Source organism: Melanaphis sacchari, unplaced genomic scaffold (genome assembly GCF_002803265.2).
Source record: "Melanaphis sacchari strain LSU unplaced genomic scaffold, SCAv2.0 Contig20_pilon_pilon, whole genome shotgun sequence".
Classification (NCBI taxonomy): domain Eukaryota; kingdom Metazoa; phylum Arthropoda; class Insecta; order Hemiptera; family Aphididae; genus Melanaphis; species Melanaphis sacchari.
The window spans coordinates 3,159,109-3,218,372 of NW_020271042.1; the positions used below are offsets into that span (position 1 = coordinate 3,159,109).

The following is a 59,264-nucleotide window of genomic DNA, read 5'->3' on the forward strand; positions in this document are numbered from 1 at the left end:
AGTAGTCCTAAAAGGCAGTATTAAATTAAATATATGTATATTATATATGCTGCACTTGACAGATACAATGGACTTCAATCGGCACAAAATTATATAGTTTACTACAAGCGCGAACTATATATGTATATACAACGGCCATCAAATGGAATGTGGACCACAAATGCCATGATACATTTAATTATTTGTTTTTTTGTCACCGATTATAATTTTAATAATAATAATTTATATAAATTCGAGCACAGCACATGATGGCAACTCATACACGATATACATATTGCAACTAGTAAATTCAAAGTATTCAATTATAATATGTACAATTAAAATAATAAATAAACGTTGACGCAATGCCAGAATTACTGCAATTTTGAAATCCCGGTGTAATAAACAATTTTTTCCTGCTTGGATATTCTTATCGGGATTTTCTTAGGTATATTTTACCCCTTATACAATATTCTTAGGTTATCTTTACACTCGGCAAAAGTAACCCAGGATGATGAAACCCTTCTTACGGCAAAATATTCTTGGGAAATTTTTACCAGGAAGTAAGATTTAACTACGATACCGGTGCAAAGATCTGTGGCTTTAGAATAAACTATGTATCAAAGCTGACTTTTGGATAAATTAACATAACTGTAAGAGTAAGTTATTGTTGAGCGCCATTTTGAATTATAATTTAGTATAATCATACGTTTTGATCATAAAATGATTATTTTGATTAATTTAATAAGACTAAACAATGTTAAAAATATATGAGGTTGTTTAATTTAATATTTTTTTTATAGTAAATTAATATATGTTATTTCGATCATTATGATTATTTCAGTAAATTCACTTTAAAGCCACAGAAATATTTTACAAGCAATTGATTGTAATTTTTTTAATACTCAGTTTTTTTTTAGAAAACGTTACCATCAAAATGTATTCTCGTGATGAATATACTATACATAGAAAATGTCACTGCACAAAAATTTTATCCAACGACCAACGTCTATAGAATAACGTTGAGTCAATATATTGTATACACTATACAGTAACAACTGACAAAAAAATATAATAATATAAAGTGGTCGAAAAAAGTAAGGGTACTGTTGATCTATTATTTATAAAATAATATAATATTGAATACTCGACGACATACAGTTCACAGTCGTCGTAGTGAAACATCGAATTTCAACGTTTACTCGATTTATTTACACACGTGTCTCCTCTTCACGTGTTTAATTAAGTTTATAAACGTGTACAAACTCGATGACAAGATAATATTCAAACAATATTGCAATAATAATAATAATAATATGGGGATTTAAGTTTGACCAACAACTTTAAATAAAAGTGGTGCACTAATCTAATGCTTACATAGATAATGGGATATGTGGAACTAATCGAAGTTAAAATCGAATTTATACTTGGTTCGTCATCAATCAGTGAAGTCTACATGTGAAATTTGTATAACGAAAATGGTTCAAATATCGTACACGAAAACTACCCTCCAAATTCCCCACACACGAAAATAAAAAAAAATGACGTATAATCTGCCACCGGAAGACCATGTGACTAACGTTAGATAATACATATATATATATAAGCATGTGCCTGCATAGTATACTCGAGGGGTGGGTCCTGTGTGTCAACAAACCGATTACTGTCACATCAGTCACTGCCTTTACAATAATAATAATAAGAAGAATAATCCTCACAAAAACACGTCTCCGTTGATTTCGGAAAAGACCGACGCCGGATCCAGGAAGACTATCTCCGTGTATATATGGATCCCAAGAGACGTAGTTCGTAAATGTATAAAAACGCCGTTTTTCCAAATCCTATTCGAAAACGCGCATAACGTACCAGCTGTAGCAAGAGCGGTTCGATCTATTATAGTCAACGACAACGAGAGAGAAACAATCTATAATTATTTTACGTGAACAAAAGAAAATATGGAGACAGGAAATATATATATATATTATATTTTAAGACTTTTTTGCAGGTACATATATATATGAAACATTTGGCTCGTTTATTAAACTCCATTTGGTGATTCTGTTAATTAATAAATCCCTTAAATCAAACTCACTAATTTAAAATCGATCCATTTTCATTTGCCTTCTCTTGTATATGTTTATTTTTTTTATTATTTACCTATCGGATGTGGCCTTTTATAGTAATAGCCACTGAACAATCAACAGTAGCACATAATGATTAGCAGTGTGTAAGGCTCGAAAGTTGATGTAATTTTGCAATTTTTTTTTTTAACTTATTAAACGATGCTCTCCTGGCCACAAGTGCGTTTCGTAAACATGTGAATCTAAATAACTAATTTTCATTTTGCATTTTACGGCCTTTTTTACTTTTTAAGTAATTTTTTTGTCATTTTTAGGTCCTATTTTCCTTTCTAGTTGAATTTTTTGTAATTATAATTAGATTTTGTCAATTAACATCTTTACACGCATAGTTTTTGTTTTACACACTGTATAAAATTATCTACATCAAATTTATATTTTACACAAGTTGTATACGGATTAGGTGAAAATAAAGATTGGATAGAATAAGGCAACTATTGCTAGCAGTCATTTTTACTTGACAATATAAAATATGCTTTAATAGTACAATTTAATAACTATGAGTAATTTTTATTATTATTATTACTATATTTAAAAAAAAATAAATAATGTATTTTTACTAATTTTAAACAAATATTTTTCATTTTTTTGGGTCATTTTCTAATGTTTTTAAGATTATTAACTTTCGAGCCCTAGTGATATGTATAGGCAGTCGTCTGTTTTAACCATTATGAATATTAAACTATTATTTCACGCTTGCCTAAATAGTTTAATAGTACCAATACAATCGAACTAAAAACAGTCCTTATTATATAACAACTAATAAAGTATTTTAAACAAAATAATGACTCATTGTTGGGGGTAAGTAATTATATGTAGTTTATATTATATAAATACAAAAAAGTATCATTCCGACAACTAACACAGTAGTAAAGAACTAACGAAAATCTCATGAGAAATGCGAAGAGCTCTAATATTATGGTCTGCTTTTAATACATTTATGTTGTACCAATTCCGAGTAAAAATTGAAATGGCACCGCTGCGTTTTACTGTCACTTCTATAACTGAGTAGTGAAAAAGTTTGGACAAAATAAAAATCTGGCAGCCCTATTTTAAAACTAAAATGGCGCTCCTGAACGCAATACCATACAAAGGGTCGTCGTACCACGTATGTATATTGTAAGTAAATGTTATCAGTGGCGTTATTTGTGGAATGCAATAAGCATTTTGTACATTTTTTTTTTTTTTAACACCCGGCATATTATAGAACTTCAAATGTCAAGCCACATGTATTGTCATCTAAGGAGCAAATCGATAGGTTTTGAAACCTATATAATGCTGATTATAGGTTAATTGTTAATCCATCGAACAATGTGAAATATCACTTCACCCTGAATGTTATATTATGCGCTATTTTTATATGTGTATGCATTTTATGTGCATATTGTATACGATATAGTATTATATAATTTTCATTATCCACTAAGATCTAGATGAGTAATATGTCCAAACTTGTACAATATACATGTACAATAACTCAATTATTTTCTTGAATGATGTGCAGTATAACATCATATTATAAGTCGTTTAAAAATGTGATAACCAAATACCTTATTAAACGTGACCTGACTGATGGCGTTTTAATCACGTTATAAATTTAAATGTACAGAAACTTTTTTTTCTTAACATTATAATTATATAACTGCATCGTAAAAACGAAATGGTTATAATATTACAAAGTCATCGCGTGTATTTCCTATTATATTTTATTTATTTTTTCACGTGGACGTTTGAAAAGTTTTTAAGTTAGCGCATTATTTATACGGAGAAATTAAAATGCCATATTATTATAATCATAATACGAACAGAGATATATTATGTTCGAATGAAAAGTTTTTCTTTAGCTTTCTGCGAATAATGATGACCGTTTTGGAGCGACTTAAAAAATTGTCATTGTTCGAAAAAAGTTTCCAACGTGAAAATAGGCCAGCAGGCAATATACAGTTGGAATAAATATTTGTTTTTTCCGTTTTAAAAACTTACCCAATACGTTACGAAAACAAAAACCTCTAAACTGACCTATTTCCTTTCTTGTTTTTCAGCGTTTGTATAGAAGCCAATAAATATTATAATACAATATTTATGTACTGCACGCAATAATTTTCTACTCCATTGTGTATTGGTGCGTTGTGCATAATATTGCATAATATAATTAAGTATAATATAGGCAGGTAAACTATGATTAAATAATAAATATACAATACAGTTTATGCCTACGCATGCGCATCGTGACAATACGTATTATACATAGTAGGTACGTACCTACACATATTTATTTTTAGGAAAAGAATTAAAGTATGTTATTGTATGATAAATGTTTTAAAAATGCATTCATTGCATAGACAAACAAATACAATTAGAATTACTCTGACAAAATGTTAATTTAGTAAAACCAACTCTCACCCTTTCTGACCATCAAAATGCTATAAGGTATAATGATACGTATAGGCATAGAGTACAACAAAATAGCACATAGTGTTTGGTGAAATATATATATATAATATATACACAAACACGTGTTTGTTCAAGGCTTTTATTTGGAAAAAAAAAATGTTGTTATATGTTATTTACAATTAAAACGTTAAATAAATGTTGAGTTTATCGTTGTTCAGAATTTAAACGTTATTCAACTTTTGCGTTTATCGTTATTCAGGATTAACATTTTTAATACATTTTATAAACTGTAATTATTAAATAATTGCAAGTTAATATCGTTTCGTTTGATGATATACTATGTATAACGTTTTGCATTATGTTTTGTTTGATGATATATCATATATTTTTTTAATCGTTATATATTTTGTTTTTTGTCATTTGATCGTTTATATTTATCGTTTTCTGTTATGATTACGTTTACGAATTTCAATGGTTTTTTTTTTTTTTTATTATTTGTCAAATACAACGTTATAATCATAACGTTATTTCAACGTTTGCAAGCCCTAGTTTTGTTTTATTAAATTTCCGATAAATTAAGTTAGTTCGACGACAAATATATTTATTACGTGTATAATATAATAAACTTAATATAAAAGCAACCAATATAATATCCATTTTGATGACTGTCGTATTACTTTGTTTATACATGCAGTACAAGGTTGTTCAATTTAAAAATGTTCGGTGTAAAAAAAAAAAAATACTACAAAGAGACAACATTATCTGACTATGATATATTATGTTCACATTAATCGGCGCAAGTATGATAGTATATCGATGTAATTTTTGTATATGAAAACTCATCGCGTGTAATTGTTTCGAATTCGTATTTTTTATTTAAATACGATCTTAAAGTGAATTCAATCGCATTCCGGAGACGTAAAAGACGCAAATATGAGTAATACATAAATATAGTAAACACATATACCATATACTTACCTACACACAACCCCTATAAAAAGTTTTAAAACGTCAAAGTTAGTTTAAAAAAAAAAACTTGCGCCAAACTTCCTGTCTGGTATAAAATATATAAATTATAATCTATTTCGATAGTCGAACGACATAAACTTTTCATAGGAGCTTAGTCGTATGTTCGAAAACTGTAAATTATTTTATAATATAGTACACGACATTAATTTGTATTATATTATATTGTATAATATTTTTAATAGTATTTATTTCCCGTTTTTCCGATAAGACTGATATTATATAATATTATATACTACAGCGTGTAGAAAATTTCAACACAAGATTACGCTGAACTATAATATTAAAGGTACGTAAGTAGTTTTTTTTTTTTTTTTTTGCTGTACATCCGGATACATTATATCCAATTATATAATACTTGTGTATAATATTTAATATGATAAAATACTATTGATCACTACCAATCCTGCTTATAAATATGTTTCTGGTATTTTTATAGTTATATACACTAAGACTACCTAATGTCTACATTACATAGGTAGTGTTATACAACGATTACGCTATATAAAATTATAAAGTAAGGTATTCATTATCGTTAAAATCATCGAACGATGTTTTTTGAATAACTCAACATATTACGTCCGCAAAAGCTATATAAACTATACTATATGTATATAAATACCGAGAACGTACAACTCTACTCGTCGACCTGTCCACTTCAAAATTGTAATTTTTTCTCTCTTGTGTCACTTTGTTCAACGATACTTCCATTTCAAACAATCTTGACCTCGCCGAGTAGTCGAGTCCTTCTACTCACGTCACGCGGTGAAGCCCATAAAAGTTACCAAGTACCGCAACTGCCTGTGCTCTAGAAGGGGATGGTTGTAAATAATTATTGACTGGTATCACATGGAAGCGAATATAAACTACAATAATTAATGTCTATTCATTATTTTAAATATTTTATCATAAAAACACTTGGCCATTATGAAATATTTAATTTAAAATATTTTAAATAAATAAATCCTCTGTGCGCGACTTATGTCATATATATCTTGCCTTTCTCGTTTGCGTATACGATGAATATTTCTAAGTCACGTAGTTATAATACACCGTCTGTTTGCTGTTCGTCTTTTTAAAATACTATATTTGCTAAACCTATAAGTATGTATATGAGCGTTATGCTCCGTAGATTTTCATAAAAAAAATAACAAGAAAACTAATGGCAATTCACGCGTTCACATATTTAAATTTCATATTTATTTATATTCAGATGAGAAAAAATGAAAACATTCGATTTACTTAAGATTGCTTAAGCAACGTGGAAAAAAAGAGGAGTTCGCAGAAACTAATAACGGAAAATGCACGATACGCAATGGCGTAAATAAAGATCAAACATAGGTTGTAAATGAAATTAAAAAAATGAACTATTGTAAAAATATCCTAATAACAAACGTATGTAGTGGTACATTTTGTAGCATAAAACTATTATATTTTAAACGCCCTAATCAGGATTTATTTGATTAACATAGTATGTCAAATATTAAGATATTTTAGTTGAAAGTATATTTTTAATGGAACGATTTCGTTTAATACCATCGAACCTAGAAACAACACAATTGTTACTAAGAGTAATGTAATAAGTTAATAGTTAGATGTTTATAGAGTATATATATATATATAGAAAAAATAAATACTTACAGTAACCTAAATTAGGTCTTTGATTAGATATATATAATAATGGTAAATTACCGTGAAATAATGTGATATTTAGGTACATATTAACTGTATAAATATTAGCAAATTTAGAATGGCATTAACTTTTATTTACTCATGCGATTGTTACATGAAAAAAATTTTATAAATGTTTTATAATAATTCCAACAAACAAGAGACTTAACTAATTTAAATAATATGTTTATATTGTCAACTAAGTACTGTTATACTAAACAAATAGAACTATTTATATATCATTATTTCGTAAGCAAAATAAATATGATAGGGGAAAGGTTTTATCAACGTTCAAAAAGAATGTTATATTTGACATACCGATTTTATGCACCTAAACTGTTAACTCGTGGATCCTTACACGAACCAACTTGTTCTGTAAGGTCCATTTTATTTTTAATGATCAAATAAATATAAAAATTATAAAAAAAAAAGTATCACCAAGTTGAATACTTTGAAATATGAATAATAATTTTAAGCTATATAAAATAGTTGAACATGAGCGCTATCACATTGATTTAAAATGTTATTTCCATTAATCCTTTAAAACCAATATTATATAGGCACTAGGTAAAATTATACAAGTGTTTTAAAGCAAATATAAGTTATCAAAAAAATACTTAAGATGATTCCACTCATTTCTGTTTTCGATTTTTTTTTTTTTTATCCCAAATAAAAAATCACAAATATTGTATTAGAAAAAAAAATTCTATTTATAGATTTGTAATTTATGACAGAAATAATGTAAATTGGTCTTAATGGTCTTACTGTGCACTTTTATAATGTACAGTACCTATACATTAAATATGAATCTTGATGACTATGAAAGTTCTACTATAATTCAATAGGTACAACATTTATCTTTGTTTACTTAAAATAAAGTATACCTACGTATACATCTTGAACAATAAAATATAAAATAATCAGTTAAAGCCAATAACTGAAGGCACGTTACATAAATAAATTATATATATATATATAAATATATATTATAAAAATATTTTACTATGCAACAAATTATCAATGATCTATGGATTTTTGTATACAATCTTAACAACTTGACTGTTATGATTATTTTAAGTACTTACCACTACTGCCTTGAGAGTTATTAGGATATCTCATTGAATTTTAATTAACTGCCATAAGATTTTATTTATTTAAGACCAATTTTATTCTATAAGATTTCAAATAATAAGATCTTTAAATATGTAACACCTTGATACTAGAATTTCAATTGCAAAATTTGAATTCTTCTTACTACATTCACATTAAGAAAATAAGATATTTTAAAATAATACTTTATAATAATTTTGCGTGTAATAGATAAATAAGTTTTTTTCAAATATTATGTGAATATGTGACACTGTGGTAAAATATACTAAAATTCCAAATTGAAAATTAACCAAGTTTCCAATAGTCTTAAAATTATACTATTTACAATGCATAGGTACCACTGAAATGAGTTGAAATATAAATTTAGTTAGTAGGTACATTTATACTACTTAAAATTAGATGCCTACAAATTACTGATGAATAATTAAATAACCAGAAAATGGTTTATATTTTAAAAGTATCTTTACTTAATTCATTATTATACATACACTTGCAACATGTAGAAATTATTTTAGTAATACTTATGTACCTAGGTACAATGTCCGCGATCATAATTAGTTATTTTTTCAAGCATTTAAAATTGTAAGCTCTTGTCATTGAAGCTGAGACAGGCATAAACACAATTTAGAAATTAGATGTTGTCACATAATATTATACAGCATATAGATGACATCAATAATATTAGGTATCTTCTAGTATAGAATAATAAATATAACAGTATTATTAATATAGTATAATAATTGTGACCTATTAGTAGAGGTAGGTATAATGTAGGTACTGTATAATTTATGATATACTTTTTGTATAGGTATTGTATAATTTGCTTATGTTATAATATGGCTTATCTCGTTGAAAAGCTGACGAGTATATATGTTATACAAGGGTTATAAACGCAAGATTGGTATATTATAAGTTATATATATATAAACTCATGTGTGATGTATATCAATGTGTATTATTTTATTTTTCCATATATTATGTACATACTCAGACGAATTTTTATCTCGTTTCAAGGTCTGAGACGGCTGTCGCGCTGTCGGGCAACCATGAGCGATTACAACAATATTATATTAGTCGGGCAAAAAAATAAAATTATAATAAATGCAAACCGTATCTACACTTACTTAACAGGTGTGCCTATACATAAAATTAATGACGTTTATTAGCCGGATCTGTGTCAGTGCTAATTTTATATTTATCTATATAATATGTATGTATGTCTGTATGTGTATTATATTTGATAATATCTTCTAAGGTCTAAAGTCGATTTGAATAAGAAAAAAAATAATTTTAACACATTTTGAGTAAACGTGCGTAATTACATAATAGTATGATGCACTCAAGATCATTTCATAAAAATAATTAGTTTAGTTACAAAATCATATATTTTTTTTTAATCGATCTTAAGGTTCAGCGACAAGGGTCATTTAGTTTTATACACATTTAAAATGTTAATAACAATTCAATTACAGTTTTAACATGAATTATTTAAATATAAATCATATTTATATGCAAGCGAAAAGTTTAAATTTTCCTTAATGTCTACGGTCTACGTTGATCGAAACAGTTTAATCATATCAGCGTCGTAAGAACACTATCTTTATATATGCTTATACCATATAATACACACAGATTATACGGCTTGGAGATTTTTGTTTATCGTACAATAGGCAATAAATTACTTAATTCAAACATTGTACAGTTTTACCTTAGGGGTAACCATATTTAAATATTACGGAAATGTAGATGATTTAAAAAAAATTAATATTAGTTTTGTCATATTATGTTATAAAAACCTCGGGTTTGAACATTGATATATATATCAATGTTAAAAAATGTTAAAAAATTTATCACAATTTTTTATAAGTAATGAATATTATAAGTAATTATTTTCGTTATAAAAAAATAATATTCTTATGCGTCGATAATGCATTTTTAATATAATAATATATATCTAGTTTTAAATAAAATTATACAGAATATTATAGATGACGATTGTATGACGGTGATTGTTAACTTCCAATTAAGTGATTATGAAATCAATTAAAAGAATAATTAACACTACTTGAAACATTATTGATAGTCATAATAGTTTATTATATTATAATATTATATCAAGTAGCTAGATACAACTAAGCACCGTCCTTCGAAAAATATGTTACCAAAGGTACCTATTACTAAACGTTTTCTTTAGTTAAATTTATATATGTACATAAAAAACACATATTATATATATTATGTATAAGTTACCTATTCATAAATTAATCATGAAATGTATTATGTTTGAACAATGTGGCATCACTCGGAAATTCTTATAAATAAATACAAACACATACACATGCGCATATATTAAAATAATTACTATATAAATAGATATCTATATATAATATATTAAATAGGTAATTATAATATTTTAAGTAAGCAGTTTATCTTTTGTTCGGCTTTAATTTCATTATTAAATCGCATTGATTGAATGTTGAACATAGGTATAGTCCGTAAGTATAGGTATACGCAGGTAATATTTTTAATTTAACAACCCGTCTAATCAGTAATTAGCTAGTCGTTTATGTTTAACATAAATAAATGAGGCGGGTATAATTTTTAAATAGTTACACAATTTAATGATTTTATATAACATAGTACCTAACAAAATTAAATCGACCTTACAATTGTATAGGTACTACTACACGCGTTCATCACGTTAGCGCGTGAAAAAGTGAGGAGCATTACAATCGGCTAAGTTTTGAACTGAATAATCCAATTAAAACTCGACGATATACTTGTATTCGAATAGCATATTTAAATATTATTAATAAAATAGCGTAACAATATGATAATAACGCAATTTCCTCCCACCCTCCGCCAACGCCGAGCAATTCCACTGTTTACACGTTTTTTTTATATTTTCGTGCGCGCGTCATAAAAGTATTATGAAACAATAAATATATAATGATATAATATTACGACATTAAAAGTGGCAGCGCTCGGACCTTTCGTCATCTACCGAACACCGGAACACACTCGTGGTCGGAATCGTCGGACTTGACCGCGTGGCCCAGACATGTCATCGAGATTATTGGGTTAATAAATACGGAAAACAAATGGATAGGGACGTCGACAATGGTGATTATATTAGGTATTATAATCGCCGTAATAATGTTGTACGCAGCTATAAGTGTGAAATTTTATCTGAATACGTTCTCGAAGCTACTACAGGTTACAAGCCGAGTATGCTGAAATAACTTTCTTTCTCTGTTTCGGAGAGAGCTTTGAGTGTATACCAAGAACGCAAATGTCATACCTGCGCAATATATTACCACGTACGAGACGAAACCATCGCTTTGATATGATAATGGAAGACAACGGCATATTGAGTGCATTCGTAGATTATACGGGAAATATGTATAATCCAATTGTGATTTGTTTGATGCTAAATAACACGGTTAGGCAATAAATTATGTAAATAAATATATCTAAGTTTATAATAGTTATATATATTTATTTATGTATATTATATGAATATATATCAAACAATGTAAACTGCAAAACTAAAATAACTACTTTGAAAAAAAAAAACAAAAACAAAAAAAAAGTTAACAAAATAAAAGAAATGTATTGAAAAATATCTTATACGTTTACACTGACGTAAAATGTCTCTTAATAAATATCACTAAATATAATTTTTCCATCTTAAAAAGAATTATACAAAATAATATTTGAGCATTCGGACGTGTCTTACACAAAACCATCACCGTTCACTAAAAATTGTATCCTTCTGTCGCAAATAAAAAAAATTTAAGATCAGTTGTAAATTATACCATATATAGATTCTCTATGCATTTAACGAGTGCTAACAGTGTAATAATTAATTTACAGGCTTATAGCACATAATCATTATCAATTCTCTTTTAATTTATTTTTTTTGTTTTGCTAAATTGTCCACAAATGTACTATATGGATAACAATGTTCTTAAATTTTTTACTGCGCTCTTACATCATTCGTCCCCTCCATTAATTAAAATATTAAAATTACAAAATATAAATAAGGTACCTAAATATCATTAAATTAATTTCGGTAACCGAAAAAGAGATTATGAAGTTTACTGTCGAAGTAGAAAAACAGGTTAATTTTAAACTTAATATTAAAAGATCAGTTGTAAGACATTTCTCATTGACAACGATGATAATAGTAGCAGTAGTATTAGTAGTAATAATAATAATAATTATAATAATAGTAATGATATCGGTATACACTGTGGAAAAATGTGGTACATATAACTATAATAATATAATGATAACCAAATAAAAATTGATTTCGCGGGGTCGAGCATATTATTCTAAAACCAGCGCTACACGCATTGCGTAATATTTTTCGGTGTACAGACAATCAAAAAAACAAAAAAAAAAACCAAAAAATTAAAAACTAAGCGGTACACAACAAACAATGGTAAACGCAAACAATATATTAGAAGAGGTTAGTATATAAGAATATGATATCATAATATAATTTTTATATTATAAAAACAAGAAGTCTCAGAGCAGAAGGTAAGCAGCAGCGCACACATTTTAAAGGCATACATTTGTTTTATTTATTTATTTATTTTTTTTTTTTTTTTGTGGGTGAAGAACAATAATAAAATAGTGAAAACAGTTAAATGCGCGATTTATGACGGGCTGGAGACACAAGCAAGAACAACAACAAAAATCGATATAAATCATTCGTCGCGACGGTTGCTTAGAAATTGAATTCTACTATGCTCGAGACACTACGATGTTCTGTATAAGAATAAGTGAGAAGAGACTGCGGGCGGATTCCTCTGCTTTGTCATCCGCACAATAATTACGCATAACTGTTGAACAAAATAATTATCGTCAAACGTTAAAAAAAAATAATGTAGTGTGACATATTATCATGATAATACTAGTCCATAACTAGATAGCAAAATGGCATGACATTTCAAGTTTGTGTACGGACATAATAGATACTAAATAATATTCGTATATGTGTTTATATGTATGTGTGTGAGTATGTGTGATATATGCAGTGAATATTGATTACTGCTCAGAAATATAATTAATCCTTTTCTTCTGCTCCTGCTTCTGATTTTTCGACAATTATGAAACGGCTATGTTTCCACCCCCGCCGCCTCCGATTTCCAAGGCCTTCAGGAGTTCCGATCCCTGTAGCAGCGCTCCACCTGCCGGAGCGTTTACATCGTAGTCATGCGCTGTCAGATCCATCAGCGACGGTATGGAAGTGCTGCCCGGATCCAACAGACACGAGACGGCCTTTAGCCTGGACCGGTGCCTCGGCTGCGAACTGTCTTTCACCATAGAGTTCTTGTCGTGCATAGATTTTCCCGCGTCGTCCTAGACGGGACATAACAAGAAAACTTTAATCTCTATTGTCAGTAATAAACCACAAATAATAATCATGAGAAGGTGGGGGGGGGGTGACTTAATGTATTATTGACGTTAATATAATGTATAACACGTTAGTTTATATCCTTTATTAAGACAGCAAAGCGATAACGCGTATATTACCCGGTTTCTTCTATCCCTAAGCCTCTAAGTGTATTCTTTCTTAACAAATATATTTATGGTGAGGCGGTAACACCCCTCTTTGACATTATTAGTGTCTATGGCTAGTTCGTTTGAAATCGTTTCGCCAGCACTCAAATTTTGTTCGGAAATCGTCTTAGGAGCCAATATTAACGTAACTTTATATGATTCAATGATATTGTAACTATGCACCTGAGTAGTTAGTCTTTTTAGTGACAAACAAAATCCTGACATCGCGTCGAGTGTTTAGAAAAAATAAGGAAATTATTAGTATACAAATTCGAATATCTTTTAACGACGTAACGTCATCTATAGGACTGTCACTTTGGGTCTAATAAATCAGACAAATATAAGTGCTCGAATTTTTAAAAAATCATAAGTAGATACAGGCATAAAGTTGTAGACGCACACGGATCAATTTAATTGCTGGTTTTCATATTCAACAAAAATCCAGCACAGTCTCCGATGAAACGTTTTTTGTAATAGTTTCAATTTTTTTGAATTGACAAATAATATCGTATTATAATATCGATTGGTCACGTACGACCAAAATATATCATATTTACGCGACGACAATTATTGCTGATGTTTCAGCCATACGTCGCATTGTAACAGCGTTAATAAAATCAATAGATTTTACTCTTTTTAATTGTATAGAAAAAAATGATAAACTGTGAGCACGCTGTACTTATAAACAATAGACACCGAGTCAAAGAGGTACACGGTTTTAGCCACCACTACTATTGCTACTAAAAGGATCAACAGAGCAATAAAAACCAAAAAGTTTTGTTCTTTATTATATAGACAAAATTATTTTTAAAACAAAATAAAATATTATTAACTATATTTCATATAGGGTAAATTATATATATATAATAAACAAGTAATAATAAACAGTAAAACAATTCACATTGGCGTCAACGGTTACACCACCACATGATGGTCGCCTGACGTTTATAGGTACATAATCATAATAATATAACGAATATTATAATATCATATGGTAGAATGACTAAAAACAAAAATAATACAACCAACTAATAATCTTAGATTACAATATATATAGGTAACATATATGTATTTGTAATTTTTTTTCGTTTTTATTTTAACTAAAATTCAACAAAAGTGATGTATTATATTATATGTATTATATTGCACGTTTTGTGTATGTTAACTATACTATATTAAATAAACCTTAGCAGAAAACACATCCCGAGACTACGACAAAAATTGGGCTCGTTTTCTCTCCTCTACATCCATGACGATCAAATCGAAACGAACATGGGTGGTTTTTACCTATACATACGAAGGAGAATAAAGACGCACACTTTTTGCTCTCGCGTTTTACAATAATACATAATATACACATCAAATCTAAAGTTTGTATCTAAACCGTATCGCTTCACCGTTTAGACGGACTGGTACGGGATCTATCACGCGCACGCACACACGTCTTCTTGTACATTATTATATACAGGTAAATCGGCGGGGTAAACATCATATTATTATGATAATATTATGAAAATTGTCAAAATATTCCTCCGGGCACGACCCACATAATGTATATTATATGTTTTTGCAGTGCAATGAAATCTCCAAAATTTCTTCGGAGTCCTCCTGTTAAAAAATTTAGTACCTACACAGTACTAAGCATAAAAAGTACTAATGATTTTAAGAAAATACCATAGAAGAGGGAACATTTTAATTCCCCTTAAAAAAATGTGGGTTGTTTGCACCTATGATAATATTATATATTATATCAACACGTGCGCGCACACACGCAAGTACAATATACACGCTATCACTTTGCTGTCACGTTGCGTCGTTGCTGCTGTTCGTAAAAACGAGAATGACGCTGTTGGGACGCGACTGACGCAACCGCGGCAGCAGTAGCATTTTTTGACTTGGGCGACGTGAAACACACGTAACCAGCACTCACATCGCAACCGCTGACCAGCAGGTTCATCAGTACGCTGTTGGAGGCACCCTGTTTAGCCGTTTCCTCTTGCCGGCACCGTTTCCACGACGATGGGGCCGCAGCCGCAGTGGCATTTGGCACAGTTCGCTTGACACCGCCACTGTTGGCTCGGGCACTTCCTGCTGCAGACCCGTTACAATCCAACTGTTGCTGTTGCTGTGATTGTTGTTGCCGTAAGGGATTGTGTTGGTTGTGGCGCTGATCTGTGAAACAAAACAATATCCCGGAACAGTTAGTACAAAAACGGTCATCAGAAAGTGCGACATTCAAGCTACATTGTGTGTCATGTAGTTTTTATCTTATTCTTATAGTCCGCTGTAGTCATGGAATTATTTAATAACATAATTTTTTGGGAAATGTCTAGAATCGGACTTTAATCAATAGACACACGACGCAGCTGAAGCCAACAGAATAGTAAGTACTAAATTCCACAAAATTACGCAGCCAATGACGAAACGCTCACCTGTCACAGCTGTCGTAGGTTCGGACCCGGAAGAACCACCCGAGTTATACCGCTGGTGTAACATTTTGCTGATCGATCCCCATGAGTCACCACCATCCATATGCAAGAGGCTGCCGCCACTATCAAAGTGTTGTTGTCTGCAAGGCAGCCCGTCCGTGTCGGTCTTCTGCAGCAACTTGGCTAGGCTCGGAGACGGAGGCGCGTCTCTGTCAATAGAGTTTTTCCCAACGATATCTTCAGTCATCGGCACATGCCTAAGCGAAAAAATAAACAAAACAATTATAGGATCATGTGCCTTCAACTACCCAACACCTCTTCATTATCCCCGCATCGCTCACCAGCTGTTATTACTGCTACTGCCATCATGATGGTTGGTCACAGTCGATGACTGTTTGGGCGACGGCGACCTGTCACTGCTGCCCCAAAGCAGGTCATCCGAAAGTAGTGGATATAGGTCGTCCTCGTACAGAGGTATAAACTGATTCTTGAGTGAAAGGTCTAGATCCAAGTCATTAGGGCTGTTGTCCAGGTCCATGCCTAGCAGCGAGGACATGGCCGGGTCGCACAGGTCGGTGACAGCGTGTTGCGAAAGTTCGTCACCACCGTGGTGGAGATGATGGTGGTGTAGGTGGTGCATCGGCGGCGAAGACCGAGAAGTCGAAGAGTACGCGTCGTGCATAGACTGTGGTGCCGGCAACGAGTCGAACGGCGCCAACGAACAGTCGGTGAGTATGAGGTCGTCAAGCACGTCAGACATGAACAGGCCCAGGTGCCCGAGACCACAAGTGTCCAGTGGCACACACACATCACCGGCTGTCGGGGCTAGATGAGTCAAGTCTTCCGGTTCATCTTTGAGCACTGAAAACGACACAATAAGCGATGAAAAATTGATTAAACAAATCGAGTGTACCACATCAGAAATATTATACTTGTCAATGGAACAAATCATTATAGCAAAAGCATATGTATAGGTACAATACAACTTTTCATAACGAATATCTCTGCATAATGGACACTTTCGAATAGTAGAAAAATTTCAGTGACTGAAAGTGTCCGATAATTAGAGGTTTCGCCGCATAATATACAAATGGCAATCGATTGTAATATTACTCACTGGTCAGTCCCGTGTCGTCATCCGAAAACGTCAGGAACCCCTTGTTCATGTCTTCGGTCCGCGGGGCGAAAATCTTGGCCGTCGTGGCTTTTGGACTCTCCAAACACGATTCGGGTTTCTTCTTGATGACGCTGGCCGTAGATGTGGCCGACTGTGGTACGGTTCTTGACTTACCGTCACCATTCACGTCCAGATACACTGGCCCATTGCCTGCCGGCAACAAAAACGTGGAAGAATCTACCAAACACTTGGGCTTGAACACTTTTTCTGTGGACGACGGTCTTTTGACAGAAGTTACGGGTTCTTGGGGCTGTTGCTTTTGTTTTTGCGGTGACGATGGTTTGTCCGGGATGGCGGGCTTGCAGGTGACCGGCGATAGCTGGCACAGTGAGTAGATCTCTTCGCCGTGTTCCACGCCACTGCAAAGACGTAAATAAATTAAACCATTACAAAAAATATACTTATTTTCGGTTTTCAAATACACGCAATAATATATGTATTTCATATTTTTTTTTTATTTTTTATTTTACATTATCGGTTTACATTTTATTTTATTTCACTCTAATTGTTTTCCTTTTTTTTCCTCTCCTACTTGGCAACCGGCAGCCGACAAGAATGTGCCAATTGGGACGTTTATTTTCGATTGCCATTGCGGTAAGAAGTTCACGGTAAGAAAAGAAAAAAAGAAGCGACAGAGGTAACACGAGAGTACAATGTATATAAGATGCAAACCAAACGCTGAAACATGTACGTAGGGTACAACAAAATGTACTAAATAATATGTATGAGTGTATATGTGTATTTATATTGCGACAGTGTGTCTTGCGCATAGCCGATTTCGGTTTGAAAATTTCGGCGAAGCTTTTACAACGGAAAAGTTCAAGGCCGTTCGGTAACCTTATATTTATTCGATGATTTTGATGTATTTTTTCGTTAATAATATAAAAACCTATATGAGTGACGAAGTTTTGATTACCCTCTTACCACATATGTTAGATAAATATACGAATAATCAATATGATGATAATAAAATCATTATATTGTATTATATCAATACATATAATATCACTGCTTGTGAATCCCACATGCCTAATTATCGATTTTTGATCAAATTAACCTATGATCGTTGTATGTTTTTTATTATTACTTCACAATATTAGTAAAGGCAAGAAATATTTTTATTTATTTTAAAAACACTTTCACAGATAGTTTTTTTTTCATTTATATTCATCTACAACTAAAAAATGATATACCACTCTGAGATTCTATTCCATATATTCATTACGCGATTAATTGGCATTAAAAATAAACGATTTCATTCATACTTTATGGGAAACCATACCAAGGTTATTTATTTCGCAACAGCTATAATAAAGCTTCAATACGTTAACTAAATATTTTTTATGCCTAAATGCACATTGTAATGCATGTTTAAGACGTTTAAATTTATTAAATAATATAATAATAATAGGAATAATCTATGTTCGACTGGGTCAATGAACTGTGTTAACTGCTGACATTTACATGAATAAGAATTGCTAACACAAATTCAAACTATAAAGCTTTCGAATGACGACAATGATGACAAAATATAAGAAACAAGAAATGATTTCACTAATTAACAGAAAATAATTTTACGAGTTGAAATAGCTAAACTACCGGCTTTACAATTCGAACCACATTCCCGCATACACTACTACTCGTCGGAGCCGAGAGCCAAATACCATACATATAAATATGTACAATTGGCATATTATAACTTATTACATATGCAGAAGTAGGTAGAAAAGTAAAATTAAAATATTAAAAAATAGTATTTATGATAATAACAATTTTTACAGTACCATCTATAATGTGTTGTTATAATTATTATATATTATAGAAACGATAAATTTATACTAAATATATTATATGTCATGTTAGATGAAAATATTAAAAAAATTAATTAAACAATTATTTTATCTTCTAAATGGTTTGTTTTATTAAGCGTACTGAATACACTTAATGGAACAATGATACTGTTTTAATTATAAAGCATTGTTACGTCATGCCACGAAAATGTTTTCTTTTTATAATTATTGAGTTAGTAGATACGACCAAAACTGGTAAATTCATTGACATTATCCATAAAAAGACACAGATCGTTGCAAAAATAAAAATAAATGAAAACATATAAGAATGTGTACAGAAATTATTACGAATAACAAAATGAAAAGAATAAAATATTTGTTTGAAAAAACACTCCAACACTATAGTATAAACACGTATTATTTTAAATTTGGTGAGTGTAAAAACAAAATGTAATGAAATTAGGTATAAATGTAATAAATAATGTTTCAATTAGATTTACCTCAGAGTAAAGCTTATAAAAGTAAGATAATAATTTTAATTTAAAATAATAGTAGGTAATAAAAATTTCAATAAAATTAATTTAAACGTTTGTACTGCTAATAGGAATTTAAACTTTAGATCTATAATTAAAAACAAAAGTAAAACAAAATTAATGCTATTCGTTTTAAAAGTGTACAAGAGATCACACGAAACTTAAAAAAAATTAACTGGCAGCTAGCACGCAACTGAATAATATTATTCAAGTCTAGACTAGACCAGTCGACAGCTGTTACACAGAGTGACCACCATTACGAGCGCTCACCTACCGGCAACGAAATCGTGCAACGTATGTGTTTTGATTATCATTGTTTAGTCGAAATTTATCTTGTACAATAATAATAATTAAACATCTACGATTCACGTGTTTGGAGAGCTGATAACGCCGTTATTGTAGTGAGTGTAGTAATATTATACCTGTCAATACACGTCGTCGATAACTCATGGAGAATATTATATCATAATAATAATAATAGTATAATTGAAGTATAATTGTGTAATGCTAAAAACATTAAAAAAAAAAAAAAAAAAAAAATTGTACAATTTTTCACATAGAAAAATCCAACAACAACCGTAATTAATAGTTATACTATTAATGAAACTACCTATACGTTAGCATTAAGTAACAAAATACGCCACGATCCCGATAATCATATGTACAATATAATATAATATAATATGAACTCAAGGTATTTTAGTTTAACAACGCTCAAATTAAAAAAAAAAAGTCACTAGACGTTCACGGAGAACTCGTTACACGGAATAACATTATGTATATTTAAATGATAATTTTACCGAATGTTTGATATGCGTGTAAGTACAATATGTGTATAGTATTCATGCAATACTGTGTAGCAGGCTTTATTTTATTTTTTAGTCGTAAGGAAGATGTTGTAATTACACATGTTGATATAAACATAGACACGTTTTTGTTGCATAATGATTTAAAATAGTCACTTGGAAGAAAAAAATAGCACATCTCATTATGTAAAGCACTTTAAACAATGCCAAAATGGCAAATATATATATTTATATCGTACTAAAGTATAGGTAAATATTTAACCAAATACAGTTATTATTTTTGCCGCAAAACTTTTAGAATGAAATGATTTTTAACGATCCAACGACGAATCACGTCGACAAGTGAATCATAATTATTAATTATAATGATATTATTGTACAAAGCTATATATTGATCGAACGTTCGGTAACCGACGTCATCAAAAACTTCCATAGTTATACTATAGGCATAGTTTCTACATAGAGTCACACGGCCATAGTTACAGTAGGTATATAAATATATACAACATATGGATAGGTGGGAGACGGAAAACATATGTTATAAAAGTAAAGACAAGACAATATTACACATGCTACTGTGTTTGGCTTAAAGCATTCATCATATTTATAATGACAACGCTATGCAGTCGGTTAGAATTATTTAATTTTTTTATTGATTTTGATTATGGTTATAATATTAGCATGCCCGCCTGCTCAAGTGGAAGCATATTATGGACGTAATGAACAAATAATATGCCTTTGAATGATCAAGGTTCGTTTTTTCTTGCGAACAAAAAAAAAATATATATTGATAAAATAAATAATTATTCACGTTCGACATACCATTAATAAAAGTACCTAATCAAATATGAAAATTGGCATAACGGGACGATGACGACAATTTATGCATCACACTGTGTTATATTATATGTGTTTATATAATTGTTTTTTTCTCTATTTTTTTTTTTTTTTTTTTATAGTTACCGGTCCTAATCCAGACGCAGTCAAAGTTACGAATATGATATTTAAATGAAACCCACGGTGTTTCAAGACACACAGTGGTCTTAAAATAGCGAAGCGCGTATTTTCGTCAACAAATCCAGTTCCGAAATTATAATATTTCTACTTTATATAATCTCTCACTCTCTCTCAACGACGACGTTGGACATTATAACAGATGAGGATTGATGGCAGAAAAAATAACAATAATATTGAACAAAGATATTCTTAGCTGATCGGCTGTCCGACATTTTTTTTTTTTGAAAAGCAAAAAAAAACCTTATACAAAGAAAACAAATAAACGAAGTGCACCCCTGAATCCTGAAAAATATCTATATAGGTAGCATAATATGATGACGGTCATTCTACCCCCAATCCTTCATCTTTAAATGTAAGCAGTTATGACATAAAGGGCATTAAATAGCATATTATAAATACAGTTGTGACAATTAATACTTAAAGTCGACGAACGTTTATTCAAAGATTACCTTTTCAACACGGTTGTTCTAAAAAAATAACAAAAAAATTCGAACAAAATATATGTAACACAGATTTCGATGGTGTTTCATATTTTAGCGATGGATTTTTACAAATCACAATTTATTATTGTAATTGACGCAAAAAATGCTTTTTTATCTTTGCGTGTCTAAAACTCAACTGAATATATCTGACACGTGAATAAATTTAAACATTCGGTGACTGTGCATTAGTTTTTAAAAGAGACATCGGCTGAATTATATTATATTACCAACGACTCTGCGTTGAAATAATTACAACTTTATGAATAAACTATACACTATGTGGTTCTAGGTCGACTGGAAAAAATGGTGTTAGCTTCTCGCGTTTTTTCTTTTCGGGAATAATAGTAGTAAATAATAATAATAATAAATAATATAAAATCCTTCGGAGAGAACCCGATTTTAGTGTATTTTCGTCAAATAACACCAAACGATTTTAAATTGTAGTAAAACGTGTAATAACCAAGACTGGATCTGAACTGAGGGGTTACCTTACAGGTTTAATATGACGTTATACTACTAATAATTAATATGTACACAATGTTATTAATAAGAGTAAGTAACGCATATCTGTAGTTTTACTTTTTTTTTTCGGTTTTATAAGAACAAACTAAGATATAATAAGATATCACGAACGACAGTAAAATAATTTTCAAAACAAGACGTTCTGTACATATTATAATGTAATAACTGAAATATACGTCATAGTTTTTTATTTTATTTTTCTATTTCTTAGCTGCATAATAGTAATTAAAATAAGAGTATTTTAGGTTATAAGTATAGAGTATAACAAAACGTGTAAAATAATAATAAAATATATAATAAACTATTATATAATGGCATTACGATGCGCAAACTACGATCCATTTACGATTTATCACATTATATATATATGTGTGTGTGTGTGTGTGTGTGTGTGTGTGTGTGTGTGTGTGTAAATATATATATATATAATCATATTGTTAATCTATAATATTCATCATATAATAATTGTACAGGTAAAAATATAAACAACATATCAGCAATTGGATATAACATAAGTAAAAAAGTTAACATATATAATATAATTTATTTAACTCTAAAATATTATTGTTAAAGAGGAAAAAATTATTTACAAACAGATAACAATATTATATTATTATATTATCAAAGATTTATGATCCTTTTTAATGAACGTATGAACTTAAATAATACAGAAAACATTTAGAGTAAATTAGAAAACCTTTGAATAAAATAAATAATAAAATCAGTTTTTAGTATACCTTTATTAAATTAAGTAGCTTGTAATAGTGTTATCAAATTATAACGGTTTTTGAACCCAAATAATACCAATCAATTTAAATTTTATCAAACGATTATAAAAGAAAATTATTTGTTTATTTGATAATAAACCACAATAATTAATTAAATTTAAGTTTTTAGTTTTAAAATGAATAGTGTGGTTATTAATTAAAAAAATTTAGCACGAAAAAACGTATTACTTAGATACAATTTATGTAGAAAAAATATTAAAAATTTTTTATTTTCCTTGACAATGTTGGAAACGAATTTTAAATTATTATTTACACTAAAAAATACTGAATAATCAATATTAAATGCTCATAATATTATATAGATTAAATATTTAAATCCAATTTAGTAAAATGTACAATGAATACATGATTTGTGTCAAGAGCGACAACGCTAAAATTATAAGAACCTGCATACAGGAAAATGAAAACCGGAAATTTTTAAGCTTACGTAATACCATACCCATTTATCAATTTCTTCACCAATGTGAACATGAAAATACGAATAGGTTTAATGCTTTTAGACATTACACTAAAGTAATAATTAGTAGTTACTATAGACGCTAAAAAAAATGCACGTAAACAATAACATATTCTCGGCAAAAATATTTTATTTTCTGACCTGCATCCAAAATATTTAGTTTTATTTGTATTGGCTACGGTCTGCTCCAATATGTATGTGTGTGTATTGTCAGTATGTATATTGGCGTCGCCGAATATGTGTAATAAAATGAATGTGCGCACGATTCTGATTTATTGTTTCGTGGTATAATATAAACTGCCGATCAATTCCTCACGGATTTTAATTTAGTGACTTTATTGACCACGCTCATTGACTCTATGATTTAAATCTTTTATTATTAATATCACCTAAAGAAACTATAAATTAATTCATTCTATGATAGTACATACATACTTCATAAATACATATATATTATATAAATAGAGAGAGAGAGAGAGAGAGAGAGAGAGACGCTAACCTGGCTAATTATTTTTATTTTTAATATTTATCACGAAACATGGTATTTATTAAATAAAAATATTGATAACAACAAATAACTATTACCGTCTCTATAAATATTGATTTTAAAATATAATACAAAACCTGTATGATTGTTAAAATCCATTCTAATATATTAACGTACCAACCAATTTTACAAAAATTATAAAAAATTAAAACATTTAGAAATCATTTACAACTGTCACAACGTTCAAAAAGAAATATTTAACTTTTCATACACTTTAAGCCGAAGGTATATTAAACTGATTATAAATGTTAATTATTATGCAAGAGAACCAAAACATTATTTAAACCTAGTAACGCATAAATTACTATAAAAAAACTTGCCGGACTACTTGGAAAAGAAAATATTTCGTTTTAACGATACCGACTACGTCCCAACTACATCAAAACTTTCGATTCGGAGATATCAAGTATTTTTAATATATTTTTTTTCCATATAAGAGTAGTCAATACAACAATAAAAACGAAAAATAAATATCAAGACTATAGTATTTATTTGTAACACATACTTATTGCTGTAGTATTTATTATCTACAAATGAAACGATTATTGTAACTGAATTAAAATCAATTCATTAAAGTTGTGGATAAACGAAAAACAATGCTACTAAAACATTCAATTTGTTATCTATGTTTATATAATATACTTATTTAAACATTTTTATAAAACAATTTCTAATTAGGTATATTAGCAAAAATAGAACACACCTTGTCATATTGTAATATTTAATTAACATTTTTTTTTTCTTAATACTGTAATTATTTTTAGGTAGGCACATGTAAGTGTATCATAAATAAATGATTTATGCATTTTGAATCATTGACGTACCGAATAGAATTAATTAAACAGCAGGTAATTATTCCTTTGTTTAAAATTATTAAGTTACTTATATATTTCATGACCAATAAGTACAGTACTGCAGTATAATAAAATTATCATGAATGAAACATATTATGTACATGTGTGTGTGTATGTGTGTTTATCGTTGACACTACAATAAATAATTGAGAATTTGGCTTATTACAAATAAAAATACAGTAATTTAGGTAATAAAACCATGTTGTTCTATAAAAATAACGAATATTGTATTCGATAAATGTACAACAATATACAACTATTAATATATGTTGTTTAAAATCAGACAAATTTACTTTGTCAACTATATCTTAAAAATATAGTAATTGTTTTAGATACGAACATTAATGAGATATGGAGTACTATTGTATGTCCTTGATAACCTAAATTGATTTTCATTAGTATTAAATTAATACCTTAATTTACCTATATATTTTATCTACTAGTTACAGTTCGTCAATAATATACATAAAATAAACAAATTTCAATTTAGTTATTTTACATAATTTCAATAATGAATATTCATTATCTTTTGAACATTATTTTTCTGTAGTTAACCGTGCGTACACTCAGCACATAATTAATGAAACCAATCTACCAAAAAAAAAAAAAAAAAAAGTTAGGTAATATGACCCAAGATAAGTTCTTTAGTTTGTTTTTATACACATTGGTGCATACGATTATATACATTTTGTTAAGGCTAACTTAATTATTTTAAGTGTGCTACTTTATTCTAAATAGAATATGCATATTACACAATTATTATTTATTAATGTGAGCTGAAAAAAATACTGTACATGCAGAAGTATTTGCAAATAAAATTTATCATAATTTTATGTTTAAGCTTTAGGCATTAATTATAAATATAATTTGATGTCTTATTTAAAATATAATTTGATGTCTTATTTAAAATATAATTGTATATTCAATTTTAAATAAGTTATTTTTTGTCTACTGTTATAAAACAAATTAAATATAAAATAATTATATTAGAATTAAATTAAATTAAATATCACCTAGTTTTTATTTAATAATAAAATTACTAAAATTGAAAAATTAATATTTTTCTTAATTCAGTTTGAATCATAGTTTTATGAATGAAAATATTTAACCATTAAATTTAATAAATAAAACAAACAATCAATAAAATAACATACAATATGTAAATAACCTTATGATACATCTAACTTCTGTAAATCTTATAGATAGGTACCACACGACTTTTACTATTTTTTGTTACTTTTGTAATCTATTAAATTGATTTTTATGAACTAAAAAATGTATAACATCATAAACAATTATAACGTCACAGTTGGCACACAATTAAATGTCAATCATACTTAAATATAAAACAATACTCAAACAATGTGTACCTACCACCTTAACATAAACATAACAACTTAACAACAAAATTAAAAATGTTGTATATAATATTGTATCCTACATTTTAACATGCAGGGTTAAAATAATTTTATTAATTTTCTTTCTACAATTATGAATTTTATTAGGACCAAATGATATAAAATTTAACTACAACATAAAGTGTTCACAATTGAATTTTATTGTTCGATCGTAAACATAATAATTCGAGCTCAACAGAATTGCCAACAGACAAGATGTATAGTTTATATATTATACGTTGAGATACAGACTTAAAAATAATAGAGTTTATGTATGTCCATAGTTCGTCTGAAAGATGTTTTTAGTGTAAGTATCTACCTATTAGGTACTTTTTTAATTACTATTAGGAGTATACGACAATACAACAATAGCACAATATTTGTTTATACAATCATAATCCTATATAAAGGGTAGATGTTTGAAAATAAATAGATATACAATTTTTTTCGGTTTGTCCTATGAAAATGAAGCTTGCCTGCCGGTACAATGTGGACGGGAAGTATTAAAACAACGATACTGTAAGAAAAATAAACAACGCCATCTATATAGGTAAAAAAAACGAAAAAAATTCTTAAGAATAGTGGTATATAGTAAGAAAAGTTACTCAAGGCGAGCGTGTGGCCTTGTTTTGATTGTTGGAGAAAATTTTTACAAAGTGGGCTGCTAATTTTAGAACCGTTCAGAAATAGAGTTATACATCGACCGCGACGTCACTATACCGTAGACTATACTCGTAAATTATGCACTATGCGAACAAGTCACACTCGTGAAATAAAACGCTAGAACATTAATTTACGGCTTGCGAGTTGTTATATTTTCTACAGCGATAAATCTCGCAGTAAATCAACTTTTTATTACTCATCGATAGGTATAATAGGTGCATAGATTCGGAAATGTTTTCGGTACAACGTTATTATCTCTAAAACGACCATTATTATCGCGGTGCGGTGTATAAGTGTATTATTTTATTAAGTTTTAAGTGCACCGTCAGTCGTATTCGGTCGGAAAATCTAGATAAATCGGCAAATATACACATACACATGGTACTTATATATCATCTACCTAACTAGCTAACTACTTTACACAAACATATAGAATATATAATTTATAGTACACAACGCATAACGTGGGTCGAGTAAATAACGTTTAACATCTCTATTATGATTTGGATTTAATTTGTCCGTAAAAAATTATATTATTGTTGTACGTATATCACGGTAGTTAACGCAACCTAATATTATAAATACCTTTATGTATTATTACCTACATTATACCTGTATACTATTTAATAAAACGCGCATATGGAACAAATGATAAAAAAATAATAAATATGATGTACATTTTTTATACAATAAAAAAGCCGATCGAATCTCACAAAATATCTATTCAATACTACAATACAGTTACATTATTATCTTATCTTAAGAAAATCACCTAGTTAGCCTTTAACACAATAAAATTATGAAAGATTTCAAACCTTCGAATGTTATCTCCAGTGATAGGTGCATCATAACTGTATCATATATTATGAATGTATGGGTTAAAGTTTTTAGTTGACCCGTCAAACTATGATGTTCATTAAAACATAATTAATTTATGTGCTAAATATTTATTCACAATTCATGTTCATGGAGGTAAAACAACAAAACTGTAAGAGAAACAAGTCTGAACTTGATTGCAGTAAACCGGTAAATAAGCGTATACATCATCATGCTCATTAATAACCGTACTATAGCAATAATATTTTAAGATATCATAAAAATACATTGAGTTTTTAAAATCAATAATGACCACATCAAACTGTCTAAACTCAAGGGGTCAATTGAAAGTTCAAATGTATATCATTTTGCAATGATTATATATCGTACAAACTACAAGATGTAAAACGATATTAAAAAGTTAAAACACTATTTTAAATTTACGTAATTTTACAGTGGATAATATAAAAATTATATTATGAAAACATAACAGTATAATTTTTTTCTAATTGAGTACCTACTATACGAGTAGTTACAACTTCTTATTCTATTTCACTCATTGTGATTACATCACTGAAATTTAAGTATTTTAACTTATAGTAACAATATTATAAAGAATGACATGATATGTGTTTTTCAAAAGCTAAACAAACATTTAAAAAAAGTATTAATAATAAATTTAAATAATCAAAAACTTTAAAAAATAAATGCCAATAACTTGGTCAAAAATTAAAATATTAAAAAAAGTTTCCGATAAAACACAGATAACATGTAATACATTACGATTGTTATAATAAGTAATAATACACCTTAACTTAAACAATATAATAACAATGAAAGATATATAAAAAGATTTTTACTTTATTTTACAAGCGTAAAACAGGAAATTTTTTTTTTACTAATGCACCCTTTTAAAATCATAAATGGAAAAATAATGAAAAACAAAAATGACAAAGACAATGACAAAAAATAACTTTAAAAAAATGTATCATCCAATTGTGTACACACGTTATGTGTATCATAGCTATTCTAAATATTCTAATTGTAATGAATACTATAAGCACTAATGCCTATAGGCAAAATCTTATAAAAAACACAACTTATAAATTTGATTTTAAAATTTTAAAAATAAAGCAATAATTTAAAACAATACTTTTATACTTTTAAAACCATGCATATTAAAACATAGAAAAATCAACAATTGTATTTGTTTCTTGTCACTGAAGTAAAACAGAAACATAAATATTATATAATTTTAGAAAAATTCAAAAATAAACAATAAATATGTGGGTAATATCAAATGATAACGACAACAGTTTATTTTTTTAGATCTTAATTTAAACCCCAGTGTAGTTTGAAAAAAATACTGATTTATATATTATACATAAACTGTTAAGGGTAAGGAGGAAAATTCAAAATGTATGAAACACATTTATGTAACAACTATTTATACATATATAAGATTGAGACTTAAAGAAAATTAGGTTAATACAAAACTAAGCTAAATAATTTATTAAAAAATCGATTGATAAAGTAAATTCATTTATAACAATTAATAAACATCTATAAGTTCTTCGTGGAGATAACTCTAAAATTATTAGAAACATTACATATGTATTAATAAACTAAATGATAAAAATAAACGAGAATAAATTAGAATTAAATGATAACACAAATCAATTCTGAATATTGTGTTAGATCATTAAAAAAGAGAGAAAGTTTTTTTTTTAACTATCAATTTCAAGTTGTAATTTTATAATTAATCAGAACGAGGAAATTTACGAATTTCACTATACTAGCATTTGATTATATATTTATATAATTTTTGTTTAATTTTATAAATGACTTGATTCTATTATTATGGTCATTATATTCATATTTTCCAATATTAAGTTTATAATATTAATTGTTTAAAGAAAACTAAAAAAAAAATGTATACAAATTGAATATTGATGGAATTCACAGAAGACGCCCATCGTAGACACAAGTATTCTAGTTTTCTAGCCAAATTTGTTTTATAAAAATTAAACTATCATACCGTATAATGAATATATACATTTCAAAATGATATCAATGCATCTAAACATAAAGAGATACGTGCAATGAATATACATTTGTATATTTGCTCAACAATTTTATTTCTAAAAATCTAAAATTATGTTGATAAAATCGAAATTACAATTTATCATCAACTGAATCATTACAAAATTAACAACTGTTATAAAAATATGATAAATGTAAATCATTATTAACATTTATTATAAACTTATTAATTACTTAAAATAAATTAGTTGCTATGAGTAATATACAAGTTAACATTAGTTACAAGTAATTAATGTTTTATATACCTTATTTGTACACCGATATTACAAAAACATAGTCGTATATTATGGACTTGTCCAGTGATCAACCGTATTCAAAAGCGTACCACTATATGAAGAAATTTATTTTCGAACAGCTATGCTGCAACTTTCATATGTGTGTTAAACGTATTAACAAATAATAATAATTACAATTATGAAAAATAACACAGGTAATCTAAAAAATTTTGTGATATGACTTATAACTAAAATTGTTTATGGAAAAAATGATTTGAATCTTCTATAAATACTAGTATAGATATAATATTATAATATATTATTCAACGATTATTATTTATTGTATTATAGATTAAAAATGAATTCTGTTGGTGAATATTGTTATAATGTTATTATATTTTAAGTGGTACGTTAACATTTTATTTGAAAATATTGATACACCAAACTAATATTTTAGTTATCGAAAAATTAAATATTACTACACTTACTATTTTAGAAATAAATTATTATAAAAAAATAACTTTTATAAAATTCATAATTTACTAATAAGTAATAACAACTTTTAATAATTCTAATGTAAACTACACAACGCCTATAAATGAAAGAAATTGTTGTATAAAATGTGAAGTCTTAAAAATTATGTCAAATTTACAGCGTCAAAATGTTTCTGAATAAATCATATTAAATTGTTTAAGTTTAACATGTGTATTATTTATTATTTAAAGTTTCTGTATTACGTATATAAAATGAATATTATTAATTTCCGTTGCCATGGTCACAAAATACTATTGTTAGTTTTCTTTTAAACATTAATTTATAATATTTAATTCACCTAAGCCATAATACTTATAAATGTGTCGTTTTTCTAATATTATGTTGTCTTATTAACATTAAATAAATAAAATATTCTAATATTATTTTCGTACGACAATATTATGTCATATAATATATAATAAAGATAGCAGCCAATAATAAATAATCACGTGTTTTACTTAGATGTAACGATACGTCTTGTTTATGTAAATTCGATCATAAAATATCGAATTCGATTAGGCAATATATACATTTTACAATTCATTTCAAACTCATAAATTATATTAAACTATATAGATACACTAATAGAAACTATACGCGGGAACTCGGTGTGTTAGTAGACTGTGAGCATTTTTGATGTAATATTATTATTTACTTTTAACAGAATACATCCATTTTGTGTAATAAATACGTAGGAAATTCGTTGCGTTTCCTTTAAATAAATGCACACTTATTGTTTTATTGTTATTTATGATTCGTATGAGTAAACTTACACTTTATTCCATAATTTATTAAGAAAAAAAATAGTAACTGCATGAAACTTCATAATACATTATATAGGTTCTTATGATATTTCAACATTTGTCTACAATCTGCAGCATATGAAGATGTGAACAACGTGATAAATCAGATGAATATAATTTGAATAAAAAATCATAGTATGAATCTTTTTTTTACATTATTCATTGTATAAATCGAGGGTAGTAGACTCATAGCAGCTACATGGCACAAATAAAAAAAAACTAATAGATTTCATAAAAAAACGAACAATAAAAATATTTACGTACATAGTATTTTTAAATGCAATACTGCAACATTATACTATATTTTACAAAAACTCCATGCAAAAATAAAAATCTAATATCATAATTGAATGAGTACTAATAACAAAAATAGCCAATCTGCAGAAAGATTAGAATAATTTATAAACTACGTCATTTGTATTATGTTAAATATATTAAATATAAACACATTTAAATTTATTGAGCCATGTTACTGCATGTGTCAGTTGAAATACCATACAGTGTTTTTCCGAATTTTATGAAAATATGAATAGACTCAAAAATCTTTAAATGAAAAATCATTAATGATTGTATTTTGTTAATTTATAAATTGTAAAAACACAACACTATATTAAGTGATTAAAATTTGCGTTTTATATTCATACCTAAATACATCAACACATATTAAAAATTATAAATATAAAACCATAATTATATTGGCCAATAAAAATATACTATTAAACAAAAGCATGCGAATAATTTCTTAAGATAAAAACTACTTTTCGAAGTTCAATACACTTAATACTCAGAGAAAATAATTTATTGTAAGAATTTGTATTATTTATATTGGTTGTACCGTGGTACTTATCTCTTAATTATTTTAATCTATTTACTCCACTTAACTTGTTTTAACTTGCTATTATTATAATAATTTATAGTTATCAGATAATTAAACTTAAATTATACTTTATGAAATTAATTTTATGTCAATATAACTAAATCACTTGTAAAAAAAAAAATTAACATCTATCAAAATAAAACGTATGTTTAAAATGATTTAATATACAAAGATAATGTATATCATATCGTAGTAAAACGTGATACATGTTGTTTGAATAAAAATAAAACAAAATATTTAAAAATGATCACTAACATATATTAGTAAAAGTTGTTAAATATTTCGCTATAACTGTATAGTGTATATATATAGTATATACCTATATATATTATCCAATCGAATAATAATCAATAACGCATTACAGTTATAAGAATTAAAAAATGTAGTTACTGAATTATAATAGTTATCTCATTATTTGTTTTCTTTTAATCTTTGAAAGTTATTTAACTAAATAAAAAAAAAAAAACAGCAATTTTAAATATTGCAATAGAGTTTATTTATAACCAATCACTATAAGGTCACTAAATGATTGATTTTATTAAAATTTTACATAATATACACATTTTACCACATTCAAATTTCCGAGCAAATTTTTAGTAAATTTACTGGTAACAAAAATTATTCATTTTTTTTATTTTTTAGTTAGATACTTGGAAGATACATAAAAGTTATAGGTAAAAATGTTTATTTATGATAATATTAAAAATATATTACCTACAATACTATACTCATATTATATTACTTAGATAATATAATTATTACTATTAAATATTAATATTATATTATACCTCTAAGAATTGTGCAAATTTAATGAAGAAGAATTATCATTTTAATTCTCAAAAATTCCTAATCGCCATTGTCACAAAACGCTTTAAGATTTTTACTTTAAAACTAAAACCTTGATTACATACACTTATTTCAACATCGACATTTGATGTAGGATATTTTTGATTAATAGAACTCGTTTTAACACATTAAAATAACCAATGCATTTTGGTTTGTTCGTGTAGTCTGTGACAATCGTTTATATAGCAAGGTCAGCACGAAGGCCAATATTTCTTATATAATTCGACACTTGTCAACTCAAACGTTACATGCAAATATAATAATATTGTGGTTAATTTAAAAAATCAAGAATTTATGGTCTTTAAAACAAGTGATTTGAGTGTTTGACTAACAAATAAAATCTGTTAAGTTAGTGCAATACAGTAAATAAATCGAATCAATTTAAAAAAGGAAATTACAAATACACATAATATTTAAATGAGAAGCCATAGCTAGAACAATCATATAACAATGGTCACTGATGATTCAAATATAAAATAAACAAATAAAAAACTATTTAGAGGATCTAATAATATGTGCGTGAAGTTAGAAGAAAACATTTTCCCGAACACCTGTAAAACATTTAATAGACACGTAAATTAATGAAATCCTACATACATTATATATGTGTAATGTGTACCAAACAAGCTCTGTCTTTGTTTTTATGTTTTTAATCTCACGGGTATTTTAAATATGAATAAAAACAATTTAGTTATGCTTATTTCTGACAAACGAGTCGTTAATTAGGCAAATGTACACGCATGAATCACGATTCTTTTTTTCCCGCATAATATACGTGAATAATTATTACAAGCATGCGGTATGGTCGGGTAAGAATAAGGAAATTTTTAATATTTCATTGAATTGCACTTGAATTTTTAAGTAAAAAATAAGCTCTTCATATGTACAGGTCAAATACTATTATGGGGTACATAGTACTATACTCAAATAATATACTCATATTATATCTACTATAATGGTCTAAAATTATGTTATGCTTGAATTGCCTATATTAAACGCCGTGAAATAGTAACAAGATTTCTCGTATAAATATTATGACTTGTAAACATATTTCAACTTTATACTTTTAATTTAAAATTGTTACACTATGATTATAAATTTAAATATGTGTTATAAATTTGAATGTATACTATTGTAAAAAATAATCTTATCATTAAAAAAATATTAAATTAATTAGGTATGATGCATAAATCTATTTTAAATATTTTTATTTCAATTATTACTATTATAAACTAATTAAAAAATGTTCTATTACACTATATAGTGATTATGTATTTACAATTGTATTTATGTTAATAGACAAAATAATGTTATCCAAATATAATATGAAATTCATAATTAATTGTAGGTAATTAATATTTCATAAATACATTAACCTACAACAGTGGTTCTCAACATTTTTAGATTCATGTTACCCTTATCCGTGAGAATTCAAAATTGTATCACCAAAACATCAAAATATTAAACAATTTAAATAGTACACTTTAAAATTAAAATAACAGTGCTTTTAAAAAATACAGTATGTAGAAATATAATGACACATTTTTATTTTAGTTGTAGTGTAGGATGAACATTGAAATTTTAGGCCAAAGAATAACTAGAAATAATAAAAAGATATGAACTTTACAATATGCAGTTTAATGTAGACAATTATTTCTGTAATTGTTATTCCAATGTTGGGGACAATTATGTAACACAGATGTCAATAATTTTATTTTATTCCAAAAAATTAATAACTCTCATGTTTTTTTTCCTTTTCCAAAGGATATTTTATATTACCCTTATGCTAAGCCCATGTCACCCTGATTAAGAACCACTGACCTATAGAATAGTTTGCTCTTAAAATACATAACATATTAATTACATATTAAAATTTAAAATTATTTCCTCTTATTATTCATATCAAGAATAACAAAAACTATTATACAAAAAATAATCATAATCATAATAAAAAAATAATTTATTATACTATATTTAAAAATATTATAAAATTCGTATTACACTATCAAACTAGTAAATATCTAAGTAAATGTTTATTATTTATAAATATAGAATAAAAAAAGATATAACTATGTAATTTTATGATTAAAAATTATGAGGACATATATATTTTCATTCACATATTCAAGACACAATTTAATAAAGAATTATTCAAAATTAATATTTATTTTAGTATTATGTTTTTTTTCTATTTAATGTCATAAAATAATGTAGATTTTGTACATACTATACCTATATCTATATATATTTTTAAAAAATAATTTTTGTTATAATTTAAGATAATATTTTAATATACTCTATGATATAATTTAGTATTTATTAAATACTATTACAAATTTTATAGTCATCAACATAAATTATCTTTTGAAATTAAAACCCATTTTTATGGAATGTTTCTTTTATGTTTGCGCTATTTTATTTTCTCAAAACATTTATGATACAATAATACTTATAAAACTATTAAGTATACTTTTTTTAGCTGATTTATACATATACTATATTGGATACTAATATACTAGAAACTAAAAACAAACTATAAGCAAGAACAGTCTGGGAAGTGTACCACTCAATATTCTAATACTAATATTTAATAGTAATAAGTAATAACTATTAACTAATAAATAATATTGTCAAATTTTCAGCAGGTTCTCAGCTGATATATTCAACAAACCAGGTATATAACAGCATAATAGCAGAGCTTTATCAATCCACTATTATTAACGAGCAATGAACATAAAATATCTTACCTGATTACGTAATTAATACACATAATGCTCTCAGGTTTTAGACCCTTGTGATCATTTAGTATGGTTGCTTGTGTAACTATCCAAACATAACCACCTCCTTTCGACAAAAATCGATACCTATTTGTCTCTACCTGTCCTTTCTCGAATACTGAAAAAATAGTATTGGTTTATTAATTAAATAATTCAAAGCTTTCAATAAATAAATAATTAATATGAAAGCAAAATACTCACATATTTTAAAACTTTTTTCCACTGAACTACAATCTTGAGCATGGTAATAATCAAATACAGACTTTGCAACTAATGAATCTGGTTCATAACCCACATAGTTTGTTATACTAAAACACAAAATAGTTTTTATAATTATTCTTAATTATACACTATTAAACAGAATTATTCAAAAGTATATCTATAGAGCATACCCATACCTAATATTGTGATATATTTTATTAAATGTTGTAAAAAAACTAAATTAAAATAATGAAAATATTAAATTAATTTATTTAGTTTTACTTATTTAATTATTTATTTTTTGTCTATAACAAGAAGTAATAAACTTCTCTACAAAAACTCTTATTTTTGAAATTAACAATAAAATTAAAAGTTATGAAATAATGAAATAAAAATTAATATTATTCAAAATATTAAATAACTATTACCATTTTAGTCCAATAAACAATATACATATTTTCTATTTTAAATAATTGAACAATAACAAATTAAGTTAGCCGTAGATAAAAATATGAAGTAATATTATCGTGATAACTCTTAATATGAATAATAAATTTTAAATGATTTTAATTTTAGTATATCATAAAATCTATTAGATACAATGCAAACAATATAAAATTAAATTAATGATCAAAATAGAAAAACATATAATTATTTCAGGTAAGAAGATTGATATTTTAATTTTAAATTCTAAAAATAAAAATATAGTAAATTTTTTGGAAAAAGTAGTAAAAAGTTGACTATAATATAACCCTAATTTATATTTGTCATATACATTTCAATTATAAATTGTACAAACTATTGATAGTACAGTTATTTTTATTAAAAGCCTTAATAGTATTGGTAGTTAATGTATTTCTATTTCATGTTTAGGTTTAAAAATATATTTTAAAATTTTATAGGTAATTAATTAATGATTTTATTATAAATAATCTTTATTTATTGAGGGAAAAAATAACAAAAATAATTTACATTTTAAAACTACTACAATTATCTTTAGGCTTAAATAATAGATATTTAATTAAAATTTAAGGATTTAAGTAATTAATAATTCAGAACATATAAAAAAAGGAAAAAAGAAAATCAATTAATATATCTAGTATGTAAAAAATAAAATTTTAAAATCATTTTATGAATTAATATTCTGTTTTAAAAAAACAACCTAGATTGCCTAATTATATTATATTTTTTCTTTCAATGCAAAAAAAATTATGATTTATAGACTATAGTTTAAAAAAAGTTATTATTTATAAAACCAACAATTTTTTTGAGCATTTATATTTACAAATATCAAAAACTATAATATAATTAAATTTGGTGTTTTTAAATACATTATAACTAGAATAATTAAACATATTACAGTAATATTGGTTTTTGACATGTTTAATAACTAATAACTAATAAGTAATATCTAACATTTATTATTCCTTAAATTTAGTATTGAAAAATCCTATTATTTACAATCTTAAAAATATATTTTATGACTACAATTTAAAATATTAATTACATCATTTGAGCAATATATTTTTTTAACTCACACATCATCAGCAATTATATATTTCATATCCAATGAATGTTTGCTAAAAAATATCTTGCTCTGTTTATATAGTGGTATCTCAATATTTGCTGGATGTGGTATTGGTTCAGCAATTGCCACAAATATATGAGATGGAGAATCATCAGTTTTTTCAAACTTTAAATCACTATTATTAGATTTACTATCAGAATCTGTTTTTTTATCAGATTCATAGTCTGAATCTGATTCTCCGCCTGATAAAATTGATGATTTTATTTTGGCACAAGTGTTGATAACTGAATGTCCTGTAAAATGCAGCACCTAAAATGTATAAAAATCTTTTATTATTTTTAAACTTATACATTATATTTATGAAATGTAATTATAACTTTCTAGGTAAAGTAGACACTTAAAATATTATATAATGTAATATGTTTAATACAAGAGAGACAATTTGTGTTCAAAAAATAAACTACTTAACAATTTACAGATTTTTAAATTAATAATAAAATTAAAATCAAGTACAGTATTTTAAATCTAGACTACCTATACTTAGATAGTATATTATACATAAATTATAATAAAATATTATTTAAGATTAAAAACACAATTGTTAAAAAAAATAAGGACAAAAATTACCATACTTTTATTTTTAGTAATACAAATAAATTTGGATCTTTAAAATAATTTCACTCAGAATGTTTATCACCATTAAATGTATAGCATGTAAAACATTTATTTAATACAATTTTAACAATTCAAACTTAAGCATCAATTAATCTAGAAGAAAAATGTTGTCCACATTAGTATATATACTCATTTAAAACAAATCTGAATATGTAAAAACCAATAATTTTTATATATATTATATGTAAGAGGAATTTTGAATGGACTTTTAACCAAATTTAAAAATTAATACCGTAATTGAAAATGTATTCTACTATACTTTAATAGTAATTAGTTTGATAGATCACATAGATATTCTTTATTAAAAAACTAAACTTGATTAACTTTATGCACGTAAAAATCATAAGTTAATACTTTTTTTATTTTTAAATGACACACATTTTAAAAATATTAACAATAATAAAAATTTAAATTAAATAATGTTTGTCCTTTTTCTTTATGCTATAATTATAACATATTATACCATCATTCTAATAAAAATTTCAATTGTATTCATTTTTTTAAATTTTTTATGTACAATAAATTCAAAGCGATTCACATTTTTTTTTTTTTTTTTAGTGGAATTTCAATTTGAATTGTATTTACTTCATAATATGCATTATTTAGTATAATATATTATTATAATTAATAACCATTAAAAAAGAAAAATAATTTAATGAAATATCTGGTAATTTTTTTTTAAACAAAGAATTGTACAATTGCATTCATTAAAAAAGTTACATAGTATTAATAAGTGTGCCGAAATGTATATCATATTATATTAATTAAGTCCAGAGGTAGTAAAATATTATAATAGCATTAAAATAACACAATTAATAACAAAAACATAAGATAAAGAATACTACCTAGAATACTGCTGAATTAAATAAGTCGAGGCCACATAGCAAATTGTCTTATAATACATAATTAACAAAATAAAATAACAAATATTTGTCATAAATGTGATAGAATAATCATTTTAAACTAAAAAAAATTTATTTATACAATAAATGAAAAAATATTTTTTGAATCATCTATATCTTTTTTTCCTGAACATTTATATAGGTACATTATAAAAATAAGAAATGTACATATTTATGATAAATAGTTAATTTTAAGATACAATATGATGTATAATCATGGTCTATTTAATGTACTAAAATTAAATTTTGTTAAGTGATACGTGATTTTTTTTTAAAGTTAAGAATTAGGTACTCCACGTTCTACGTCATATCAAAATATTAAATTATAGGTTACAAAAATACAGTTACGTTTAATTCTAAGAAATTGAATTTGGATAATATAATCAATCGTTAAGTATTTATAGTTGTGTTGAGAAATAAAAGTGGATGATCCCAATCTGTGTGAAATTCACTCGTCGACATTAACTAGTTATTAATTATTATACTCAGTAATTAGGTATACATTATGCATGTCACTCAAGCATTGAAGATTTCTAAGAAACGTTTTAATATGTTAAAATAACGGGTTGTAAATTTATAATATAGACATTCGTCTAACATTGTTTAGTATAATTTTATTATTTAAAAACATGCTATTTATTTCATAACGTCATCTATTTAAGAATATAAATACCAATATAATATATTTGCCTTTATAGACTAGTCACCACATAATTCAACATAATATTAAAATACATGCCTTATATGATGCTGATTTCAAATTTACATTGCGCCCTTTATTGGTAAGAGTACATTTCATTCGAACAAAAAATGACTTTTGTTCACCTATGTCTTTGTTGGTTAAAATTTCTTTCAATTCAGCTTGGTCGCAAAGATGAGCGAACTCATAAATTGACTGTCCGATTAAATCAATCTAAAATAAAAAATCTTATGTAAATTTGAAGTTTAATACAAATTATGTAGAATAAACATTGTACACGTAATGATGCCAATAAGCCCAGTTATGTCCTACATTCGTAGTTCACACATTTTAAAGTTTACACGATCGTTGTAAAATATAGTAAAAAGTACCTGTGATAAGCCTAAATAGCTGGAAATATTTTCTGATATAAATATTATATCTCCATCAGCCGTGATAATTAATACAATGCCATCCAATGCTTTGTTGCATATTCCACTTATGTTTGGAGGACAATTTTTTTCATCGGGTTTTACATCAATGTTTGCTAAAAAAATATTCTCAATATACAAATTTGTTCTCATAAATACATAGCTAGAATGAAAAATTATAACAATAGATTTTTAGAAAAATAGAATAATTTAACTGATTAATAAACAGCTAAAGCCTATAGGTATGTTTCACCTTCCAAGGCTAACAGGATTTCTCTCTGACCCCATGCATTAAAATATTTCATAATAAAGCGAAATTTTTGGACTGTTGTTTTCTTAAGGAAATAACTGTAAATCATTCAAACTTTTAAGTTGTTAAATATTAATTTGATACTACAGTAAAAAAAATACGATTTATTTTAAAGGAATAATTAATATAATTATACCTAAGCAAATTATTCTAGTTACGTTTTCTTTTATTTAAACAGTTACATATTAAGGTTGATATTAATATAAACAAATACGAAAAACGTATTGAATCTATTATTAGATAAGAAATACATTAAGAAAATAAAATAATAATACATAATATACATGATAAACCTAATACGCCATATATGTATACACAGTACCTACTGTATAGTTGTAATATCCAGAAACAATATAATAATCAATAATTTGTTATGAGTAATGATTTAAAAGTATTATATATTAATTAATAATAAATATAAATACAATATTATAACATTGCTATTTTTTATATAAAAAAAATAATAAAATAAAACGTTTAATCTTATCAAATTAAAGTAAGAATCAAAATAATACCTACATAATATATTAAAATTAAAAACGTGTGTTCAAATAATAAATAACCTTCAACTTAGAAGAATAACTAGTCGAATAGGTACATGTATGAAAATCTAGACTTTAAATTAAAATTAATATTACCTATAAGTTTTAGTATTTCTAGAATAGAAATATTTCAAGTTGTATTTTTTCGAGATAAAAAAACGTGGATTTTTAAATATTGATTGTTAAATGTTTAGTTTTTAAGTTAGAAATGCAAATTATAAAAGATATAAGTTTTAATACATTAATTCATAATTATTTAGTATTAATATTAAGTACTTAACCTCTAGCCTACTATACAAATATTGAATTAAATAAAAATGATAAATGCATAAGTCTTATATATTCAAATATAATGAAACAAAATAATTAATTTTTATGAACTGTTTTTCAGTAATGTTGCATAATTTTTGGGCGAAATGCATAGGTACACCTATTTAATGAGCTTTATTCGGTTTGTGTGCAATTAAGTTTTAATTAAAATAAAACTAAAATGTAACTAAACCTTTATGGCTATGCAATATAAATTATAAAATTTGATTTTAGTAAAAAAATGATTTAAAATTATTTTTGTTAACCACACAATATTTTATTTAAATACCTTAGTATTACTGTAATAATAACTTTCCTTTACTCATGATTATTACAATTACATAATATAATTTTAAATTATAATTACTTGATGATAAAGCATCCATAATTTTGAAAGATGCAATAGTCAATCGCATAATAGTTGCTTTATCTAACTGACTAATAACGGATGCTGGTAAAGGTAATGCTGACCCGAGATCTGTAAATATCTCGGTCTCTTTACTACGTCTAGATCGAGCCGCATCTCTTGATTTTTCTTTTCGTCTCTCAGAATTTCTGGAAAACACACACATTATATTGAGTAAGGTATTTATATAAGATATCAGTTTAATGATTAAACTGAGGAAAAATGTCAGATTATCAAAACAAATTATAATTTTTTTTAATATCACATGAGTATACATTTAAGTATGTAAATATAAATGCTGAAATGAAAGTGTCACGTTTATTATATTATATAAAACATTATATTAATGTCAGAAATTTGATTGAATAAAAGTAATATTTTTATATTTCTATATATAGACAATGTCTATTTTTTAAACCATTTTAGATTTTAGATTTTTTTTTTTTTGCCGAAAAAAAATATTTTGAGTAATTTCTGGTATAAAGTTGGTTAAATTTGTAGTGAAAATAATATCAATAATTAGTGGTTACTATGATATAAAAATAAATTATAAATAACATCACGGAATAAAAATACTGATGATAAGAATATAAATATAATAAAAAATATTTTTTGAAATATAGGCTATGGTTTTACTCAGGATCGTTTTTTTGTTTATCATTTACATCATTGAAATCAAATTTAACACACCCATTTAGTGATCTATTTAATGGCGATATACATTTAGATTATATTAAAGAGAGTGACTTTTTAAAGATATATTCAACGAGTACCTAGGTACCTACTTTTTATTTTTAATAGAAAATAATATAAATACTTACCATCAAAACATTTTATCACAAATCACAACTTAAAGTATCATGTGTAATTTGTGTAAACACTACAATGATTATTATATTTGATTATTATTTAACTAATTATGTACTATTTTATCATATAAACATAGCAAAAATATTGTTTAATAATCTATTCAAAACAATAACTAAAAAAAAAAAAAAAAAAAAACAGTAGAATGATAATGACCTATACTCAACCTACCTACCTACACCTCGAAAAACGAATGACGCATTGGGATCTATTGAAGGTTGTTACGTTGAAAGCAAATCGAAAGAAATATCTACTAAAGTATATTGCAATTGTAATTGTAGATGTTTAAAAACAGATGTATACAACCTGCTAATTGTATGTATGTTAATTTTACATCAACTACAGAATTGACACGTAATAATAATATTAAATTTATTTTTCACTTATTTATAACTTTTAAACAGACTTCATACTTATTCAATGTAACTTCCAGCAGTATTATAATATTTACATTGGATTTATATGGATAGATAACTCACAAAATACTAAAAAAATAGATACATTAACATAAATTAAAGTTAACTTAGGTCTTAGATATATCACTAGTATTTGCATTCACTCGATGTTTATAACTGACAAAAATGATAAATTTTACTTAACACAACCTTTTATATATTTATAGAGTACAAGATAATTTTTTTAGTTTGTCTACAGTTTACTTTAGTTAACTCATCAACAGGTTGATATGCTATAAAGTATTATATGAATTATAAATAATAACACGTATCTACGTACCTTATGCCTAAGCACTATCTTTTTAATCAACAAATATTATAATAACACTTATGACAAATAGGTATATAGAAAACAAAAACTAAATTTACTATTTAAAAATTTGAATTTTGAATAACAACACTTGTTCTAAAATGACTTTCTTTATAAAACATTTACAGTTCCTATAATAAATTTAACAATAAAAATATGAGTAATGTTTCTTTTATAAGATAAAACATAATTAAGGTATATTTTATTAAAACAATAAATACTTATAAAGAAATAATACATTACATTATTCGGTTGATTAATTATTGATAATAGTTAAAACATAATATAATATAAAACAGTTTAATATATTCAATACATTTTAATATAAATACATTTAACTATAAATATTAATTTAAAATAAAATCTAGGTATGAGTCAAAGGTTCATAAACTTATAAAATAAAATACCTAAATTAAATTATATTTTTTACAACAAAAAAAAATCAATATAATTTCAAAAATATATAGGTCACAAACACATAACCAAGTTTCAAAGTATTAACTACTTTCGCAAAAGAAAATTCAGGAGTTATTAAACCATAACGTTTATTTTTACGTATATATTCATAGTTATAAAATATCTACAATAAAATTTAACTGGTTAGAAATAATCGATAGGTAATTAATTATATAATCGTTATAAATTAAGAAAACGTTATCAAAGATTTATATTTTTATTATGTCCACGTACAAGCTTAACACAGAAAAATCATTCATCTAAAATCACAATCTATATGAAACGTATATTTAAATCTATATCTAAATAATTAAACAAGCATAATATCATTAACTATAATATAAAAACAATATGTTGATTATCAAAAACCTTTTAATGTAATTTTGATTTTTTACAAGTTTATACGTGTTTATATTAGATATTTTGATATTATCTTTCCAAATTCAATTACAACAAACATTGGTTCAAATTATTTAGGTTATAATTATAATTTTAATATTTTAATATTTTACTAAAATAATTTATTATGTATAATATCTACATTTTATAATAAGTGAGATCCGAGAATTATTTAAAGAATATGCACCTATATAAAATTATTTTATTTTAACTAACAAGCAATGGTACTGACTGATATTAGTTTTGTTTCAATTTGTACATGTTCATTGAGATATGTAGACATTCTCTCACGCACGTAATATTTTACATCGTGTAAATATGAATAACTAATAAGACATTGACTTAATAAGAACAGAATTTATGATACAAAACCCAGCATATAATAATCCTAAAATAGCCAAAATTGTTATTACAATATTGTATAAAGCTTCCAATTTTAAAGGTATTTAATTATTTTTTATAATGAAAATTGAACGAGAAATACACGTACAGGTAAACTGTAAATGATATAATAAAATATAACAAATTCATAACAATAGAAAAAAAAAATAATTAATATGACTGTACTTCCATAAATCATTTACAGAATTAATACTTACGTAAATAAAGTATTAATATACTTATAAAATGACTTTGAAAAATAAATATGAAATCGCTATATACTATATAACTTAAGTATGTATATTAAACTAAATTTATTGTATAATTTGTTTAAAAGCCCATGTATATTTGCTTAGTCACACTAATTGTGTGACCAAACTCAAAAGGATTTTAAAATGAAATCACAATTCAAAAAAAATGTTCATCGATAATTAATTCAAAAATCATTTTTATAGGTACCTCTTCAAAATTAGAATTAATTAATATTATTTTCTCCCAATTTACAAAATATTTTAAGATAATAATAAAATACGAAATTGTGCAACAAAATCAATAAAATCTTCTAACATTTCCCTGTAAACTCATCATAATTTTCCATTTCTATCATATTGTATACACTAAATTAAAATACTAATAATAACTTAGTTGTCACATATATACATAATCTAATAGCTATTAATTTATACTATATAAAAAAAAAAAAAATATTGAAAAGAATCATTTATATTTTTTAAAGTAATTTCTGTAGAAAAACATGAAACAAATATTACGTTAATAACATACAAATACATATATATAATATATATATATGTGTATATGTATATATAGCTATTTTAAACATATATAATTTAACAACTATACCACAGTTTATAATACATGATATTTTTTTGGAGAACTGACATATTATATATACACAACGTTTAACCTTAAACCTAAACATCTTTTTATTAAGAAACTAGTATAATTTTCTTTCTATCAATTACCATTAAGGTAAATTTTTTTTTTTAAATTATAAAAATAATTAAGTATTAATAATTCAAATTAATTACTTACATGTAGCGAATTATCAATTAATAATTTATATATAAAACAATACAATTACAATTTAATTAATAACTATAGTTTATAATACTTTTTTAAATTAGCAACACTGTAACGAGTCTACAATCGGTCAATATCTGTAATAATAAGTTCCTATTACCTATATATTAGTTTTCAGATTTAAATTTATAAAATTCTTTATGTACTTGATAATAATACACTTTTACTGAATTATTAAATAAGTATCATATATTTACGTCGATATTACATTTTTATATTTCATACTTTACCAATCATTCAAAAAAAATCAAGAAATTTATATGATGTAACCTAATTTTTAAACAGATAATACAAGAGATTTTTTCAGATTATAAAATAATGTATACAAATTATCAAAGGTCGTTTAGGTTCTACATAGGCATATTTATCAAAACCTCTTTTAAATGTAATTTGACACAGGTATATGTTTTAATTGTTTATATCAACCTTATCGTGAAAATTCCTAATCATATATAAATATATATATATATATATATATATATTAATTTAAATTATATACGCATTATTAATTTTAAATCATACAAAAATAAAATGCCTATAATCATGAATATATGCTCTTCTATATTTAATTTTGTTTATACATTAAAATAAATAATAACTAATTACTAAATATTAATCATAAACTTAAAACAAAACAAATAAATATCTATACATTTTTAATAGCATATTTTTATATTATAATTTATACTGCTACAATAATAGCTATATTTTTACACCAATTAAACTATAGCATAACGCATATTTATTCATAAGTGGCTATCTTGAAATAAATAGTTGGAACTATATAGTACATACTATAACTATTTTGAATTGACTTTCATCTAATAAATTACTCTAGCAAGTATCCAATTTAAAGGTCAAATTTATAATGATTGACACATACTACTGTCTTAATATTATATTATTCATTATTTAACAACACATAATGTTCATAAAAAAATCCTTAATTAAAACCAATGCAGTATAATCATTTTTAAATTAATGTTTAAGCAAATAATATGTCAAATAAAATATATATTTAAAATATTTTTGTAAACCTATTGATAAGACTGCTTTAATTACTATATGTCATGTTTGAAGATACTTTAATTTTAACAGTAACATAGATTTACATTTACAGGTACATCTTACATAGTATGAACTTATATTTTTTGTTATAAAGTCATTTAAATATCTAATAAAAAATATACCCATCAGTTATTGGGAGTTGAATTAGGACATGAAACAGTAGTACTAAAATCTCAAAAAAATATGTTATTAACTAAACCTACTATACTCATCAACTCTCCCTTTATAATGAATCTTATTAGTCCTATACAAATTTTGCGATGCATCTGAATTACATACCAAAAAAATAAACATAAATAGGAATGTCCAAATTGCATGCTATCTCTTTAAAGGGGCCTGTCCAAATCGCATGCCCACTATAATTAACTAAATAAAATAATATAACTTACTTTTCCACTGAAGGAACGATCTTTAGTTTCATTACAAAAAAATACATAAATATTTGAGAAAGTAATACTGTGAATATCAATAGTATTAAATAAAACGAATGTATGATATTCCCAAACGTCCGCGTCCTTTTATCCCTTTTCGCTATAGTATATACTTTAGTTTTTAGAGAATAACATTTTTTTAATTATTTTATTAAAAAATGATGCTATCTGTACTACAGAAAAAATGTATTAAACCATTAAAATAAAAATTATAACAAAATAATCACTAATTACCGACAATAAACTATCTGAATTTATTTAATTTAGTCGGTCACTCAATTATGCTTTAACTGACTACAAGAATTGCCGAGTCAACTACAGAACAACTCGGTCATTAACGAATGGATTTAGGTAATTTTGTAATGCATTTAAGCAATTGTATAACTTCTTCCTACACTATCTGAACAAAATAAATTATTACGGAGCACGTCATAAGAAATGTTAAGAGAAAAACGCCTTTTTACAGTATGATATTATGTTTTTGGAATTGTTGAATTATACGTAGGTATTTATAAATTTTTTTCACAATATTTTCTGTATGTGACTAAAAAAAACTGTTAAATTAGAACCCAAATGCTGTTCAATTCGTCAATGACGCCTAATATTTGAATTTAAAAAACTTTTTCAGTTAACAGTGTAGAGTTTAAATGCTAATTCATTAAAACGTGGGATAACATTTAATTTATTATCCAATTAACCAATTCGATTCGGTTATTATTATCTAATGAATGAAATATCTGATTCCATCAAGTGGATTTACATTATTTTGTCTACAATAGAACAGTCATTTGTAATTCAAACAAATATGATAAATATAATATGTTTTACTGGCGTACCTATACCATTTAAATAATGCAATTATTAGTTGAGATTTATATTATTAAATTCATTATACTACCAATGATACAAAAAATCATATTATTTATTTATGAAACTTCATATTCATCATCCATCTTGTTTTAACTTTTAAATGAAAAATAAAAATAAAACAATAATACATTATTTTAATTACACTAACAGACCTTTTAAAAACATTTGTTTAACAAATAAAAACTGTGAATAGATTTAGTAGAATCATTTGAAAACCTAATTCACCATTTTCTAATCTATTAAGATGTAGATACACCAATTATTGCAATTATATTAATTTCATAGGCATAAACATACACGACGCGCGACGGATATGCAGATACATATGACTATTTCTAGTTCAATTTGATAATAATATACTAAAATTTCATTTTATACTATAATCAATGCTACGATTATTAAATATTTTAAGTTTTTGTAACAAAATATATTTAGTAGGCGGTTTTCTTATTTTGCCACAAAGTTTTTTTACTTCATGACTTTTATGGTTTTTCTACTTTCTTTCATTTGTATCTATCTACACTATTTTCTATTCCTATTTTACGTATGAATAGATATCAAAACTGAAGGAAGAAAACTAAATAAAGAAATCCTTAATCAGCTAAAGATTAGTTTTAACTTGAAAAATTTTCCAGAAGAAAATAATAAGTTATACGTAGCAAATATTCCTAATATTCGATTTCATTGTGTATGTTATTGTATTGGTTTATATTTATGGTGAACAGATAAACTTATTTTATAAAGACAGTATTTATTTTTGGATACATATCTAACTGTCCTAAGGAAATTACTAAAGTACATAAAAATGTACTCATTTTGAATTATATAATGTTTACAAATAGACTTATGTTTAAAAATATAAACTATCGTGAGTTTGCCAACGTAGTTCTTAGTTACCTGAAATTTATAAAGTATATTATTTCCATACTTGTAATATTTTTCTAATACTTGTCTGATTATGAAAATACGAGAAGTGGATTTCCCCATCTTTCCTTAAAATTATTGATTTTAAAATTACTATAACTTAATTCAAAATTAAAATAGATACCAGAAAAAGCCCACACAAGGCCTTAGATAATATTTTTTAGCTTTAAATTTAATAATACATTATTTACTCTAATATTAAAAATAACAGAGTAAAATGGATTTTTCTGGGCGTATTTACAGCACATAGTCATACAATGTCAGCATATGTAGGTACAACGTCCTCTTAAGTGTCGACGTGTTGTTCACATTTTGGACGAGTTAAAATTTTTAAATACTGATATAATACACCATAAAGATCATTACATTAGTCAATACTAATGATACATTAGACTATAGAAAAAATAAAAAATTATAAAACGAATTAAATGATAAGCGATACTGAAAAATTGAGAAACATCAAAATATTCAAAGTCGTAAATTATAGTAAACAAGATGCAGTAAAGAGTCCCCTTCCCGCCACCCTTAATAAGTTATTTCTGTTGTTCATTACTATTGTCTATACTTATCTAAATAAAATAAATTTATAACAGCTTTAAAGACCATATTGGTTTGTTACAGAATAGTGAATCAGTGAATAACTTAACAAGAGAAAAACAAACAGGCTTAAAAAAACTTTGATACACGGTTACTAACGCCATGAAAGATAAAATATATTTTTCACACATACAGGCACAGTAACATATACGGTAACCTGGTAACTTATATGGTTACGGAAAATTGCTCACTGTACAGAAAAAATAAAAAATTCGAGTAACATGTAAGATATATAAATTTTAACCATATCTCCAAGAATAGGTTATGTATAATATGAACAAAATAAATTATAATTAACAAAAAATTGCGTAAAACCTAACATAGTCAACGCAACGACTCAACGTATACACGAGATATAAAAATAAAATAATATTATAAATAATGTGCATAGAATCAGTTTTTTTTATTACATATAAATCACACAATTATTGTATAAGTAATCAGGCGACAAGGAGGGTTAAGTAAATTGTGTGACACCACCACAAGAACATTATATAAATTCACAACTATCAAATGATATACATATACCCTTACAAATAAGTAAAACAATATTACTCTGTAACAGCTATAATAACATTATCATTACTTATATCAATAATTTTTCGTATTCAATGAAAATCCATCATATTATTATATTAATATTATCTCACATATTTATAGTAAAAAATAATATTTCATGTTCAAATATATGCCTACATTAATGTGTAACAATATCATAAACTCGAGCAACTTATCAGTCTAATCCTAAACAACATTCTAAATTATAATGTAGATAGAGAATTCATATACGTTATATCGTATATATGTATTGAATTTCCAAAGATCCCACATTTTTATTGTAACAAAATACACATATAACCCCATTCAATATAAATATGATTTATATAATCTTAAGAAATTAATTAGTTTCGGGGTAGACAACTTCGAGGGTGACTAAGTAAATTCCTGTGACCGATAGAATATTATAGCAATGTGGCAGTGATAAGTGTACGTACTACATAAATACACAATAATAAAATATCAATAGGTTTATCATAACAACAGTTATCAACAACTTTATAAGTTATAACTTAAAAATTCTATTTTTAAGTAAACATAATATATACTATTTGTCTAATGTTTTAGAAAACATTTTTTTTATTCGTTTGCACCTTTAACTACCTATTATTTTTTATTTTATATTCAGGCAATTATTATACACAAGTTGAAAAAACTGAATTTATTTAACGATATTACACTTTAAAATTTAACTCAAACTGGTTTGTAATTGATAGAGTAATTTATTTAGAATAAAAAACGCATAATCAACTTCCGTATTGAATAATTTATTACATGAAATAAAAATAAGTAACAGCCAGACAAATTGTTGGGGCCTGAAATAAGGGAAAGTCAGAAAAAATTTTACATCTATGCGTTGAACCCTTTATTTATTTTACCTTGAAAAAATAAAATATAAGTAGTACGTTAATTAAGAGTTTTGTTGTTTTTTTTAATTGACAATTATTAGATTTTATCGAGGATTTTATTTAATAACAGTTAAATGACACAAAATATTCAAATATTTTTGATACGACTTACAAAAACTAATAGGTATTTAATAAAACTTACATGATGATTCAAAAAATAAGTTATCTGCTATCGACCTATTTAACACATTTTATAATACCCATTATTCTTATTTGTTTATCATGCGTGTTAGCGTGTTGCCAAGTATGAAATATTTTAATGGCATAGCGCAAAGATTGAGAAACACTGGTTTAGACTATTGTATACAAGGGATGTTTTACTGATAGTTGTTACCCGTTTACAGTTACTATTATTATTAGTTTAACGTTCCATTATACATAATAAATGCGTAGATGAGCGATAACCAATATGTATTTAAGTATTTTATATAATTATTATTTATGTTTAATTATCAACTTCTAATCTACTTATCTACTTCATCTAAATTTTATAGAATTATACTAATACACTGCAGTATATCAATAGATGAGCTATTTACCGACTTAGTTTTAAGCTTCTAATCATATATTATGATTTAGAGTTGTAAAAAAAAAGTTAGGTAGGTACTTTAAATATTCAACTTCCAGAGATTAGATGATTAAAAGTAATAAATAAATAAAAATCCTTGAAACAAGGAAAAATTAATAAATTACACATGTGCCATATTTATATTATCTATATTTTGCATGCATTTAACATCAATATTATAAAAATGTAATCGAATCTTCTGATAATCATCACAATACATTTTTCAAAAAACATGTATTAAAATATTTTAAATGATCAAAAAAATTTAAAACAATTATCAACTTAACTTTTAGTTTTAGCAATTACTAATAAATTAAACCTATAGTTAATAGTGACCTATAAGTAAAAATATCTCATTTTAACAATTAAAATATGTAGGTAAGTTACTAAATCACCCAACACTGTTTGTATAATAGGTTTTAAAAATATATAAGTTGGTATAGTACGAGTTATAGTAGGAACATAGACAAATGTAGTTATACCTATTCAATATTCATAAATTTAACATTATACATACTTATCTATATTGTTATATTAAAAAAGTGTATTAATAGATTATCTAGAATAGCAGTTTATTACTAGTTGAAAAGTTCTAGAAAACTTGAAACTTTTGTAATTAGTTAAATAAATGTGGTGGGCTAAGGACTAATATAAATACGAGCCCAAGACCATTCAGGCAGGGAATCTCCATGTCTACACTAAAGTACAAAAATGTACTGTGAAATTCACTAAGACTTATATCTACATCAAATCTAATCGAACATACAAACAAGTACAAGAATTTATTCAACAAATGTTAAAGCCAATTTTTATATTGTTATTTCTAAGTATTTTAAATGTATAACTTAGAAATGAGGAAATATACAGAAAAGTTCATTTCAAGACCATCAATCTCAAATACCACACTGATTGTATAACTTAAATTTAAACGTGTCTTTAATTGTATCTACCTAATAGATATTAAATTAAATAGTTTTTTTAATTGCCTTTTAAATGCCTATTATAAGAAATTCAATGGGCATATAGGTATTATACATTATCATAAAAAATAAACAATAAATAATAATTTTTGAGATTAAGTATAAACTAAGTTATACATATATTTCAATTAAAATACATAATATTGACAAGCAAAGTATTGATGTTTAAGCAATACATCCCTTGCCCTTTAAGTAGGGAAAAAGATAAGTAAATTACAAGGAAAATTATTTATATAATTAAAATTATAGGTTAGTTTAATTATTAATAAACATAAATTAGGCAATTAAAAGGTTCTTAATTAAAAATCATGATGCATGTGCAATTACATATCCCCAACACTATATGGAAACAATAGTTTGAATGTTGTATCTGTTGAAACTCATTGGAATTATAAATACAAAATATAATTAATGGATTAAAATGTCTGATTATTTATATTCCTTGTACAAAGTATAATCTGTATTTCATATTTTTTTGTTCAAGTTTGTATATATACTTACTAAACTAAAAAAAACATTTGGTTTTAACTTCAGAAAACAGTAAAGGTACTATTATACTACCACCATGTTCTGAGTAAACCGTGTGGTTATCATATTACTATAAAATATACCAAATAGTCTAAAATATTCAATTGCTCCAAAGCATAGTTATTAATGATTAGACAAATACCTAAACAGTGAAAGTTAATCTTTCAAAATAAACAAATTAATTGATTAATTAATTTGGTAAATAAAAAGAAAATTCTGAACATAAACCCGAGATAAACCAAACTGTCCATATGAAAAATGATGATGAAATTAAGTGATTGAATAATATTTCAAAGAATTTATGTATTTTAATAAAACAATGTAAATACCTATTTTGTGCATATTTTAAATACTGACTTAAAAAAGTATTGATTTTTTTGTTTAAATAATCTTTAAATCAATCTACTATGAGAGAAATCAAAAAAAAATGTTTATGAATCCAAAACTCATACTCTCATTCATATCTTATCATATACAATATTGCGATAAACAAAAAGTACAAAATGATAAGTCTGGAATACGGGGGTTTTATGCATAATATGTTACTAGTATAATTATTTATGTACATAATTTAATTTAAAAAAATAAGATAAGTTGCAAAAATGGCCTAGCCAAATTATATTATTGGATGTTTCTATCTACTAATCTAAACCATTTATACACAATATTTATAAGTAATGGTATACATTGAATTTATTAAGTCTATTCAAAAGAAGTAATATAAACTTAAAGGAGGTAATAAAGCCCGGATCAAATTATATAGGTACAACATTATAAAAATTACAATGACTTTAGCTTAATAAATATTACAAATAATTACAATTGTATGAATTTAATAATTATTAGAAATATATTGTATAATTGAGCCATACCTATATCAAGAATCTAAACATATTTTAATCATGTACCTCCATATTAAGTCATACTTAGAAATTAAATACATGATATTGTTTAAGATAATTCAAGAACATATGAAGTATCATTATTTTTGATAAATACTATGCCAAGAAAAAAATTATTCATTCAAATAACAAATACTATGGATGCTAACTAAATTATGTTTAACATAAGCTTACTGGAACATAACTAGATTATTTATTTTTCTAATTTAAAATTAAAATAATACATTTAGGTAACGCAACATAAATACAATTGCACCATTGACTAGATTTCCATTTTAATAAATTGACAAATGACACAGTTAACACATTAATATCAAAACCTATAATAATATTATCAATATGTTTCATAGATACCTACTAAGATTTAAAAAAAATTAAGTTTGTGTAAACCATAAAAAATTTTCATCATATGTATTTAAAATACAAATAAGTTTTAAAAAAATAATGCACTAAGTATAAGTTTATATCTTTATATGAAGAATTATAAGTTAAACATTGAGTTATTATCTCAATAATTGAACTTATTGTTTGTATTTGTTCTATTAACAAATCTAAATTAGTATAATTTTCAATTACCCTTTAAGTGTAATTTGGAAAAATAAAAAATCAGTCTCAACATAATTTAAGGTAAAAATGTGTCATTATTTATGTGAACTAATTTCTCAATTTATAGGAATCATTTATTTTACTATGAAATAATTCACAAAGGATTTTTATACCAAGAATAATGATAAACTACTAAACTTTTTATTAAAAACAAAAATACAAAAATAATGAAAATTGTAACAAGCTTTTAATAGATTAAAATATAAAAATAAAATATTATAAAATATTTAAAGAAAAAATAAAAATAAACTAAAATGTATAACATCAACAACTTTTTTTTCTACAGAAAAATTTATTTATCATTAAATACATATACAATGTTATATGCATTTATAAACTAATATGCAAAATCCAATTTTGCACTTGAATTTGGTATAATACAAACCATAGATATTTCAAACTCCCATTGAAGTGCATACACAATGTACAAACATACAAATGCATATAATTCTGAGCTCTACATATTATAACAAATAGGATGGTCTCTGAACATAACATGGAAAAGAAATATAACATTAAAAAAAAAACATAAATACACTAATTTTAAGTGCTGAGTATAAAAAATTATGTTGAGGTCCAATGAAGATAGCATATTAATATCAAAACATTCAAAACATACTAACATACTTTTTTTAGACATACCAATAACTAAATTCTAAGAAAAAAAGGTTTTAAATCATCTATTTTAGAAAAACTAAATTTCTAATTTATTTAATATGAAAGTTAAAATATAATTTAATATCAAAATAAATGCCTAAACTGATGTTGAATAACAAAATTAATAACTAAGTTATGTGTTAATACTGTTAATATACCTACCAGCTTAATTATAATTAAAATATTTAGAAAATTTTATAATATTAAGCTATCCTCACATGTGTTGTCTCCCTCTTACTAAAATATAACATACCAAATTTGTCATTAAATAATTAAGCTAATATATTATTACTCATTAGATATAATATTAGAGTAAATTTAATTATAATTTAAAGATAAGAACTTATGCTTAACATTGGTTTTTTAGTTATTTTAAATTTTAAGTAAGATATTAATATTGTAAATATTAATAGTTAAAAATACTCATCTCTAGCTTAAAAATTAAAATATCAAAAAAGCCAATAGTTAAGCAAACTGATAATGTTCTTACCTTTAACTGGACCTTTAACTTTGATAATAGATCAATTTGCTTTTATATTAAATTGAAAAACACAAAATTGATTCTACTGATCACAAATTTGTTACGTTGTATGTTTATAACACAAATACAACAAATGTGAAGGCAGTATCCTCTTAGGTTTCTAAAAATTGAATTAATAAATTGTTAAATATATAACACTTTATAAGTTTCTATTATTATTTTTCTTCATTAATTTGGTGATCACTACTCATTTTGAACAAATTGGAAGGTTTATCTCTCGGTTTATCTTGAGTTAAGTGACAGTCTAATTATTTTATTTTTGATTCAATTCTAAAAATGCTGTTTGTAACTTAAAGTGCTCTGGATTAATTATAGGACGTATTAAACGATAATTAAGTATTATGCTTTATAATTTATAGTTATAGTTATGTAGGTATATTGATGGTTTAATATCAGTCCTATATAATCACCCCTTTTCTTAAAATAGAACTCTTTCTCTTAGTAAAACAATATGTAAACATTTATCCAAATACCGAATATAAGAAGTACATAATAGATACCTATGTTATACAATGAAAAACATTATCAAATTCTTAAACCACTATAGGTATCTATTAGCTTAATTATTTTATTAATTATCATATGAAATGGTATTTACTCATTTAAATTGTTTTCTGTCAGTATACATATTTTATAAACTTAACTACCTCCAGGCAAATGTTTTTGGTTAACTAGACAAAAATAGTGTAACATAATAGTTAAATTAGAATAATGTTGCAAATAAGCAAATTACATTCTAACATTTTAATCTATAAGTGATATAATTTTCCTATGCAATTAAAATCCACTCAAGTATAATGTTCTTAATATAACACACAATAGGTTGGTTAACCACATTAAAATAAGAATTATGTTTAATAAATTATCATTTTATCTACAAGTTTCTTACTGTTTACAGTAGGTACTTCAAAATAGTTTTAAAACTATAATATGAAACTCGATTGGCTCCAACTGTACTAGAATAAATACTTCTCAGTCATATTATTTCTTATCATTATTTTTACAGACAATATAAATTACTAATCAGACAAAAACCAACTAGAAAGTTATTCACCCAAATTGGTATGAAAAAAAAGAATTAATATATTTGAATTATGTTATTGACATAGTTTATTATCCTAATATCAGAATGAACTAACAAATGTCTAACAATAATTGGACTAAAATATTTAGATGATTAATTTGCAATTCAAATCATGATCTATTATCTTTATCTAGCTTACCTACACAACATAAATAAAAGATGGGCTAATGGATAAAAGATGATCATCTTGTTCAAACCAGACGCCATGGACGGTTTGCGAAAAGTTTTAAAATGATTTAGTCACAAAAATGATTATAGAACGCTATAAAAAGCAAAGAAATCTTAAAATGTATAATAGTTGAAAAACACCACCAAACTCAATTTGTTTTCTTAAACGCGTATGAGTATTTAACCTCTGAACAGCTCAACGTTAAAACTAATTAATATAGGTCTGTAATTAAACAAATATTTTAATAAACTCAAGAGATTAAAGTAATCCTAACATAGTTATAATACGTTATCATCCAAAATTAAGGTGATAATAATAATAACAATAACATAAACTTTACAACTATGACAATTTCGTAATTTGTCCATCAAAACAGGCAAGCTTTAGTTTGTTGATATAAACGAGTAGAGCATAAGTGTGTTCTCTTATAAACATATCTATATATAGACCCTAAATCATTTCACGGACCGAGCACTCATCGGAAGCGAACGCATAGTAAGAGAAGAACGATATTGATCAATCAATACACCGTACGAGACGAAACTATATATCAATAATGATATGTGACACCCATAACGATCACCGGGCCGTGACCTCGTTGGTCGCACAAACGAGCCCTCGGGACACTGAGCGGTTTAGTTATGATTTTTTTGGTTATTGTCTTGTCATGGTTAGCGTTTTACCTTCGCTTCTCTTTGGGCTTTTTGTTTTCCATTGCAAAGGCGGCGGGCGCGCAACAATGAACCGTGCACAATGCGCCACTACTTGGTTCGGGGGCCGTCGTCTGCCGACGACGCGACAAACTTTCACGGGAATACGCGTCGTGAAACGCTGTGGAAATATTACACGATCAGACAGCGGCAAACGGTAATTAACTGTTGCAGAAATAATAATTATAATGATTGTGACGATAATATTCTAAAACACTGCTATCGTCCACACACCGAACGTGCGGGGATAAACCTATAGCGAGAACGATTTCGTCGGGACTCGCGCGCGAGCGCGACAGACAACGAACACGAGCGTACGGCAATCGCGAGAGCACTGACAGCGGGCGGCGGCGGTAAAAGTTTCGGTCACCCTTCCATGCCCCACTCCACACCGCCAGCACGGCCAACGGTCGTAAACACGGTCGCAGTCTGATCGGAGCGGACGAGCTCGGACTTTTTAATTGCAATGAAATGGAAACCGGTTCCGGCCGCCCGCGGCGTGCTTTGAGCGCGTTGGTCGATTTTGTACAGTTTTTTTATTTTTTTATTCTCTTGATTACATCTGTCTACCGCATTACCCGTTCGTCAGATGAGACGACACTTAAGTCGACTCGTATGGTGGCAGGGGTGAAGACGTGTACCGCGTTTTTTTTTCTCGCGAAGACGACTATTTACAAATTTCACCAAGATATCGACAATCTTCTACGATCGATACAATGTGCATAATTCAGTTGTAGAAATGTAGATCATCGTGGTATATAATCGCGAGTTTTAGAGAGAGAAACGACAGTTACAAATCATCGCCGTTATGATTACGTGGCAGTCTACGTCACGATTATCTTTATTCGTTGTCTTTATTGTTATTGTTATACCTAGTGGTGTTGAACAC

At 25.9% G+C, this 59,264-nt stretch overlaps 1 protein-coding gene across 1 annotated transcript; it reads right to left on the minus strand.

Moving 5' to 3' along the window:
- Positions 1 to 12,910: 12,910 nt before the first annotated feature.
- On the minus strand, positions 12,911 to 58,720 carry LOC112593794 (hypoxia-inducible factor 1-alpha-like). The gene is made up of 12 exons (XM_025338337.1): positions 58,349 to 58,720; positions 42,267 to 42,454; positions 40,700 to 40,854; positions 40,368 to 40,541; positions 38,062 to 38,360; positions 36,524 to 36,630; positions 36,293 to 36,440; positions 17,436 to 17,854; positions 16,660 to 17,179; positions 16,322 to 16,575; positions 15,820 to 16,061; positions 12,911 to 13,688 (listed from the first exon to the last, which is right to left on the minus strand). The coding sequence occupies exons 1-12, from the start codon at positions 58,378 to 58,380 to the stop codon at positions 13,434 to 13,436; spliced, it is 2,793 nt and encodes a 930-aa protein (XP_025194122.1). The 5' UTR covers positions 58,381 to 58,720; the 3' UTR covers positions 12,911 to 13,433.
- Positions 58,721 to 59,264: the final 544 nt, after the last annotated feature.

What these genes read in the sequence shown, in the direction of transcription:
- LOC112593794 (XM_025338337.1), bottom strand. Translation starts at nt 58,380, where the DNA reads ATGGAAAACAAAAAGCCCAAAGAGAAGCGAAG. An exon ending in GCTATTTAGGCTTATCACAG is followed by an intron (nt 40,542 to 40,699) that starts GTACTTTTTACT and finishes TTTTTATTTTAG; the next exon opens with ATTGATTTAATCGGACAGTC. An exon ending in TATATAATTGCTGATGATGT is followed by an intron (nt 36,631 to 38,061) that starts GTGAGTTAAAAA and finishes TTTGTGTTTTAG; the next exon opens with TATAACAAACTATGTGGGTT.